Source organism: Camellia sinensis, chromosome 4, assembly GCF_055761805.1.
Source record: "Camellia sinensis isolate YWXY chromosome 4, ASM5576180v1, whole genome shotgun sequence".
In the NCBI taxonomy this organism is placed as follows: Eukaryota; Viridiplantae; Streptophyta; class Magnoliopsida; order Ericales; family Theaceae; genus Camellia; species Camellia sinensis.
In genome coordinates this window covers 43,313,566-43,385,654 of record NC_138964.1, presented here as the reverse complement: position 1 = coordinate 43,385,654, position 72,089 = coordinate 43,313,566, and the positions used below count along the sequence as shown (strand labels likewise).

Sequence of the window (72,089 nt, the reverse complement as noted above, 5' to 3'; positions counted from 1 at the left end):
TTTCGCAGCACATCTAGTTTGAAAGTCCCTTGTGCTAGAGGACTCTAAACTTTCGCAGCACATCTCGTTTGAAAGTCCCTTGTGCTGGAGGACTCTAAACTTTCGCAGCACATCTAGTTTGAAAGTCCCTTGTGCTAGAGGACTCTAAACTTTCGCAGCACATCTCGTTTGAAAGTCCCTTGTGCTGGAGAACTCTAAACTTTCGCAGCACATCTCATTTGAAAGTCCCTTGTGCTAGAGGACTCTAAACTTTCGCAGCACATCTCATTTGAAAGTCCCTTGTGCTGGAGGACTCTAAACTTTCGCAGCACATCTCGTTTTTGAAGTCCCTCGTGCTGGAGGACTCTAAACTTTCGCAGCACGTCTCGTCTTTGAAGTCCCTCGTGCTGGAGGACTCTAAACTTTCGCAGCACATCTTGCCTTGAATGTCCCTTGTGCTGGAGGACTCTACACTTTCGCAGCACTCTCGTGTTAAAAGGCTACGGGCCTTTGTAACATAGGTCCCTTGTGCTAGAGGACTCTAAACTTTTGTAACACCCTTGTTTGAGATGCCTCTCTTGCTTTGTCTTGTTTTGCCATGGACGGTTTACCGCGTGGATACGTTTGCCGGAATGTTATTATTTGTGATATGTGATGCTAGTAAGTATCCCTTGAAGCTTTGAAGATCTGTTAGATGGACGAGGTCCATTCCTTGATATATATAAAGTTTTGTCTTGTATTGTTTTGAAAGGACTTCAGCTATTATTCATGCAAACCCCTTTATTATTTATACCATTCACTGAGTATCCAAGCTCACCCTCTCTATATATATGTAGGTGATGAACAAGAAGGTGGTGACGCCTAGATGTGATTCTGGAGCTTGTTTTGGATTTTTGATTATGTCGGCTTAACCTGTATTAACATCGGCAATCTTGAAAATTATGCTTCTCGATTTGTACTGCTTGTATGTTGCATACGTCGGCTTGAGAAGCCTTTTGATCAAGACGTGTGTTTTGTATGATTGTTATGTCGGCAAGGAAGATGTCGACAATCTGGCAGACTGTGTCCTTGGACTTGTAATTCGTACAATTTGTTTATGTCGGCTTGTGGAGCCCTTTGCTAATATGTAAAATGTAATTTGTACTTTGCTTTGCTTGTAATTAAGTTATAACCCATATGTAAATGGTTGCTATCTCATTTGACTTATGCACAGCTCTTATGGACTAATCTGTTTGTATAAATCGCTTCCGTACTTGTGAGCCCCATATATTTATACTCTGTTGTGTGTGGATTCTGTAAGTTAGCCTTCGGTAATCCCGGATTACTGTCACGGCACCAAACTACTAGGGGCGGTTTGGGGTCGTGACATCGGGAGAGGCCGAGGCTCGAGGGGTTTAAGATGCCCCTTTTTAGCCAAAATTTGAAATGCCCTAGACAAAGGCATGTAGAGGGTGTGAAAGACTCTGCGCCCTCAAGGCAGGTACTTCGAAGTCTGAGGGTGCTTGTGTAACAAGCCCGCGGGGGGACCTCGCTACAGCTCGGACTCGACTTTTCGTTAGTCACGGTTCTAAATCTGAACCAAAGAGTCCAAATCCGGCAAATCATTTTAGGAAAACTGATTTTTTGAAAGAAGTGCCAAACATGGACTGCTTTGCCAGATATAGAGTCGCCACCTAAATATTTTATTTTGGGAAATTTAGGAAACCCTGACTCGGTGCCAAAAGGCCACGTGTCCGTCATCACCAAAGTTGCCTCGGCTCGGGAACTTGGGTACGATTGGGGAAGGTCACTTCGTGAGCACCCCCGCTCGCCCGGTCATAGACCGGCCTCTACTAACCATGATATCAATTTTTGAAAACATTGCGAATTCTTATTCCGGTTATTAGCCTAGGTTACTACGTGATGCTCACAGCATATAAGTATAGACCGGGTCGCCCAAATTGGAACAAAACATTTCATGCTTGCCTTTTTTGAAGGAAATTTTGCTACCCGCAGGTAGGCTTGAAACATTTGATGATTTACTCCAATTCAGATAACCCAATCTTCACCCACAGGCATTCAGGCAGTTATATCACATAAGCACATAGCCTCATGGTAAGCATGCTATTCATGGCAACACTCACACGCATGCAAGGATGCTAAAGCATAAAACTCACCGAGTACTCCAAGCCAAAATAGAAACTATATTAGAAATCATGCATGATCCTAAGTATACAGAAATGCCTAATGCAACACATGCAAAAATGTAACTATAGCAGGCTCGGCTATTCTAAGATGGTATATGAGATGCTACAACTACCATGTATTCAATTCGGAATTGAAAGTACGATGCAGTTAGTATGGTGCGCCGAGCCCGGTGCATGCAATACAGATGAATGAATGAAAAACATGTTGTCATACTGTATGCTGATTTAAATATGCCCTAATCTAACCATCAAAAGCGGATAAATAAAAGGGAGAAAGACGTGGGGTTGGAAGACATACATCACACTCACACACACTTATTACAGTTGTGCCCTCACTCAGAGGGTCCGAATAAATATACAGTCCGAATATTACAGTCCCGAATAAAAGAATATTACAGTCCGAAATATCACAAAATTCTAATTAATAAATTAACTATGAAAGCAAATAAAACTGGCGTGCAAGCCGGGGACCGTCTTGCTTCTGATGGATGATGCACGTCTGGGTTGTCTTGCGCGGAAATCCACCGGAATGCCCCAATTAGCCTCTGTTTACACCTGTTCTTGAAATGCGTGCCAAGTCCCAAAAGGTTGTTGATTCTTTGTTTTGCTGCAACAGAGAGCAGGAAAGGGGCATAGCAATGTATCTGCACAGATATATGCATGTCTCGATCTTCGTGCCACCAATCACGCATACCGAGGCATGATGGCCGAGGAATCGAAATGCACAACTCAATATAGGATGAATGCACATGGAACTACAGCTAAAACCTAACTCCATCATGGATAATCCGGAGTGTCGGTGACTGGGGAATTGAGACACATTCCGTCACTCGGAGTACGAAATGTACCTCGTTTCCCGTGCCCGGGCTAACTCCTATTCCGGACATGATGCAATATGCATGATATGCATGAAATGCAACTAATATATAATCCTAACATACTCAATGCTATGAAAATGAGGTGCCTCGAAATATGTGCACGCGGGCACGCAAACCGAGGCGATGATATGTGTCTCGAAATGCATGCACGCGGGCACGCAAACCGAGGCGATGATATGTGTCTCGAAATGCGTGCACGCGGGGCACGCAAACCGAGGCGATGATATGTGTCTCGAAATGCGTGCACGCGGGCACACAAACCGAGGCAATGATATGTGTCTCGAAATGATATGGAAATGACAATTGGACTTATACCAACATGAGTGAGCCTCAGCCACACTCACATGGGATGCCGGCGGATAAAAAAAGGAGTGCCTCGAAATGCGTGCACACGGGCACGCAAACCGAGGCAATGACAAAATGCAATGAAACATGGCATGGGAATGAAAAATGGGCTTATACCAACATGAGTGAGCCTCAGCCACACTCGCATAGGATGCCGATGGCAGAAAATGAGGTGCCTCGAAATGCGTGCACACGGGCACGCAAACCGAGGCAATGCAAAATGCGATGAAATGGCATGGAAACATGATATGGACTTATACCAACATGAGTGAGCCTCAGCCACACTCACATAGGATGCCGATGGAAGAAAATGAGGTGCCTCGAAATGCGTGCACACGGGTACGCAAACCGAGGCAATGCAAAATGCGATGAAATGGCATGGAAACATGATATGGACTTATACCAACATGAGTGAGCCTCAGCCACACTCACATAGGATGCCGATGGCAGAAAATGAGGTGCCTCGAAATGCGTGCACACGGGCACGCAAATCGAGGCAATGCAAAATGCGACGAAATGTGGCAAAAATGATATGCAAGCATACTAATGGAATTTCAGCACTAAAATATGGGGGAAAACAGCCTCGAAATGAAGCGAAATGACATGAAATGCAAGGAAATGTCCCGAAATGCAACATTAGGCACCCGAAATGGCCTATAGCTATATCAAACATGCACAATATGGACATGCAATGCAAAGACAGAAGCTAGACAGTCCCAAAAGATGCACTTTCACAGTTATAAACATGGCCAAACAGCAAGCATAGGTAAAGGAAACATAGCATGCAAGAATAGGGGCCAAAAGAGGGGTAATGAAGCAAGTGGTATAAGAAAAACTCAAACTGAAAAATTTCCTTCTACAACACTAAAGATGGACCAAAAATATGAACATTTACAGTATATATCAGCCTCAAAATCAGTATACAAACATGCTAAAAATATGATGCAAAATGAGGCTCAAAAGGTGCTAAAACATGAAGTATACAAAATAATCACCAAACAGAAAAAAAATGTGAATGAAACATGAAGTATAGGCCAAAACAAGGCCACTTTCAGTTCGGACCAAGGTCCAAAAACAGAAGAAAAGAGGGCTATTAATTTACACAAAAAAGGGGCCAAATAAGGGATTGAACTACAAGTGACACATGGAGACACCAAACAATGTTGAGCCCTTCTCCAATGTTGAAGAGGGGCTCAAAATAAGCCTTATATCAGTTTACAACATGCTCGAAAATGAATTTCCCATGGGTCAAAAATAGTATACAAAAACATGACATACAAGATGATCAATGAAGCAAGTATATTATGGAGGGCTCAAACAGGGTTGAGCCCTTAATGAGAAGTGAAGATGAGCTCAAAATATGGCCCTTTTCAGTTAGGGCCGGAGCTTGAAACCAAAAATAAATGGGGTTTAGAAATGGATCAAGAAAAAGGTTCAAAAGGGTAAAAGTGTAACTTACCCTTGAAGATTCAAGCTTTTGTTGCTTCTTGGATGGATTTGCAGCTTCTTTAGCCTTCAAGAATCCCTCCTTGCTGCTGGAAATGAGATGGTGGTGGTAGAGCTTGGTGGTGTAGAAGGAATGATGGTTAGGGAGTTAGGGTTTTTTGAAGAATTGAGAAGGAAGAAGATGGAGTTGGCTATGGAGCTTTGAAGAGTAATTTTTCTAACCCTTGTAGAGGAGGCCACCAGCTGGTTATAAGGATCAAAAGGGGGTGTAAAAGGTGGGGGAGAAGGAGGGCAAAACTCCCCTACAAAATATCCCCCGGATACAGAAAATATCTGGGGGATATTGCCCCACAGCTGTAAAGGGCACAGTGCGAGGAATACGGCCGGCCTCTCACTTTTGCTGGAGGTGGCCGGCCGGCCACACCCCCTAGCCGGCCGGCTAGGGGTCAAAAGGGTCAAGGAGCTTTTCTGGCCGGCCAGATATTGGAGAGGTACCCCTATGTGTGTACAACACAACCATGTGGTTAAAATTCCAAGAAAGTGGGTCCAAGGGGTTCAACATTGGCTCGGAAAGAGGGGTTCAAAAGGGTCAAGTTGAATTACTGGCCGGCCATGAACTTTTAGGGGCCTCTCAGGTGTGTACATCACAGATATGTGGTTCAAAGTTCGAGAAAAAAGGTCCAAGGGGTTCAACATTAGCCCGGAAGAAAGGGGTCAAAAGGGTCAGGTGACCTTAATGGCCGGCCACCAACTTTTAGTGGCCTCCCAGATGTGTAGATCACAGATATGTGGTTGAAAGTTGGCAACGCTACCCCTAGGGTGTTCAACATTAGCCCGGAAGAAAGGGGTCAAAAGGGTCAGGTGACCTTAATGGCCGGCCACCAACTTTTAGTGGCCTCCCAGATGTGTAGATCACAGATATGTGGTTGAAAGTTGGCAACGCTACCCCTAGGGTGTTCAACATTAGCCCGGAAGTCGGAAAAACAGGCGTCGGGAGGCCCCGGAGGAGAGATAACTGGTTGCAGCAACAATTGCTAGCCTCCCGCCCTTCAGTGACCTTCCCTGTGATAAAACAGAGGTACCTGCCAAAAATGAACGAAAACCGTTGCAAAACGAATGTTCCGGGGCCAAAACACGCAGTTCGGGGTCCCGAAAATGGGCTGTTAAGCACCGAAAATGGTATTCGACCTCGAAGTGGGTTTCTCAGCCCCCAGTGTCCCTTAAAAGGGATGAAATAAGATGTATGCCAAAAATCAGAGCAATAGGAGATGGTTAAGTGGTCCCGAACCGAGGCGCATGCCCAACGGTCCCGAAAACCGGGAACCGGACTCCGAAATGGGAAAAATGGCCTACGGCCACCAAATGTAGCCCACGGACATTGAGAGATGGTCTACGGGATCTCTCCCTCCCTTCAGGAATAGAAACAGAGAAAACCGAGTCTGGTTCGCAAACCGAGACAAGGCACAGAAAAGGGTTCGGAAGCCCGGAGGCAGGGCTCGCGGCCGCGACTCTGAAACTTCTGAACGAGCACAAAATGCAACATCACCAAGCGCTCAATCGGTGACGTCCGAGTCTTAAGGTCGGTCAAAAATGGGGTGTCTACAGCTTGCTAGAAAGGGTCGGCAGGCACTGCCTTGGCTTTCTGATCTTTTCCTGGTGTAGGGTTGGGAATGAAAGGAACTGTCTTGGCATGATGGGGCCTATCCCGATTTTCCGCCTGGCTTGAATTGCCTTCGGTTGGAGTGGGGAAAGCATCATCCACAGCTTTAGTCATGACTGCGAACACTTGCTGCTTATTCATTCCCCCGGCTTTCAAAGCCTCGACTGCCCACGGCAGTTGTTCAACGGGATTAGCATCTGTTCCCATTTTATTCTTACCTCTAGCCTCAGCCTGATCAAGGGTTTGGGTTGCTATATCAGAGCAGAACCCGGTTGTTGTTGACATGTCATTGCCATAGCTTGGGACAGCTTTAGGCTGACTGAGCTCGATCACAATTCGTCCCAGTAGCGGGGGCTCTTGTGGTATGAAATTCCCGGCATATGGTGCAGCTGGTAGCGAAGCCGACATTCCATAGGCCAGATCGGCCACAGATCTCTGGAGGTCACCGATCATTCCCATTAACTCAAACGTGGTGGATTCACGAACTTGAAACATCTGGGGTTCCCAGATCAGGCGCGCAACAGGCGACCTGGACGGATGTGGTATTTTAACATTGGTCTCACTTTGCAGGGTGATTCCTTGGTCTAATGTGGCTGTCATAACCATGATTTCCTCTAAACTTTGGGTCATCATAAGTTCGCTGAACCGAACGGAGATGATGTGTAGACACCCCATTTTTGACCGCCCTTAAGACTTGGGCACCACTGATGGTTTACTTGGTGGAGAAAGGTGTGCAGGGCAAATGTTCAGTTTCTTCGGCAAGGAGAGAGGAAAATATTTCAAAACACTTTGTTTAGGGGTTTGGAGTTGAAGAAGAGAGGAAAGGAAAGGAGGAAACTAGTTTGGGAGAAGTTCGGCATGGATCCGGGTAGAAGCGAGTTGAGCAGCCCTCGCTGAATCGGGCTCATCTGTCTGTACACTTGGAGTTAATCTATGAGGCCACCACCGTTGGAAAGAAGACTTCCGGGGCTTCATTTTTCATTCAAGAATCTCTTAAATCCGAGTCCGGCGGGCGGAGATATGATTGGTTGAAGTTGGGCATCATCCCAGTTGAGCCGAAACTGAGCAGCCTTCACCAAAACAAGCATAAATTTTTTCACAGTTGGAATTTTGATGCAAGGCTGGTGCCATTGGAAAGCTTACTTCCGGGGTTTCAATTTGGACACAAGATTGACCTAAAAAGGAGTTCATATGAAGAAGTTATACCCGTTTGAAGTTGGACCTGCAGAGCAGATTTTTCCTGCCGACCGACCAAATATATGGCCGACCGGCCAAATAAATGGCCGACCGGCCAGAACAGATGGCCGACCGGCCAAATAGATTGCCGACCGCCAGATTAAAGTAGCCGACCGACCTTTTTTGCTAGCCGATGACCTTCCGGAGTATTCTACAGATTGAATGGATGCCAGCTGTGGCAGCTGGAATGCACAGACCCTGCTCCCCATGCACGTGTGTGGCTGTTTTACACCCTTTGCACACCCTTTGAACCCCCTAACCTTCTAGAAGCTTGAACCCTTTGGCCAAGCTTATTGGAGAAGCTTGGCCAGCTGTTTTAGCTTCCTCTAGAAGCCTTGCACCCCCCCCCTTGAACCCCTTTGACCCCTTTCCCTTTACTTAGCTTGTAAGTTAAGTGCTTCCCTTGCCTTATATAAGCACCATTCCTCTCCCTTTGTCTAGGTTGGATGGTTTGAAGCAAAAAAATCAGAGATATACCATGTATATCTGATATACATACATACAACCCTCGATCTCTCTCCATATCTCTCTCATTCAATCATCAAATACCCTTGTTCTTGGGCCATTTCTTCACCAACCCATAGCACCACACCCCTACACTTCATTCCAGCACATTGGAGGTCATTTGCAGAGGCTAGGAGCACCCAAACTTCAACCAAAAGCTGTTGGTTCATTGGTCTACAAAGGTGAGTCCTCTTCTTCCCTTTTCTAGCCTATTCTTGCATCATATCTAAGCCATAGTTGCTTGTATATTTGAGCTCCGGCCGAAACTGAAAGTAGCCTTTTTTTGAGCTGTATTTCATCTTTCACTAAGGGTCTTACCCTGTTTGAGCCCCCCATCTTGCACTTGCTTCAATATCTACTTGTATGTCAATATTCTTGCATGCTTCACTAGCCTATCATTTTTCTATTTTTGGACCATGATCAGAACTGAAAGTGGCCTTATTTTGACCTTCTTAACATGTTTTATTAAGGGTCTTTGCTTGTTTGATGAATGCTTTGTATACCTCATGTTATAGCCACTTTTGAGCCTCATTTTGCATTGCATTTCTAGCATGTTTGTATACTGATTTCGGGGCTGCCATGGACTGTAAATGTGCATATTTTTGGTCCCTCTTCAATGTTGTAGGAGGGAATTTGTCAGTTTGGGCTTTGCATATACCACTTGCTTCTTTGGCCACCTTTTGGCCCATTTTCTTGCATCAGAGCTTAGCCATATCTATGTTTGTTTTTGGGGTTTTTACAGTTCTGTAAAGTGGCTTATTTTGGGCCCCTCTTCAATGTTGTTGAAGGACCCTAACATGTTTGGGGTCAGCAGCTGTGAGTTGCTTCATAATCTCATGTTTAGGGCCGTTTTTGTATGCCATTTTAGCCCTATCTTTGCTTGTTGTTTGGCCATGTCATAAACTGTAAAAATGCTTGTCTCAGAGCTGTCTTGCTTCTGTCTTCATGCTCCATGTCCATATTGTGCATGCTTTGTATAGCTGTAAGCCATTTCATGTGCCTAATCTTGCACTTCGGGATTTATTCCATGCGTTGAGTGTCGTTTCGTTATGTTTCGGGGCTGTTTTGCATCACCTATCGCCTCTGAAATTTGCATGCAAATTGTCCATGTTTGTGCCTTTCAAATGCGTCGAAAAGTTGCTTCATTACGCTTAAGTCTTGGACCATGTATCTATGCATGTTTGCATGTCATTTGCCTCCATGCACTTAGCATTTTGGCCACTGTTTTGGGCCTAACTAGAGCTGCCTAATTCATGTTTAAGACCATCCTTTGCTTATTTGCATGCTCACCTTGCATGTTTGCTTGTATCGGCATGTTGCATCCTTAGCTCGTATGCCTAAGTTGCATTGCATCTTGCATGCATCACCTTGCCTCTTGAGATGAGTATGATAGAGGTTAGGCCCCCTTGTGTGTTTATTTGGTTTGCATGCATTTTGAAATTGAAGTTGCACACTTGATTCTTTGGGCCATCATGCATGGAAATGCGTGATTGGTGGTCCGAGAATCGGGGCACATCCTCCTTTGAGTCATTAACATGATAAGGAATGTGATAGGTGCATAAATTGCTTGAATTGCATTGCCATGCAAGATTTTGCCCTCTGCTGCTGTGAGTTGCAGGTTCTACAGGAATTTATTGCCGGCCGGCAGTATTTAGTGCCGACCGGCAGTCAATCGATGGCTGGTGGATCTATTTTGTGCCGGTGACTAAATGCTACTGCCGGTGGAAATTCTGCTCAGCCGATGATATCCCCCAGTGTCCTGAGAGGCATCCCTGAGACTTTGGCAGTTTTCAGAGGAGCAGAGCAGGGAAAACAGAGGCAAACTATGCATGGCAGTGCGATTCCGAGCCAGTCCCGAGCATGTGTTGCATCTGGCCCTCGCCCCGAGGCGGTTTACTGTTTTTCTTTAGTTTAGTTAATTTGTTAATTAATTAAGCAATTTGTAATATTTAATTAGCTTGCGTAGTTAATTAATTTGTATTATTATTTTGGTCCCTTCGAGCGAGGGCAAATCTGTAATAAGTGTGTGTGGGTGGTGTGTATGTCTTCCAATCCCCACTTCTTTCTTCCCTTTTATTTACCTGCTTATGATGGTAGATTAGGGCATCTTTAAAATTAGCATACCTTATGCTATGCATGTGTGCATCCATGCATTTGTATTGCATGCATTAGGCTCGGTACATCACGCTAACTGCATCTGTACTTCAATTCACAAATTGAATATGTGGTAGTTGACCGCATTTCACATGCCATGCTTAGGTTAGCCGAGCCTATCTAATTGCATCCTGTATGTGTTGCATTAGGCAATTTAACATGAACTAGGACATGCATGTTTGCTGACTAGTTTACTGTTTTGGCACGGAGTACGATGTAAGTATTTATGCTTTAGCATCCCACATGTGTGTGACTGTTGCCATGACAGTATGCCTGCCATGCGGCTAAGTGCTTATATGAGATAAACTGTTTTGAATGCCTGTGGGTGAAGGTTGGATTGTTTGAGTTGGAAAAACTCGTTGAAATCCGTGTTTTAGCCTACTTGCGAGTAGCAAATTCCAAAGCATTTTCAAAACAAACGGATATGCAATGTTTCTTTCCGAATTAGGCAATCTAGTCTATACTTGTTTGCTGCGCGCATAACATAGTAATTCTAGGCTAATAAATGGAATAAGAACACATAACGTTTTCAAAATCGGATATCATGGTTAGTAGAGGCCGGTCTTCGGACCGGGCGAAAGGGGGTGCTCATAGCTGACCTTCCCCGATCGTACCCAAGCTCCCGAGCCGAGACAACTCCGGTGATGACGGACATGTGGCCTTCGGCACCGAGTCAGGGTTTCCTAAATTCCCCCATTTTAAAAAATATTTAGGTGGCGACTCTGTATCTGGCAAAGCAGTCCATGTTTGGCACTACTTTTTCAAAAATCTGTTTCTCAAAACGATTTGCCAGATTTGCACTCTTTGGTTCAGATTAAGAACCGCGACAACAAAAATCGCGAGTCCGAACTGTAGCAGCGAGGTCCCCCTCCGCGGGCGCACCTACATGATGCAACCGACAATTGACAGATCAGACGTCTGCCTTGCCTCAGCGAAGGAGAACACCAAATCTCTGAACTGAAAGGGAAAACAAGCAGCATTTCAACCCAGACGGAACAGACACAGACATGACTGAATAACTGTACTCTACTACTGATCACTGTTCCCCAAAATCACTGCCCCGAAACACTGAATCTGATACCCGCGGATATAACTGATTCTCAAATTCTGATACTGATGCCCTTAGGCCTGATGCCCCAAACTCGCAAACTGGTATGTACGTTCCTGTAGAGATACACTCTAAAAGCACATAGCAAGTAAGAGAGAGCCAAAACACCCTTATGTTGGGGTAGGGTTTCCCTGTCCTATTTTGTCAAGAGCTAAGGTTTCACTACGCACACAGCGGTTTCCAACAACCAAACATTGGGTAAGCAACCTGTCCTAGTTTGGAATGGTCATTATGGATTCCGAATATGCACTAAGTCGAATGGGCAAAAAGGGTGGCCCGGTAAAAACTGGGGTTTGTGTTCCCATACTGGCAGAGCCCGCGACCGGTCAGCCTTATGGCACGCTTCTTAAAGCGAGCCTCCGGCAAACTGCTCAGGAATAGCAGATGGCCAACACGGTGTACTAGGTGCACCTATGCGCATTCAATGCAAAGAAACACATAAGTGTAGTCAAAACAAGATATCATGAGTTCGAGTCAAGTTCTCTAAATCCCCAGCAGAGTTGTCAGAAACTGTAGACGTCCCCGACCGTCCCGGGAGGATGAGTCCCGTTCTGTTCATTTTGGGCTCACTACAGTTCGGACTCAAATTGTCACGATTCTTAATCTGAACCAAAGAGTCCAAATCCGGCAAACCGTTTTAAAAAACAGATTTTTGTAAAGAAGTGCCAAACATGGACTGCTTTGCCAGATACAGAGTCGCCACCTAAATATTTTTTAATGGGGGAATTTAGGAAACCCTGACTCGTTTGCCCAAGGCCACGTGTCCGTCATTACCAAAGTTGTCTCGGCTCGGGAACTTGGGTACGATTGGGGAAGGTTAGCTATGAGCACCCCCTCTCGCCCGATCCGAAGATCGACCTCTACTAATCATGATATCCAATTTTGAAAACGTTATGTGTTCTTATTCCGGTTAATTAGCTAGAATTACTATGTGATGCGCACAGCAAAACAAGTATAGACTAGATCGCCTAATTTGGAATAAAGCATCGCATATCTGTTTGTTTGGAAAATGTTTTGAAATTTGCTACTCGCGAGTAGGTTAAAACAAGAATTTTAATGAGTTGTTCCAACTCAAGCAATCCAACCTTCACCCACAGACATTCAGGCAGTTCATATCGCATAAGCATCTAGCCACATGGTAAGCATGCTGTCATGTTAACATTCACACTCGTGCGAGATGCTAAAGCACAAAATACTTACAGTGTACTCCAAGCCAAAACAAAGAACTTGTTAGCAATCAATGTATGATCCAAGTCCAAGTTAAGTGCCTAATGCAACGCATACAGAATGAAATTAGGATAGGCTCGGCTAATCCTAGGATGGCATGTGAAATGCAACCATTTGATGCACATATTCAAGTTAGATTTGAAATACTATGCAGTTAGTATGATGCGCCGAGCCCGATGCATGCAATACTGATGAATGATGCACGTATGCATAGCATAAGGATGCTAAATTAAATATGCCCTAGTACTAACCATCAAAGCAGGTAAGTAAAAGGGAGAAAGAAGTGGGGGTTGGAAGATATGCACACACGCACCCACACTTATTATAAATTTGCCCTTGCTCGGAGGGGCCGAATGAATAATACAGATTTAACTAACCTACAAGCTAATTAAACATTACAGACCAATTAAACTAGTTAAGCAAATTAACTAATCTTAATAAAACAGTAAATAGACTCGAGAAGAGGGCCCAATGCAATGCGTGCTCAACTCCGCTCAGAAGTCCACTGCCATGCACAAGTTGCCTCTGTCCACACTGTTTTCCTTCTCTGATCATTGCAAAATTCCCAAGGTGTACTCTATGAACCCTGTGGGATACCACTGGCCAAGGGAAATGGTCACCGGCCAAAGGAAATGATCACCGGCCACTGGTTAAGCTATCGGCCACCAATTGTTGGTCTGTTGGCACTAAAAATGGCCGTCCGGCCAAATCTTCCTACAAAATCCTGTTTTGACAGCAGCAGAGGGCAAAACAAGGCATGGCAATGCATTCCAAGCAAATGTGTGCACCAGCACATCCCTTATCATATTTATGACTCAAAGGGACATGGTTCTTGGTTCTCGGACCACCAATCGCGCATTTCGATGCGTGATGGCCCAAGAAACAAAGTTATGCACTTTGATTTCAAATGAAATGCACATAAACAAGCAAGGAGCTCAACCTCTATCATACTCAATTCAAGAGGCTAAGCATGCATGTCAATGCAATGCAACCTAGACGTATGAGCTAGTATGCAACATGAGCAATGCGAACAAGCATACAAGGCATATGACGATCATGCTAACCAATAAGTATGCCAAATACAATGGGGATGTTCAAGCATGCGAGCAAGCATGTGACTTCATTCAATCATGCCACAACACATGGAGCAAACATGTTAGACAACCTAAACATGTGACAACACACAAGTATGCAACAACACACAAGGTGAGCATGTAATAACATGCGAACTATGGACTTAAACTAATTTGGGCAACTCCGTACTAAGCCCAAAACAGTGGCCAATATGCTCAAGAATGAAGGCAAAATGACATGCAAACATGCATGCACACAAGGACTAACACTTAGGCATATAGAAACAACTCTCAAGCACACTTAAGGGGATGCAAACATGGACAAATGGCATGCATTATAAGCTCTGAAAGTCATGTTAGAGAAGGTGCCAAATCAATCTACAATGCAAGCTAGGCATGCCACCAAGGCCAAGGACTTAAACCATGGCCATATGACATATGAAGCAAATGACCAAAATGAACTAAAACAGTCCTAAATCATGCAAAAGTAAGCCCCAAAAACCACTTAGATGGCATCTAAATGATCTAATCCTAGAGGCATACACAATGGCACAAACATGGAGCAAGAAACACCAACCTTTTAAAGCATGAAAGGGGCATCAAATGCAAGCATACAAGCATATCATGAGGACTGAAATGACATGACAAGTTGTTGCAAACCACTGAAATGATGCAAGGATGGCATGCTAGAGGGGTCAATACCTAAGGCCTACAAGAGAGATTACATGGTAGCTATACAAAGCAAAGCATGGACAACCCAAATAACCAAAAATAGACCTTTAGCATGCTAAAACAAGCATAAAAGCTTCACAAAGCTAAGCCAAAAACATGCTAGAAACAAGGCTCAAAGCACAAGGCATGTTAAGGCAATTCATGGCATTACAAGACATGTATGCAAGGCAAGCATGGTATGTCTAAACCAAGTAAAAACAGAGGTAAAACATGGCAAAATACTACCAAATACCTACTGAAACATGGCCAACATGAGTTCAAAAATGGTGCTCACACATGAGGCTTAAATGGCACATTTTGAAGACAACAAGGAGAGGGGGTGGCCCTCTCCTTCTTGGGACCTTAAACCACCATCCTCACCACTGAACTCTCTCAAGATTTCAGAGATTTCAGTGGTGAGGAGGCCCAAACAAGGTGGTCCCGGAGCTCACCAAAATAGCACAAAAATGGGGCCAAACAAGCCTTAAGAGGGGTCGAACAACCCCAAACAACAAAACACCCTTAAACAACTATTTTAAGCAAGTAAAAACAAGACTTTTATTAGTTATATGCAAAGTCTAAAAAATAGTTGCAAGATAGGCAAAAAAGCTATGCAAAAATGGGGAATAAAAGGCAAGAACACTCACCCTTGAAGAACACTTCCAAGGTCACAAGGTCAGACCTCTTCTTGGATCAAAACTAGCTCAAAAAGTCCAAGATCAACCCTCTAAGGCCTCAGCAATTAAGGGAAGGTGTAATGGTAGGTGTTTATGTGCAAAACTATGAACAAACACACACTCATACACAATGAGAGGAAAGTATAGAAATAGAATAGACACACTTCTAACCCTAAAAAGAACCAGACCTCTGGAGCTTCTTTCTCTAACCCTAGAAGAGGGAGGAGAGGCCTCCTCTTTATAGGAGCTCACTCTTGCAAAGCTTCTCAAGTAAGCTAGTCAAGAGGGAGATCCCTCCATACACGTGTATGGAGGGGAGCAAAGTGGGTGCCAGCTATCACAGTTGGCACAAAATATCTGTCAAAAGCAGATGCACAGTGGTCGGTCTGCCAAAAATGCAATTTGACCAAAATTGATGGCCGGTCGACTACAAAGAGGGCCGGTCGGCCAAACATTTGGCCGGTGGCAACAAACCAGTGGCCGGTGGCCTCAAGCCATGGCCGGTGATGTGTGGGGATGGTCAACAAGCCATTTCCTGCCCCTCAAAGGCAAAGCACTACTGTTTGGTGCAAAACCAGACACAAAACAGTCAAGTCGAGAGATCTTGAGGCAAGGTGCGTAGCCAAGACCTTCAGGAACTCAAGACAAACACAAACAACGATGATCACCGAGTGTTCAACGGTGACGTCCAAGTCTTGAGGACGGTCAAAAATGGGGTGTCTACAGCCGAGGGGTTTGTTATCAGACTTCTGGGCTCGTTATAGGCGTGGTAAAATGGACCATATGGTAAGGAACTGTCCTTGAACTGGACAAAATGTGGATAAATCTTCTGCCTCAGCTAGATTCGTACCAATGGTAGGAATTGCTAATCAGGATAGAGTAATAACACTCATCCCAGAAAGTGCTCAAAATACCGCGACCATTATCCCAGGTATCTGTACTGTTCATAAACAAATGCTTATGTGTTGATTGATTCTGAATTAGTGCATGTGTACACCTTTGCTTGGGGTATTGTTTGATTCGGATCAGCATGTCCTTTCATATTTGCTGCCTGTGTGTTTGGATTGGTCAGACCCACAAGATCGAGACTGTATTTATTAAATATATATCTGCTTCATTTGGGAAATTTTGAAATATGTATTGGGATATCGATTAACTCCGCACATGCACATGTACATCTAAACCTATGCTCAGGGTGACTTGTTACACTACTACCTTCAATGACTAAACCACTGGAATTATGACTCTGTGATTGTGTAACCGAGTTAAGCATCCTAAATGACGAACTCTATAATTGTGAGACCATGTATTTTGATTGGTAGAGAATCGACTGGATTATGTCACTATACTAGGCTCGACTCATAAACCTACGTTTTGTGACTAGTTTGGAATTTGTGCGTAATGAACCCTATCTTATTTACAACCGAGAAACTTTGTGTAATGTGTTATCATGCACCATATATCTGCATATAAGACTTGTTTGGGAACTACTGTATTGATTATGGTACATACCTCCTGATCTGAATAACTGCATGCATATGCAACTATACCTGAACTTGTGTGGACAACGCCATATTGTACATGATTTGAAATACTTTGATATGAACAGTTGTGATGAACTTAGGACAGTTGTGAAACTATCAACCATGTACCTAAGCAAACGGAGTATGCCTTACAAAACCGAATGTACCCTATTTGAGAGAACTTTTATCTGATTCGATCCGAGTGAACCTTTGTCTGTTATTGCCTTGTTAGAACCCTCATTGGTTATGATTTGATGGGACCTTTGTTTGATTTAATTTGACAAGACCTTTGCCTGGATCGATTTGGTAAAACCCTCTATTTAATTTCATTTTGTAGAGGAGGATTAAGGATTGCTTGTAAATAATAGCTAGATTATTCTTGGCAGAAAAATTGATAGACCCGAAACTTGAGTCTATTTGGGATACTTGACTTATTTGAAAGACCTTTTGTGGGCTATCAACAGATTGGTCTAACCATGAACGCCATTGAGAACCGGCCTTCAACTATTGGGACATATGTGTTATAAATGAATAGAATTGTGCAAATCCAGTGATTGGGTGTCTTAAAGAACAATACCTGTGTATTGTCATATTCTTGTTTACTTGACGCTATTGGAACCGATGATGATAGATTGATTTGATTGTACACAGTACTGAATACTTATCCTCGATTAGTCAGAATATGTTTCATATGTTCGCTTCAGTGTTATTGGATTTTGGGAAATCAGGTTATGTGAGTGGTATTGTGTTTGTTTTGATGACATTCTTGAGACGTCCTTTCGTGCTAGGGGACGTTAAGCCTATATAGCACCTTTGTTGAGATATCTCTTTTGCCACCGACGGTTTTGTACGGGTGGGTTTGTCTAATCGATCTCGGGTCAGCCACCGACGGTCGTGAACAGGTGTGCTTTGATTCTGAGATGATTATTCCTTTGTTTTGTCCGGAATGTCGTCCTTTGGTATTATGTGGATATTATTAGCATCAAAGGAACTTTGGGAAAACCCTGATTATCCGAAAGTGTGTGAATTCAGTGCGCTCTGTGTAAATAACTGCTCAGTGCCATTATACTTTGTAATCGGGACTCTGGGGATGTGTTAATTGTGTTTAATATGTGATTGACTCCTTTGATAATGTCCTTGACATCATAGGGATTTGTATATGCATTGCCTTATGCTTTTGACGATTATCAGATAATAGGGACAGACTCGATAGAACAGGGGATTGAATGTGGACTGAATTGTAAACCGTAAACTGTTGACTAAATTGAGGGCACGTGTATTGTGTTAGAAATTGATTGCTTTGACGCTACCTTTGTTGACTCGGGAATCCGTATCTAGGTCCACTTCATATTCCTGGAGACTTTTAGTTAACCTTGGATAACTGTGATGAGTCACTGAACTAAATACCGAATTGGATTGTGAATTGGGGAATCGTTGAAGAATGAATTGAACTTTTGTGACAAGGGAATAGATCGAACTTTTGTGATAAAGTTAGCTGGCCTCCGAAATAAATATGTTGGTAACCTACCTTGAATAGGGCAATTGGTGAAATTATGTCTAAATATTTTCAGTGCTAACAAGTCAAAGTCGAAAATCAAATATTGACGGAACTACTTCGACCTCTCTCTATTTCAGAATGGGAATAGGGATATGTGACTACGAATTTTATTGTGGGGCTGCCTTGGACACCTAGGGTATAAGTCCCGTTTGGGTTATTGTATATAGGATTACTAAGTTTGTTCATATCCTCTCTGTAAAATCTTCGCGTGATACTTATAGACTAGCAACTGTTTACATCGACAAGATTGCTCGTTTGCATGGGATCCTAGTATCTATTGTTGTGGACAGGGATCCTAAAATGTGTTTGAATTCTGGCAAGCCTTCAAGAGGTGATGAGAACTGAATTGTGAGTCAGCGCTACCTCTCATCCGCTAACTGATGTACAATTAGAAAGAACTTTTGGGAGAAACGCTCCAAATATATTCAGCAGATCTTTCAGGGAATTTGGAAAGTCTATTCGTCGTTGGCAGACTCTGCTTACAACAACAGCTTGCACTCTAGTTTCGGTATGGCACCATACAAGCCTTGTATGGAAGAAAAAGGTAAGTTTCTAACTGATTGAGAACTGAGTGTTGCTTGATTTTGGGACTAAGTAAATGGCTATCAAAAAAGACTGGAACCGTTGAATGAAAAGTGTTACAAATTGTGTTCGACTAAAGGTAAAATAAGTTTAGAGGACCAAACTTCCTAAAGGGGGGAAGACTGTGATACCCCTGTTCCATATTATGTTAATTCATCCTCCTTATGCATATGATTATGTGTTTAATGTGATTTTGAGTGCCATTTACATGAATATATGTGGTTTTGAATTTCTCTCTGTTCACCAAAGGAATATCTGCTGGATTATCTGCTTCGGAATTTAAATTGAAGGCCTTATCGGCCACAGAACCTGGAATTGATTACGCCATTGTGATTGGCATAATTTTTAGAGCCTACGGTGAAGTTTAATTGAAAAATTGATCCGGACCAGATTAAATTGATTAAACTGATGAATTAGAGCCCAATTATTTATTATTATTAAATAAATGTTGGTGGGGCTTGTTGTATAAAGGCACTACACTCTCCTCCAACTCTTTTGAGCATTGTAATTGAGTTAAAGAGATAAGAACGAAGCCTAAAGAGAAATATGTGAATTAAAGAACGGATTGAATCGTTTGTGACCCATATGTGTTATATGATGTGTCGGGTCAAGCTCTAGGGCAAATCCACAAACCGATCACTGTGAGTAATATCGATATTTTGAAGTTTGTCAATTGTCCAATTGCTTATTTCTTTACAAGTTTGCTAGTTTGAATTATGGACAACCGATTGACATGAATGATTGGGCCGAAGGCCGATTGACATGAATGATTGGGCCGAAGGCCGATTGACATGAATGATTGGGCTAAAGGCCGATTGACATGAATGATTGGGCCAAAGGCCGTTTTGACACAAATGAAAGTTTGACATGCATGAATGGGCCAGAGGCTAGTTTGACATGCATGAATAGGCTAAAGGCCAGTTTGATATGAAAGTTTGAAAGGCCTAAAAGGACTATTTGATATGGAAGTTTGAAAAGGCCAAAGGCCAGTTTGACACGAATAACAGTTTGACACGAATGACAGTTCGACACGAATAACAGTTTGACACTAATGAATTGGCCCCGAGGTCGTTTGATTTGTTTGGAACCGCAGTTACTTAACTTACATATGTCTATGTATGTATGTATTAGTAGAAATGTAAATTGGGCCCAAGGCCGTTTGATGTATATTGTTCCAATGTATATTCTTTATTTGATATTATTCACTGGGCTTTCGCTCACGCTCATTCATGTGTTTGTAGGTGAGCCAAGAGAAGTTCAAACCCAGCCCCAGTGAAGTCTGTATGGGACAATTAAGGTTTTGAAGAGTCAGCCTTTGCGTCTCACGTACGAGACACGTCTTCGCCCTTCTGCCATTTTCTGTTATTTTGTCATCTTGGCGAGGACTTTGGTGTACGTTTGTATGTAGCTTTGTTTTAGCTGACTTAGATTTGAATGATCCTGTCTGTATAGAACTTCATGTTACTATACTTTCTGTTGTGAGTTATTAACATACGTATGTATGGAATGTTATGATGTGCATATAAGCACGCCTCTATGGACAAAGTTTTAAATTTGCTTCCGATTTGGCCCCTTTACTCTGATGAGTTTTGTCTTATTTGGTTTGAGGCCGTAGGTAATCCCGTGATTACTGGCCGGTTATGGCCTAAACCCATAGGGACGGGTTTGGGTCGTGACAGTGGTACCAAATGACTTGTCATTCTCGTCGGTGCAAACGAAGTTGTATTGATAGTATGGTGTTTTTCTTTCATACTTGTTGCACTTAAACTTGTTTATTGGTGTAATGTCATAGCCATTTTTTGTATTGATATTGCTTCATGCAGTTTTCGGTGTTACTAAGTAACCTCATGCACGAACCCAGATAGACTACGTCCAGGCATGGAGGCGCATCCGGCCTAGAGGGGTCACATGGCCCTCACTTTTTTGGAAAATTCTTTGTCGTCAAAAACTATTAAGAAGAATGTAAACCTTTTTGCATTTGTTTGGAAATTTGTATATCATAACGTTTGTTGGCCTTTTGTGCCAAAATGTGTATATTTTGGCAAATTATGCCTATTTTTTGTGTTTCTCATCAGTCAAAATTGTTAGAGTGACCCCCCACATGTTGAAGCTCATGTATGTCTCTTATCGTAACTCTGTTTCGCCTGATGTTCGCATCATTGGATTATGCTAATGGCATATTTTTCATTCTAGCCCCCACAGGCCTTCATTGAATCCAAAATTTGTAATACCGTCGGAGCACGGCAAGTTGGCAGCATACAAATATTTTTTCTTGTCTGTAAAGACTTTAAAATTTTAATATCTAAACTCACATGTTGAAACCCTCGTATCTCCCTGCAAGTGTAACCCCAATTCATCTTATGTTGGCGTCGTTGGATTAACCTCATATCATTTTGCATTACAGCCAGCATACGACTTATTCAACCTGTTGTTGCATGAAGTCGGAGCTCTGTGTACATAGCCACTATTAAGATTTTATACAATTGATTTATTACTTCATTTTTTTGTTGGCTGCTATAACGACAATATTCGTGGCAGTGGAGATGCATTGGATGATGCTCTAGTTTGCTAAAAAAAAGAATTATTTCCAACTTGCAAGTAGCCAACCGAAACACCGTAACGCTACTGCCTGGGCCCCCCGAATTAGGCTAACAAATTCGGTCCGGGGAAAAGCATTGTAACGCCAACGTACCTCTGGTAATGAGTTCGGTTTTTAATTTATGCCTTACTTACTGAAATAAAGCTTCAGCATTATATGTGCATGCATTGAAATGGTGATTAGTATTTATATGAGATTACCATAAAACGAGTACAAAATATGGCCAATTCATATTCGTAAAATAGTGGCACGCAATAGGCTCATAAATTAACGATAACAAATCATAATTGAACAATAAACAAAAAGTACCACTCGTAAAATGTAGGTACGACTGAATGCTCCATTCATTGTAACTTTTTTAAAGTGAAATTTGTTTTGTATAAATTGTGATTAACGGTTTTTGTGCATCCTTATAAATATTGCGTCAAATACTTTGCAGGAATTATCGTAATTGGATCTGGCTGATATGTCAGACAATGCAAAGAAAATGTGAGTTTATGTCTTTCAATAATTCCTATAATTTGGTTTCCAAGGATATATTACCTGTACCTACTGAATTCCACCATGACTTCATGTAGGACAAATTGTGACGGTATGTACTATAATTCGCAGGTTGTGTGATTTTATTTTCATACAATTTCAATTGCCTCAATTTTCATCTTGAAAGTTATGAATTTATTACAATTTGGTCAAATTAATTAAAACTCTGTCCATTTCTTATCAGAATATGTCACATACATGGCATGTCACATATTCAGCTGAGAGAACTTGTAAATTCGTAAAGTAGTGACTTATATTAAACCACTTTAGTTAATATTTTTGTGTGACAACCATAAGCGACATTATCAATTTTACCAAAATGACACAAATTTTGAAATTACAAGGCAAAATTGACTCACTTTAAAGTTAACCGACGAACATGAGAGAAGGGACAAAATGTATACACCATCAATGTAATTTGGCCTTCAATATAATTTCAATTATTTGCTCTTTGTTACAGGGAAAGGACAACATTGAAGACAAATGGTGAAGGTTCACAAATAAAAATGGCTAACAGTATCGATCTCTCTCCTCGAAAGTGGCCAATTGGACCATTCCTTTTTTTATAGGTTCAATTTGTCTCCTGAAAGTGGTTGACAATATCGATCCCTCTCATCGAAAATAGCTGACAGTAATTTGCACAATCGTTCATTACATATTTTGAAGTCAGCGAATGCACCTGTGTGAATTTCACTTTGTATTGTATGAATTTAATTGGCTGTAAATCTATATATATGTTCAAATAATGTTGATTTCATCCCGAATGTGGGAAAGGTGTGTTAGTATTATGGACTAGATTGACATAACACGTATATTCTCATTTGAGGACAAACAATGTAATTAACCCTTTGTTTTGGTCATTTGAAAATATATATGTATATATATATATATATGTATTCATATTTAACATATACTTATGACAAACTTGACAATGGTTGCAGCCAGCAATAATTCAAGGAAATACAAGAAGCAGACAACCCCAGACCCCAAATGGTTAGTGTGCAGAGATGTACTAAGTACAGTACACTGTGACGGAAACACGTGACTACTATGATAGTAAAGTATGGACTTGTATTCCATGGTCGCACTAGTCATGTGCTTCTATTATGTCACATTTAGCGATTTCCAACAGTCACAGATGTCATTTCACATGTTTTTATAAACTCCGATTATTTGTAAAACTCCATGTCCGTTTTTATTTGAACTATGTCTGAACTTGTTATTTGTATATGCAATCATATGTAAATACCACAAAATGCACACACATTGCGAGTGATACGACTTGTAGTGACAATTATTTTGGACTTATAGTTGTTATTTGTGTTGTATGTGTGTCAATTTGGTGTAACACTTACAGAGCAGAAAGGCTATTGGGGAAAGGTGGAAGAAACTTCCCTCTAATAAGAAGAAGAGGTTTGAGGACATGGCTAAGGCGAGTGCCGAGGAACAGGGCAAAGAAGTTGTTGCACGTGCACCAAAATCTACAAAGGTAATTATGTACTTAATGTTTTCAAAACTGCATTTGGGTAGGTCCTGCTATCGACACATTGTTGATTCTATTTTTGTATTAATGTTCACGTTAATAACATTGTAGAGTAAAATGCAAGTCCGCATATCATTGAAGTCAATTGTTGATATCGTTAACTGGTGTAACGAAACACAGAAGCAGGCAGTCATTGATATTGGGTTCGGTGGCCTCCTAGGGATAAAGTGTACCTTGTATAGATCACGACTTGTGCCAATGGTTGGTACAGAACTTCGATCCCCGACACTAGTTCATTGAATGTTCATGGGTGTCACTCGAGGCTCACCTATGAGGAAGTTCATGTTTTATTGGGTATATGGTCAGAAGGCGATAAGATACAATTGACTGGTTCATTAGATGCATATCCCAATATCTATGAAGAGGTTGGAGTTGTTAAGGGAGTCATTCCTTTGAATCAATTGAGACTTTATTTGACTGAGACTGATGATGTGGACGACAAGTTTCTGAGGAAATTTACTCTATACGTGTTGGGGGCCATGTTGTGTCCTACCACAATGACCGGCTTGAGTCTGTCGTTCATTCATGCCGTGAAGGACGTGACCAGTATGCAGGTATGAAATTAGGCAAAGTTGACACTACAATTCCTAGTGAAAGGTGTTAGGAAGTATAAGACGAAAGGTTTGTGCAAGGCAACTGGATGTGTTTTCCTTCTAATGGTAACGTAATCAATCGTTGTTTGTTTGTACCATGCTGATTATATATTTCATCCATTGGTGTCCATATGCTTCAATAAATTAGAAGCCATTCTGAAATAGAAAGTTACCTATTATTGAATAACAACAACATAAATACTTGTAAGGCCCATATTTTTTAACCACAAAGAGCTTATCTAGTCGTAAGCGTCATGCATTTTAGAAAAAATAGTCCAACAAAAAAGGCAAAAAAAATTTTATCTGAAATAAGCCACCAATTTTCATACTTAGTGACGAGGGAAAAAAAACTTGCATGTTCTTCAACAATGTTGAGTCAACAATGAGTCAAACAACTTGAACATGAAATTATAGATGACTTTTACAGGCAGAGTTGACAAATAATAGAAGAAACCTTCAAACCTAGCAATCATAAACCAAAATCATTCATCTTTGGAAATGTGCATGGGGATTTTGCCATTAAGATACACAAACATGTAGCTATCCTTGTGTTGAATGTTGTATGCATCAATAAAGTCCTTCGTTCGTAGGAAAAAAACACTAAAACATAACTATCGTACCATTGTGAAGTGCAAACTTGTATGGCATCAATAATTTGTTAACATCACAATTTCCTCAATTTGCATTCTTAAGGAATACAGTTTATTTTACTAGAAAATGTAAAGTAATTATTATGTCCCCCTTATAATGCAGCTATTTTACTTGGATTGTGTTTGGCCTCCCTATAAGAGTACATCGGCTAGTACGTGCTCCATCCCTTGGCTAAATGATTGGGATAATGCCGAAATACGAGAGATGTGGCAACGTATCGGAAGGAAGCAAATGTTCGAACAACCTAAGGTAATCAACCCATTCGTTATGCACATTTGACAGCATAGCCCCACCTGTCTAACATACAATGACAAACTTCATTTGTGTTTCTATGATTAGGTGGCTCTGTTATTAGAATCATACGATTTGCGATTCAGACCATACGATTCGATTCAATTCAGTAGGAAATCAATTTCAACAGGTTGTGTGACTTACAAATAGCTGTGAATCGTAGGTGAATCAATGAGCCGAATTGGTGAATCGTGAATTCATTCGACTTGCTAAAATTAATGTTTGGCTTTCCTTTTTGGGTTTTTTTTTTTTTTTTTTTTTAAACAAGGGCTCACACAACCTTTTTAAGGTCTTTCAGAATTCAGGATTATCGTATGCCATATTTTCACTTTTTATCTCCCTATTTACTCTCAAATACTCAAACTTTAGCAGGAAAAAATAAACTTTCCCTCTTTACAATATTCTAGCCTTACACATTCAATTTTATCTAGTACTTGCATTTATCAAATGAATTTTTTGAAGCCATCAAGTGAGATATTTGAAAAAGTCTAAAGATTTTGGTTTTTTAACCTTGTAAAATGGTCAAAACATTGTCGTTGAGTTATTGTTAGCTGAAAATTGAAAGTTTGTCTTTGTTTGCTTTTTGTATTAAGAATGGTTGATAAGAAATAGTATCTAAATGGGAAAAGGTGAAGTGGTAAACATGGGATCCAGTGTTAAGTTTTTATCCACACCACATGATCATCATTTACAACAAAGACAAAAAATTTAATTTTTATTAGATATATTTAATGTGTAAGTGTGTAGATATATGTGGTATGTAATTAAAAAAAGGTGATCAAATCTTTACAATTCACGATTCGGTACAATACTATTTTGATTCATGATTCGAATCCTGATTTGACAACTATGTTAGGTGGAGTTTCATACCACAAAGGAGGAAAGCAACGACAATAATGACACAATCGATGCACACCATGTCTGTAACAAACAGAAAGCATAGTTTGATGAAGTTCGTACGACCAACGTTGAGTCTGACATTATTGAACTAAAGGAAACAATGAAACAAGTGCTTCACAGCATTGCGAAAATAAAGAAGATGTTGCTTAATTCCCAAGGGAAACAAGTTGTTAACAATGCCAAGGTAAGCAAAAACAATTAGTACACATGCTTGACACAGTTCAAGGGGGTTACTTGAAGATGAAATATCATACTAAGTTAATGTATGTGTTTGTATGATTAGGTGGAGTCGACTTGAAAAAAAAAATGTATGATTAACATGTCCTCCAGCATTGGTGAACTAAAGGAAATGCTGAAATAACTGGTTGCAGCTATATTGTTTGGGAAACAACTGTTGAATGAACAGACACATATTGGTGAAACAAAGCAAATGATGTAGCAAGTGCTGGAAGGTTTATCGAAAACACCACAATTGGCTCGTACGGAGGAAGGGTGTAGACCCTTGCATGGGAGTTGACTTACATGACGGTGGCGTGGTCTTCCCAAATGATTACGTTAACCCAAGGAAGGGTAATTTTAAAGATTTATTGGGGGTGGATCACGAGGAAAAGAATATGAATGGAATGTTGTCAGATGATAAAATTGATATGCACGATGGACATTTGCGTATTGTCCAAAAAGTTGGGGACACGCACAAGAAGCATGGCCTTGCCTTGGAGGAAACATACGAAAGTAAAGAAATCAAATCTGTTTCGGTTAAGTTTCTGGCCATCAAGAACATGGCGAAAGAGAGTGTATCTTCCTTTGATTATATGCAAACCTTGCCTCCAATACGACGAGAAGCAGACAAAGTGCATACTTCTCCTAGTGAGATTGCCCAAGCATTGGAAGCAAGTGGAATGGTAAGAGGCAGAGGAAGAGGAAAAGGAAGAGGAAGAGGAAGAGGTGTTGAAGCCACAGACATAAGGGATACGCATTCGTGCAACAACAGCAAAATTAGTACTCAACTTATTGCAAAAAAATTCTCAAGTTGCCACATCATTTCACCTTTCATATGTTTCCTTACCAATTGATGCCGACAGCATTATTGTTCATAACTGAACCATTATTTGTGTTGTATTTTAATAGTTTTCATTTTAGTGCAAGTTTGCAATAAAAAATGTTGTACTTTTGTCTTACAAATTTCGGACAAAGTCTTGTCAAAGCTGCACAAGTTGGACAAGCGATTCTGTTCAGAGGTTAGACTTTGCTTCACTAATTTTATATGTGTAACGATATGTGTTATGTATTTTATAAATTTGTTTTGTGAACTGTGTTCAGTTAGTTGATTGTTTATATTAATAAGAGGAGTTGATGCTACTAGAAAGCACAGAGGTTTTATCGATGGACAGAGACAAACTTGTTGACAATGTACTTCACGACAGCAAAAATGAAAGATATAGTTTAGTTTAGTACTTGCAATTAACTTGTTTGGTAGTATTTGTCAAATAACTTCTATTTTGTATGGATACTTCTTCCTTGTAGGGACATTGTCATGACTATGAATCTTCATGGAATGCCATGCAAATGTGGTATCCAACATGACATGCGCACGCTTAAACCAAGGGCATGGTTATCTGACATTGTAAATGTTGGCATCTGACATATCATCTTCGTATTAGATTTAAAGAAATTGCAAACCTTACTTATGAAGTTGCCTCATCTCTTACAATGTTCCAGCCAATAAACTTGGTTACGGTTCAATTGACTAACAGACATCAAGATTTACACAAAGACGAGAGGCATACTGCCTGGCTCTTTCTAATATATATGTCGATAAGCAAGTGTTTTAGGTAGGTTGTGTATTGTAGATGACATATTTTGATAAATGTTTGGCTGAATGACCTTTACACACTAAACATGCAGACTTTGATACTAAATAAAAATACGCAACATCTGAACTATGAAAATATCGTCAAATCGTATTTTGGACATGACAGATATACTAGTGTACTTGATGCATTTGAGAAGGTAATACAAATGTCGATCCCATTACATTCAATGTAAATATAAAAGTGAGTACATGTTTGCATGCCTTCTAAATAATGTGCTCACTTGTGTTTATGTGTAAATTTACATGCTGTAGACGTCCCCGAACGCCCTAGGAGGATGAGTCCCGTTCTGTTCGTTTGTGGGTCACTACAGTTCGGACTCTCAAATTGTCACGGTTCTAAATCTGAACCAAAGAGTCCAAATCCGTCAAATCGTTTTGAGAAAATAGATTTTTAGAAAAGAAGTGCCAAACATGGACTACTTTGCCAGATACAGAGTCACCACCTAAATATTTATTTTGGGGGAATTTAGGAAACCCTGACTCGTTTGCCCAAGGCCACGTGTCCGTCATCACGAAAGTTGTCTCGGCTCGGGAACTTGGGTACGATTGGGGAAGGTCAGCTATGAGCACCCCCGCTCGCCCGATCCGAAGATCGGCCTCTACTAACCATGATATCTAGTTTTGAAAACGTTATGTGTTCTTAAACCAGTTATTAGCCTAATCTTACTATGTGATGCGCACAACACAAAAGTATAGACTAGATCGCCTAATTTGGAACAAAACATTGCATATCCGTTTGTTCGGAAAATGGTTCGACATTTGCTACTCGCAAGTAGACTAAAATACGGATTTCGACGAGTTGTTCCAACTCAAACAATCCAACCTTCACCCACAGGCATTCAGGCAGTTTATATCACATAAGCATATAGCCACATGGTAAGCATGCTGTCATGTTAACATTCACACTCATGCAAGATGCTAAAGCACAAATACTTACATCGTACTCCGTGCCAAAGCAATGAACTAGTTAGTAATCATGCATGATCCTAGTCTAAGTTTAACAAATGGCTAATGCATCGCATGCGAAATGTCATTAGAATAGGCTCGGCTAATCTAAGGATGACATGTGAAATGCGACAACTCAATACACGTGTTCAAGTTTAGAATTGAAATACTATGCGGTTAGCATAATGCGCCGAGCCCGGTGCATGCAAGACTGATGAATGATGCACGCATGCATAGCATAAGGTATGCTAAATTAAACATGCCCTAATACTAACCATCAAAGCAGGTAAGTAAAAGGGAGAAAGAAGTGGAGGTTGGGTGACATGCACACACGCACCCACACTTATTACAAATTCACCCTCGTTCGGAGGGACCAAAAGAATAATACAATTTAATTAACCTGCAAGCTAATTAAATAATTTACAGACCACTTAATTAATTAACAAATCAATTAAATTAAGGAAAGCATTAAAAGGCCTCGGGAAGAGGGATGCACACGTGCTCGGATTGGCTTTGCCTGGAAATCCAATGCCATGCACAAGCTGCCTCTGTTTTCCCTGCTCTGCTCCTTTGAAAATTTCAAAAGTCCCAGGGAGCACTTTATGAACGCTGGGGAATGCTACCGGCAATGAGGAATCATCACCGGCCATGGCAAGGTGGTCATCGACCATCCATGGAACTATCGACCATCCATCATTGGTCGATCGGCACTGTATGTGGTCGACCGGCCAAAGCTTCCTGCAGAAACCTGTTTTGACAGCAGCAGAGGGCAAAACATGGCATGCAATGCATTTCAAGCAATGTTTGCACCAACCACACTCCTTATTATGTTTATGACTCAGAGGAATTTGGTACTCGACCCTTGGACCACCAATCGCGCATTTCAATGCGTAATGGCCAAAGAGGCCGAGTTGTGCATTTTTATTTCAAATGGCCCAACCTCTATCACTTGATCAAGAGGCAAGGCATGCATGCTCATGCGATGCAACCTAGGCATGTGAGCTAGTATGCAACATGAGCATGTGGGCAAGTATACAAGCTAGCAAACATGCAAAGTATAATCTTAACCATGCAAGCATGCAAGATGCAACATGGACAACATGTTAAGTACAATGCATGCCAAATGCATTACAACCTAAGCATGCAAATGTGTAATGTAATAAGCATGGAACAAGGCCAAATATGCAACAACATATAAGGCAAGCATGCAACACATACGAAGGATGGTCTTAAACTAATTTAGGCAGCCCTCAAACAAGCCCAAAACAGTGGCCAATGCTAAAGAAATGGGGCCAAATGCACATAAGAGAATGCATGGATACATGGTTCAAGAGTTAAGCATAATGAAGCAACTTTTAAGCACACTTAAAAGGGACAAACATGGACTAATGGCATGCATATTAAGCTTTGAGAATCATGCTATAAGAGGTTCCAAACCAACCAAGCAAAACAAGCATATCGTGCAACCAAGCCTAAAGCCTAAGACTCACCAAAGAGGCATTGGATTACACTTAGCAAGACCAAACATGGCATGATTTAAACAAATAAAATCAGAGTTTTAGCATGTCAAAATGAACCTCAAAAACCACTTAGATGGCATCTAAATGACCTACACATGGAAGCATACACAAATGTCCAAACATGGAGCATAGGACAACACCCTTTCAAAGCATTAAAGGAGCATCAAATGCAAGCATACGAGCACACCAGTAGGACTGAAATGGCATGGCAAGTGGTTCCAAACCACTGAAACAAAGCAAGGATGGTATGCTAGCAGGGTCGATGCTCAAGGCATACGAGAGGGATTACATGGTAGCTATACAAAGCGAAGCATGGACGACCCGAATGACTAAAAACAGACCTCAAGCACACTAAAACAAGCATAAAAGCTTCACAAAGCTAAGCCAAAACACATGAGCATGGTAGTCTAAATGCTATGTACATGTTAAGGCAAATCACGGCATTACAAGACATGTATGCAAGGCAAGCATGGTGTGTCTAAACCAAGTAAAAATAGTGCTATATCATGGCAAAGTAAGCACAAATAACACTTAAGGCATGGTCAACATGAACTTAAAAATGATGTTCACACATAAGGCAAACATGGCACTTTTTGAAGGCAACAAGGAGAGGGGATGGCCCTCTCCTCCTTAGGACCTTAAGACACCATCCTCACCATTGAAATCCCTCAAGATTTCAGTGGTGAGAAGGCCCAAACAAGGTGGTCCCGGAGCTCTCCAAAATAGCACAAAAATAGGGCCTAACAAGGCCTAAGAGGGGTCAAACAACCCCAAAGCTCAAAGAAACCTTAAACAACTATTTTAAGCAAGTAAAAACAAGACTTTCATATGTTACACACTAAGCTTGAAACAGCAAGCAAGGTAGGCAAAAAAAACTATGCAAAAATGGGGTAAAAAGGACAAGAATCTTACCCTTGAAGACCTTCTTCACAAGGATCACTCTAGCAGCTTTCTTAGCTCCAAAACAGCTCAAGAACTTCAAGGATAGCCCCCTAATGCCTCATCAATCAAGGTAAGGTGTAATGGTAGGTGTTCTAGTGCAAAACTAAGGACAAACACACACCTGGAGCAAAAGAGAGGGAGAAATATAGATAGAATAGATACACTATGCTAACCCTAGAACCAGAGCTCCCCTCAGCCTTTTTTGTAACCCTAGAGGAGGGGGGAGAAGCCTCCCTTTATAGAGCTTCACTCTTGCAAAGCTTATAAAACAAGCTAAGCAAGAGTGAAATCCCTCCATACACGTGTATGGAGAGGGTGCAAAGTGTATGCCAGCTAGCACAGTTGGCGTGAAAATATCTGCAAAAGTAGATGCACAGTGGTCGGCCAGCCAAAAATGCCAAAATGGCCAAATACATGGTCGACCGACCACAAAGGGTGCCGACCGGCCAAATATATGGCCTATGGCAACAAAACACTGGCCGGTGGCATCAAGCCATGGCCGGTGAGGTGTGGGGATGGCCCATAAGTCACTCCCTGCCCCTCAAAGGCAAAAAAACAAGTGTTTGGTGCAAAACCAAACACAAAACAGTCGAGTCGAGAGATCCTGAGGTAAGGCGCGTAGCCGAGACCTCCGGGAACTCAAGACGAACACAAACATGGATGATCACCGAGTGTTCAAACGGTGACGTCCAAGTCTTGAGGACGATCAAAAATGGGGTGTGTACACATGCCTTTCAATTATAGAGGACTACATTGGTTGTGCGTACAAATACATATGGTAGACTATGTGGCGTACCTATTTGACTCATTGGCATCCGCCACATTGGACGACAAGAAGCTTAATGCGGAAAAAGTCGGTATGTCCTGCTGAATTTGACAAAACTACTTCCAAACTATAACATCCTTTACATAAACTAATTGTCTCCTTCTGCAACAGGTTCAAACGGTGCATGACTTACTGCAAGTACAATTTGGAAATGAATATGGTAAAGACGTGTGTAGCTTTGAAGTCCGTATTTTAGACGAAAGGCCATAACAACAACTGGACGAGTAATCCACAATCCTTGCGTCATATTTATGTGTCTCCTGAATGACTCATTTAACGAACCTACCTATATTTATGAGAAATTTAATGTTAAATTTTATTTGTAGCACTTTCAACTGTGGGATGTTCGTGATCAAGTACGTGCAGCGGCCTGATATACCTGCCGGTCCACACAAGGTACATTCTACCGCTTCATTTCCAATTGTGAAAAAAATCCTAACTTTTATTTGCTACAACTGTACCTCATTTATGTTATTCACTTTGTGTACAAAGTTTCATCCGTTTGTGTGTCGTAAGTTATTGCTTGACTTCCTTATGAATGTGAATAATTCAAAGATTGGGGAGTATCTTTCGTGCATGATCAGTAACAACAAATAGGCCAATGATGGGGAATAGGCTGCCAGTACAATAGTAATTTGGATGGCCAACCATAATTCACTTTTTTTGTAGTAATTGTTTTGCAGATGGGTGTAAATATGAGTCCGCCCTATGTTTATGAACAATGATGTAAAGATGGATCAATAATTTGTTTATAGTAATCTGTAAAGATGGGTGAATCAGCTTGTAGCAACAATTTGGAGGTGGCAACTGTGATAATACTAATTGTTGTATGCATATTGATTATACACATAATTTGGATGTTTGGGATTGGAACAAATGAAGGACAATACCAATCTTTGTACGCTTTTATCGTCGCCTGTATGTACTTACCAAATTTCTCATAATTTGGATGTGGCAATTATAACATCAGTGGAATTATGGGTACATGTTTGGGTGGGTTGATGTAACCCTATGCCATGAATAAATCGAATCAATTACACTTAAATTTGTACAAATTCGACGTGACTGAAGGATGTCTTTCTTTCTGGCATTGTTTTGAAATGCTATAATTTTTTCAAAAACCAAGCAAAAAATTAACCCACAAAACAAACACAAAGTAGTGAGAATAATGTAGCAATAGGGGTCCACCTGTCGACAGGAATTGATGTGGTCAACAAACTCCTGAACTTCTCCTGTCGAACCACCTTATAATTATCTTTCCACACATTGTAGGCTTTACATCGACAGGTCAAACTCTGTATTATGCCAATGATCCTTTCTGCAATCCACGCAGTTAGTCCATGGCATAGCCTAGTAACTGCTGCACCATGTGGGCCCTCACATGCAATGAAAGTAAACCTTCTTGATATGTGTAACTGGTGGACTCTAACATTGACTTTGGCACATGTCATGCTATGGTTGATCCTTGTGTCAATGAGAACAAACAAACACAAATTTTATACTGCAAACAATAACATAACACCAATTCTAATCAATCCCACATTAAAGGACGTAAAAGAGTTTGGTATTACAAGAAATAACATTGATGAAGTGTGACTATAAATCATGCTTATTATGAATGGACACAAAATGAACAACAATTTCAAGAAAACAATTAAACCAAAGTGACCGAGCAACTAATTCGAACTGATTGAAATGCTTGAGAAGTATGACTTGGGTGCTGATTCCAATGAAAAAGATGCAACTGTCGACAAGATCACTACTACAAAACCATAAATAGATCACACTTTTTTTGTGTGATTTATGTTATTTAATCACACCTTTTAAGTTTTATTAAAATGTGATCTTTGAGAGTGTGATTAAAAGAGGTCATTTTTAATCACACTCCCAAAGTGTCATTAAAAGCTAATTCCATCACATGTTTCGAGTGTGGTAATAAATATTTAGATCACATCTTTTAAGTGTGATTAAAAACTAATAAAAAATATTTAAATCACAGATTTTAAGTGTGATTAATATCTAGTAAAACCTGTGATTAATAACATTTAAATCACATCTTTTAAGTGTGAGTAATAACTAAAAAAACATGTGATAATAAACATTTAGATCATAGATTTTAAGTGTGATTAATATCTAAGAAAACCTGTGATTAATGATGAGATAAGATCACACGTTATATGCATTTCTCATCACAGTTAATGCGTATGATAAAAAAAACTTTCGACATATTTGAAGAATAATCAATATTATTTTTGTATGCACATTTGAAGAATGTAATACACAATATATACTATACTTTGAATCACAACCACATATTGAATGGAATAACGTCATATATAAAAGTTAAATGTTCAAAAGTATATACAAAGGAATTAATAAAAAATTTTAAACTGTGATCACATATATTAAAAAATGAAAAAGCTTGAAAAACTAGGTTCTTGAATTCTTTGACCATATTTTGCATCTCTCCAAGAAATTTCTAATCTGAAAAATGAAAAGATATATTAATTCAGAAATCGCTAGAAGCATATGAATAAACTTACTATTTGTAGAGACTGTTCTAGTCTTACAAAAGATAAAGTCAGGCCTTTTTTCATCACACTGACTCTTCATCTCCTACATCAAGAGAAAAAGAAGAACCACTTTGACTGTTACTAGTTTAAAATGTTTGGATTACCATATAGATATCACATATACATAGAATCAACAAATCCAAAATGAAAATCTTCAGTGCATAGCCAGATATTTTAAAGTCATGAAACCAAAATAAAAGCCAACAATTGTTTAAATATAGTAAGTGGGGAAAAAAAACACTTCTCAAGGTTTCTATCCTCAACTAGTAATAAGGGAAGCTCACTTGTCCGAGGGAGAGGAACATAAATGACTCCATGGTTCCGTACAATTTTTCATTTCACAGAGAAACACACTTCTTGTGAAAAAACTGTACATATCAATTATAGAAAGAAAACACGGGTGAAATTACAATTTAACCTATCTAGATTTTATAGTTTCCATTAGTATACCATATATGCCACTGATAAGATCAAAGAGAGTGTAAATGGTGGAGAGAAAGGCAAGAATAAATCATCCAAGGATCACAAGGATACAAACTGCATAGCCAACACCACCCTTAGTCCTCACATAACTGAATAAGAAAAGACTCTTCCCCCTCAGCTACGAGTAACTTGCATCATACATCCAAGCATGTTGTATGATAGGGGTAAAGTCAGAATTGATGCACAGTATTGCTACATGGGAGAACTTTGCACAATTGCCTTACCCTCTTACACTATAAATTCATATCAAGCGCCTTCTCTCTCTCTAACATGTTGCAGCCAGGAACACTGCTACTACAACTATGGAGGGCTAGTATCTCAGCCATCAGTAATCCAGACACTAGAAGCAAAAGTTGGGGACTATTTCAGTGATGAGAATACCACAAGATGTCATGTGATGTGAGTACTCCAGCACTTTGTTCAAGGAAAACAGAGAATTGGGAATGAATGGTTTCTTCTTCACATGTGAACTTCCTAGTGTGATTCCCAATGTTTGGTTTAAGGATGAATCAGCGAGTCTTTTGTAGTCTACTACCTGGTGAGGTTATTGTTTCTTCTTTCTTCTATGACAATGAGAGCCCCAATTATAAAGACTTGACCTATTTAAAAATTTTCATCATGAACAATGATCTTTGCAGATACATCCATCAAAAGAATGAAATGACAGGGTAGACAGGCTGCACTTATGAATTTTCTCTTAAATTTAATGTCAGGGGTTAGCTTAGTGGCTAGAACCTATGTACCTCACTAGGGGTCATAGGTTCGACTCCCTCCTTCGCCTCCAATGTACCTAAAACAAAGAAGAATGATTTTTCTCTTTAATTTCAAATGTTCAGTTAAGCATAAATCTCATGTTTCTTTACAGTGGGTATCTTCCATAATATAGACAAAAACAATTAACTTCAAAAGTTACTACTGCACAATGACATATGTAAATGTTTTTGTTTCAACTTGGAATGAGATCTATCTAATATGATTCCCGTAAGAATCACATAAACCTAAGACTATTGTCTCTCTTGTCTACAAAAATTGAAGTTTCAACATATATACTTTAACATGCTCCTTACTTTGTTCATTCTACAACTATATGTATTGTATTGTAAATTCCTCTTGATTTTACTATTTTCTTATTCTCTATTTGCAGCCTTTGTTGATTGCCAATCTATTTACTGATTTCCAACTTTGGAAGTTGATATATATACACCAATTGGTTTTCCATATTGTGAGTTTTGAACATAAAGCAAGTGACAGAAATCATAAGATCTAGAAAATTTCACCTTTTTTGTACACAAAATCCATGTAAAGTACCTATACTCCATTGTGCAATTTTAACATTCTAATTACAAAATTTGTTGTAGACACCCCATTTTTGACCGCCCTTAAGACTTGGGCGTTACTAATTGTTTACTTGGTGATGAAAGATGTGCAGTGCAAAGATTCGATTTCTTCAGCAAGAGAAGCGTCAAATCCCAATCCCAAACCCCTTTTTGGACCAAAGCCTTTTGACTAAATGATTTTAGACCTTAAAACTCTCTCTTTCAAAATATTTTTTTGAAAAAGAGTTCCTACGATGTTCCGAGGCTCGCATTTCGTTAAATGTTGCGCTTTTCGGTAAACCGAGCAAGGACAAAGTAGAAATGAATGAAGGAGAGACGAATTTTTTTTAAAAAATCTTTCAAAACACCTTATCTAGGGGTTTTAATTTGAAGAAAAGAGGAGAGGAGAGAAGAAACCAAGTTTGGGAGAAGTTTGGCATGAATCCGGGTAGGATCGAAACTGAGCAGTCTTCACTCAAACAACCATAACTTTTTTCATAGCTGTAATTTTGATGTGAGGCTGCCACCGCTGGAAAGGAGACTTCCAGGGCTTCAATTTAGGCTCAAGAATGACCTATAAAGGAGTCCAAATGAAAGAATTATGTCCATTTGAAGTTGGGCCCAAAAAGTAGATTTTTCTGGCCAACCAAAGGTGGAGGATGCTGGCCATAAATGGGATTTTCTGGCCATGTGCTGGCCATGAATGGCCTGTGCCGGCCGTGAATGGCCTATGCCGACCCCCTGCCGTCCAAGGGTGACCCATGCCGGCCAACAATGATCAAGTGCTGGCCATCAATGAAGAAGTGCCGGTAATTGATGCAGAAAGGCAGATTTTTGCAGATATTTGTTCTCCAGCTGTTACAGCTGTCCCTTTTGGAGATATTTCGACCAAAGCTTGTATTTTTCTATATATAGAGAGGCTTCTCTATGGTTTTGGAGGTTAGAAACATTTTAGGAAGAGTTTTGGGAGCCTCCCTCTCTACATTTCTCTCTCTCTTGAACCTTTGTGCATGAGTGCATAGAAGTGTAGATACACTATCCCTTTGCCTATGCATCCTTGATCAAAGTTATTGATCGTTGAGCTGAGGTTCTACAAGGTATTCTTGGAGCTCCTTAAGGTGGTTTTGACTTGGTTTTGTGCCTCAAAGTGTGCTTGGCTTCAAGAGGTATAAGACTCACCCTTTAAGCTTGTTTTCATACTTGTTTTTACCACCTTTGCAAACTGTTTTTGGCTTGGTTTTGAACTGAAGAAAACTCTATTTTTCAGTCCTAAAAATGGTGGTTTAAGCCCCTTTTGAGTTTGGGGGTGGTCCACCCTTCTTATCTCTTTGCTTGTTAACCTTTTGTGCCATCTTTCAAAGCTTTCTAAAACAAATTTTTTTGGCCTTTTAACCACTGAATTCCAAAGAATTTTTAGTGGTAAAAACCATGTTTTGAGGTCCAAAATAGGAGGGGGTGGCCTCCCCTCCTTGTGTTTTGTTTGCATGTGTTGATGGCCAAACATGTGAGCATGTATTTCTAACTTTTTGTAGCTTTGTTCAAGCATGTTTTAGGCTCTATTTTGACCTTCTTTAACTTTGTTTTTGGCTGGTAGAGTCATTTGATGCTTGCTTCTTACACTTGTAGTGTAATCATGCTCACTAGCCTTGCATGCCTAATGAGTTAGCTTATTATTCTAGCATGTGTTGGCTCCATTCCAGCATGTTTTTGGCCTTGTTTTGACATGCTTGAACTTTGTTTTGAGTGATCTTGGTCCCTTGAGGCTTACTTTGTATAGCCATAGTGTAGTTAGCTTCACTAGCTTTGTGATTTGAGGCCCTTAGCATGCTTTGCTTGTGATGTTTGCATGTTTTGGCGTCATTTAGCATGTGATTTCAGAGCATATTCCTCTGTCACACTTTCACATATATCACTCTTTAAATGCTTTTGAGAGTTGTGCCTTATGCCTTGTTTATGAGCCAATGCATGAGCATGTTTTTCTTGCTTTTCATGCTACCATCTCAGTTCATTTTAGCCACTGTTTTGGCATGTTTGAGGTCTGTCTAGGGCTTGTTTGGCCATTTGAGCTTGATATTGCATGCCGCTAGTGTAGTGCTATTCACTAGTTTTAATGCTCAAGTCCCTAACATGTTGTACATGAGTTGTTTGCATGTTAGAGTCTTTTGTTTCATGTCATTTTAGCACTAAAATTCTGCCACCTCCCTCATTTCTTCACTTTTGATTTGTTTTGAGGGATGGTTAGTCTTAAAGTTGTGTTTAAGCTTGAGATTGAGGCTTATGCTTAAATGGCTTTAACCCTCTTTTGAGGATTCCTCCTAGTCAAAAGCATGATTTCTCTCATGTCCTAAGCCATCTTTTGATTGACCTTCATCTCATTAGAGAACTTTCACATTGGACAAATCAATTAAAGAATGGTTTGGTAACTTCAAATGTGTAAACAAGAATTGAATCAAGTAAAACATGCCAAGATAAGCATGTTATGTATCCATTGCATTGTGTTCAATCGGACGTTATATTAAACACAAGGAAGATTGGTTCATTTCATACTTGAAGTGATGAAAATGAGTCAATCCCCTTTGTCTCCATTGCCTTTGATTATCCATGATAAGGTAATGGTCCTAGAGTCTTGTTTGTCTTGCATTTATTGAATGTGTACAAGTTGGATCTTTGGCCATCATGCATTCAAAATGCTTGATTAATGGTTTTGGATCCAATGGTGCAACTCCTTTAATGTTTTAAGATGATAAGGCGGGGCATGGTACAAACATACCCTTGGAAAACCCTTCATTTTCCTCTATTTTGTGCTCTGTTGCAGTTTGGTGTTACAGCACACCAGTGGCCGACAGTACCACACCAATGGCTGGCAATGCTTCATCCTTAGCTGACAGAGCCCACTCTTGGCCAGCAGATGGCCGGCAGCAACCAATCATAGCCGGCAGGCCACTGGTGCACTCCCCAGCATGGAATTGGTAAGGCAGAGCAGAAAGTTCTTGGAGACACCCTGCAAACAGAGCCTCTCAAGCGCAAGCCAGTGGGCTTTTCGAGGCGAGAAACCGAATGCATGCATGATTCAACTTTCTGAAGTAGAGCTGAAGTAATGTAATTTAATGCTTTACTTATTAGTTAGCAATTGTTTTGTAATTTAATTAATTAGTTTGCTAATTGATTAAGTGTTGTAATAATTAGTAAGTAGTTTACTAGTTATTCAATTTGGTTTGTAATAATTAGTCTAATTAGTTTAATTAGGTTAGTTAGCTTAGCTTAGATTAGCTTAGCTTATTCATTCGAACCCTCCTTCGTGAGGGCGTAATGTTGTAATAAGTGTGCGTGTGTGTATGCATGTCTTCCAACCCCACGTTATTTAACCGCTTTCGATGGTTAGATTAGGGCATGTTTTGATTAGCATACCTTATGCTCGCATGCGTGCATCATTCATTTGTCTTGCATGCACCGGGCTCGGCTCATCATTCAAACTGCATTGTATTTCAATACCTACTTGAATACGTGTTTCAAAGCAAGTTATCAAGTGTTACATTCATATGCCATCTTAGATAGCCGAGCCTATTCAGTTGCATTTTTGCATGTGTTGCATTAGGTATCTTAACATAGTTAGGATCATGCATGATTTTTAACTAGTTTTCTGTTTTGGCTTGGAGTACATTGTAAGTGTTTAACTTTAGCATCCTTGCATGAGTGTGAGTGTTGACATGATAGCATGCTTGCCATGAGGCTATTTGCTTAAGTGATTTAACTGCATGAATGCCTGTGGATAAAGGCTTAGTTGCTTGAATTGGGACAATTCAACAAATGTGAATTTTAAGCCCACTTTGCAGAGTGGCAAATCATCATGTTTTAAAGCACACTTGAGGGTGGCACTTTCAAACCATTTTCGAAAACAAACATGAATTGTTTTGTTCCAATTTTTGCGATTTAGTCTATACTTGTATGTTGTGCGCATCACATAGTAAGTTAGCTAATATTCAGAATAAGAACACGTGTTTATAAAACAAGGTATCATGTTTAGTAGAGGCCGATCTTTGATCGGGCGAGTGGGGGTGCTCATTTCAGGACCTTCCCCTCTCGTACCCAAGTTCCCGAGCCGAGGTAACTTTGATGATAACGGACACGTGGCCTTTGGCACGCGTCAGGGTTTCCTAAATTTTCCAAAAACAAAATATTTAGGTAGCGATTCTGTAATCTGGCAAAGTAGTCCATATTTGACGCTTTTTGATTCAAAATTAATTTTTCAAAACCAATTGCCAAATTTGGACTCTTTGGTGTTTATTAGTCTTGCATTGCACTTTGTGAGATTAGATTCAGAACCGTGACAAGAGTCCAAACTGTAGTAAGACCAATTCGCGCCCTCTCCAAAAGGGGGGCGCACAAAGAAAGTCGGGTCCACCAAAACAACTAAAAACAACAAACTTTCATTCATTCAAGTAACACACTACTGTGAAACAGCATTAAATGTTTGTATGAATCAATTTGATGTTTAGTGCGAGGTAAAACAAAGATTGAAAAACAAAAATCGGATCAAGAACCAAAAAGGAGAGAGAGAGAGAGAGGTCAAAGCTCTATAGATTGCCATGCACATAATTATAAATGCTTGGGCCTGGTTAGGTTAATTCAGACTGGAACACTTTGATTACTTGATTTAAATACTTTATCTGTTGCTTCAGACAGTTGGACCAAAGATTTCAAGTATTATTATCAGTTGAGCACTATCATTTCATACTGTCAATGCATGTGAAATTAAAAAAGACATAATGGAACACTTAGGGGCTCATCAAATTTCCTACGATAAATTTTAAAAATCCTAGATCTAATAAAAGCAAATGCATCCAATTAATGTTTTTATGCACCTAGATTTGGCTACCAAAAAGAGAACTTGATACACTGCAAGTATTCATGTTTAGGTTTAAAGTACGAAGGATATTTAGTGACGGACAAGTACCTTGACTTGGAGCTTCTATGTGCATTCCAAGCAAAAGACTGTAATCAATGATGCGTTGATTTGCCAAAAACTTGTAGTCATGAATCGAATCAATCTAGATTATTCCAAGAAATTGTTAAGGGCAAATATTGAAAAATGTAAAAGCAAGTCTAAATTAATAAAATAATTAGTGTTAAAGAAATTTTCGAATGATAACATATCCCAGTGATTGAATAATGTATTATTGCTATATAAATCATAAAAATTGAGCTCCCTGTCATGTCCACAAATCTATTTCTTGATATCAAAGAAAATTCCTTCTATTAAACTAAGAGCAAAAAAAGAGGGGGGGTTTACCCACATCCAAATTCTCAATTTCAATCTTTATTTATGGTTACTTTGCAATAAGGGTAATGATTACAGAGTGATAAACTTACGCTAAAAGTCGATGACAGGTCAAAGGGTTAAGGCAAAACAAAAAATCAAGATCCAGAATCCAAAATCCAGATCCTTAAATGTGGCTCTCTCATGGACATCTTGTATTATGATAAAATATAATTTCCTTTTATTTCTAGGATGACTATAAATAGGCCAGATAAACTAGATTTGTTAAGGTCTCAACAAGGAATTCCTAAACAATAAAGCTCATTGGTACTGCCATGATAGTGATATGCAACCAATCTAGACAATTTAAACATATTTCTATTGAGGGTCATGCTTCGAATCAAATTAAACATAGCTTCAATATCAAGATACCCAGCTGGGCAGCAGCATAAGGAAATTGGGAGTACATTCCAGCTGCTCTCTCTCTCTCTAGAATACAGTTCTCTCAATTGAAACTATTGGTTGTACTGAGGAAGCATTACTGACTCCAACAAACAAGCATGAAGCATAAAGAGCTCCCAGGACAACATATAAGTTATGAGTTGAGTCCCTGCACAAGATTCAAACTATATATAGTATAACACTTTGAACACCACAGTTCAACAGACGAGAAAATCAATAAAAATAATGTATGGCTTCTCCATCAATTCTAACAAATAATTACAAGGTAGCTACCATAGAAGGCCAGGGCAACATTATCCACATTTATAACAAAGATCCATATCCAAAGAAAAGACCATTGAGCCCAACAATTGTGAGACTAACGATACAACAAACTCATCATTTGCCAAAGCTAGTTTCTAGATTTTGAAACAGCTCATCCTCAAGAAAGCCTATCAAAGAAATTTCAAGTTCAGCATAAGCTATCATGTCTTTTCTCACAGCATTGGCCCATTTTATTCAAAGATGTACAATTCAGCTAGCACTGACTCAGTCATATCAAGTGATTGAAACAATCAGTTCTCTCAGAATTTCTCATTCTTAAGTCTTAAGAGACTGAATGGTTTAATCAGATATGAATTTGCATATAAGAAATGAACAGAGGATAAACCAAACCATACCAAACCTAATGTCTGTAGCTCAACTTTTCGTGCTCCTTTCGGATACGACTAGCCCTACAATTCAGACTCTCGTGGTTCTGAATCTGATTACACAAGTGCAATGTGAGATAGATAAACACAAATGAGTCCAAATCCGATAATTCTTTTGGAAAATCGATTTTGAATAAGAAAATGCCAAAAATGAACTACTTTGCTAGATACAGAGTCGCCACCTAAATATTTTTGGCAAATTTTGGAAACCCATGACTCGTACCAAAAGCCACGTGTCCGTCATCACCAAGATTGTCTCGGCTCGGAAACTTAGGTACGAGAGGGGAATGTCATGACTTGAGCACCCCACTCGCCCGATCAAAGATCGACCTCTACTAATCATGATGTAAATCTTATTTACATTATATGCTCTTGTTTTCATTATTAAGCTAACCTTACTATGTGTTGCACACAAGTATAGACTAATTTGTAAAAATTGGAACATTTGATTTCATGTTTGTTTTGAAAATTATTTCGAATATGTACCACTTAAAAAAGTGATATCACATGTACATTACTCAAATTATTCCAATTTAAGCAATTAGCCTTCATCCACGGGCATTTAAACAAGTATAGCATTTAAGCAATTAGCCTCATGGCAAGCATGCTAGACATGGCAACAATCACACTCATACAATATGCTAAAGCACAAAAATGCTCACTTAATACTCCAAGGCAAGCCAAACAAAGCAAACTAATTAGAAAAATGCATGTTCCTAACTAATGCGATATGACTAATGCAATACATACGATATGCAACTAAAAAGCTCGGCTACGAGTTATGTCATTTGAAACAACTTGATAGCATGCAGTTTAAACACGTATTCAACAAAGTATGTAAACTACATTGCTTTGTTAGAATGATGAACCGAGCCTCGATGCATGCAAGACAAGTGAATGCAAACATGGGAAATGCTAAACGAAACATGATGTTCTAAACTACCCACTATAAGCAAGTAAATAAAAGGGAGAAAGACGTTGGGTTGGAAGACATACACATTATTAGATTGTTGCCCTCGCACAAGAGGGTCTGAATGAATAACCCTAGCTAGTTACTACAAATTAACTGACTATTACAAACCGAATTGGAATAAGTTAACTACACTAGCTAATTAACTAATTATTACAATAGCAAATTTTATTAACCATTCTAGCTAATTAAATAATTACAATACAAAACTAACTAGCCATTCTAACTAATTAGTTACAAACTCGCTACTCTAAGTATACATTACTAAAATTACAACATCACTTCACGGATCTCGAGAATCGAGGGATGGCTCATGCATGGATGTGGATTTCCACCCGATAATGCTCTCCGTTTTGCTACCGGAATGCCTTTGTTGCACAGTTAGAAAATTGCACTATTTTTTCACCTTATCTTCTGCTCTGCTAAAAAAAGGACTCTGCTTGACTGAAAAAGTGGCCGACAGGCCACTAATAGTGGGTTGCTCTCCAGTAAAAGTGGTCTGCCAGCCACTGATGTTTTTTCTTGCAGCAATATAGGACAAACAAAGCACAAACCAGAGTATTCTCAGGAGATGTTTGTCCACCCTGCCTCTCCTTATCATCAAACAGGTCAAAGGAGGGGTGGACTTGATTCGCAAGTCATCAATCGATGCAATTTCATTTCGTGATGACTTATGAATCAAAGGACACAATTTCAATAAATGCAAAACAAATGACCAACAAAACCTCCTCCCTATCATGGATTGATCAAGGGAAGTGGTTGACCTTGGAAACTTGAACCATTTCATCACTAACAAGTATGAAATGACTCAAGTCTCCATGTGTTCAATTAACATCTGATTGAGCACCAAATTAGCTTATTATCTTGTTCCACTTCAGTCCAAGTTTTATGACTTCATTTTAATTACCATCCATTCCTTAATTCATTGAGTCCAAAAATGAGTTTTAAGTCCTCTAATGGAAAGGAGCATCAAACAAAGAGTTGTTTTGGGCATGAGAGAAACACCATGCCGTTGGTAATGAACCCCCAAAGGGATTAAACCATTAAGCACGATACCTCTATCTCAAGCTTTAAACAAGCAACTAGTTTGAAACAACTTTCAAAACAAAGAAAAAGCTAAGAAATGGGGGAGGTTGTAGAGGTGATTTAGAGATGAAAACAAGTATGGAAAGCAAGAAATAAACACTATCAACTCAAATAGGTTGGTGGCTAAGGCCTAATCCACCAAACCTATGAGGACCATTACACTACAAGCATACAATACAAAGCATGATCGAAACAAACACCTAAAAAATAGTCCTAAAATGGGCTAAAATAGTGCTGGAATTGAAGTGTCGAAAGAGCTAAAAGAATAAGCTACAACATGGAGCAAGTTAAGCTAGTAAGCAAGCACAAGGAGGGAAGGCTACCCCCTCCATTTTTGGAACTTCAAAACATGATTTTAGCCTCTGAAAAAACTCTAAGATTCAGTAATAAAAGCTCAAAATAAAGATAATAGAAAAGTGGGAAACACAAGGGCAAAGGCTTAAGAAGTTAAGTGCAAAGAAAGGTGATCCACCCCTCCACCCTTAATGACCTTAAACCACAAATTTCAACTTAGAAATTCAGTGTAAAAACAGTACAAAAACAATATAAAAGATGGCAAATAAAGAAGGGAAACAAGTTAAGAATTATACCTCTTAAAGAGGGATACCCTTTTTGAGTTACAAACCAACAATTACACACCCTCAAGAGCTAAATGCAAGCACAAAAACACCTCAGCACAAATACCACAAGGTTTGGTTTAGAGTGTATAGGCAAAGAGTGAAGAACTTGCAAGAGAGAGAGAGAAGTGTGGAGAGAGAAAAAATTTTGCTCTCAAATTTTTCTATCCTTGAAAACAAGAGGGGAGGTCATTTATATATAGAAAAACATTAGACCACCTTAGAAATATCTATACAGACACATTTGGACTGGTGCATGCATCTGTGGAAACAGCTAGCACAGCTGGCAAAAAGATCTGAAAAAACACACAAGCGGCCGGCAGGCCAAAAATAGTGACCGACAGTCCACACTAGTGGCTGGCAATCCACACTAGTGGGTCTGCAGGTCCCAAGATGTTTAGGCTTGAAAAACTGCTATTTTGGTCCAAAAACAAGGCAAGAGGTTCATAAGGTTTTGAGGCTCAAAGTTGAGGCATTTTGCTGAGGACTTCAAGCATTTGACAAGCATATACAAATTCATCATTGGGTGCGCAATCGGTGGCGCCCAAGTCGTAAGGGCAGTCAAAAATGGGGTGTCTACAGTGTCCCAATCAATTGGGAAAGAAACAAGTGAAGGGTCAATGTTCAAAATTAGATTTCAAAAGCAAGAAATCACATAATAGAGATAAACAGCTGAAACAAAGCAAAGTGTGTAAACAGTATAGTTAAATTTCATTTAACAACTAGAAGAAATAATAAATTACCTTTTAGAACCCATGCCCCAAAATACTAAGCCAAGTATCAGTCCACTCAATGTAATAAAGATTATTCTCACGAACATTATAAGATGGACTTCTCTAATATACAAGGTTTTACTTCCAGAGGCAATATCTAAATTGTGAAAATGTATCTTGAGAAAATGTGGAATCAAATTTTAACATTCTATGGGTTATGGGTCGGGTCAAATCTGACCTAATTTCCAACAATACTGAACTGAACACGGGAATTATAATGATGAAGAGAATCCAATACCTCATTTATTTCAAACAGGTGGATATCATCAAGCTCAAGACCAGCAGATTTCACTGCAGCTGGAATTGCAACAGCTAGGATAATGCCCATAACAGCGAGATCCACCCCAACTACAGCAAAACTCCTACATGCATAGCAGGCAATTGCATTTTAAATAACAGCATAGCGAACTTCAACATTAGGTAAGTCCTATTTTTGTCTTTATAATAATTTAGCCTCTAAATAATGTATAAACATTTAACCCACCCACCCCCTCCCTCTCCCCCAAAAAAAAGAAAAGAAAAAGAGAGATCAAAATGAAGTTCCAACACAAATTGTGCACCTTGATTTAAATTTGCCACACACAAAAACCCAAGATTGCATAAGCTGATGCCAGGACATCCATGAATTTACCTTCTTGAACCTTTCTAGTTTTTACTAAATTCTATTCAGGATGATCGTTACTTATATTATTTCATTAGACATTTGATTCACAAGACCACCTCCAACTTCAAGTCTTCTTGGATCATTATAAAGTCACTAACTGGGCCATATGTGAGAAATGTAGATGATATAAATAATAGAGCTTTTTTGGGGGTAGGTATAAATAATAGAGTTACCCTCTTTGTTACAATTTTTAGATAATATGACAGTTAACAATTTTACACTTGAATCAAGTGACAATTTGAACATGACCAATGTAAAACAAATAGTATTGCTACTAAATGGTTTCCTTTCTAATGTATGCTTTAACATTTTCCTTTCCTTTACTTAACCATTTCAAATATAACAAAACCCAAAATTTTCTAAAAGGACAAAGAATGATTGGGAATGAGTTTGGCTTAAGAATATGATAGGCACATAATCAATTGATGGTTGTACTACATTCAACAAAATTAAAAATAAATAAATAAATAATGTATATATATATATGAACAATAAGGAATGCAATCAAAATATGTAACATCCAACTCACGTGCTAACGGAAACCATATGGCTAGTGTATTTGTAGTTGCTAGGGGAAAATGCAATAGGCTCTATTTGGTGCAAGGAAACATTGGAATAAAATGAAGAGAATTAAAAACACCTAAAGGTTTTAAATGTAACACTCCAGAAATTTTTTTCCCCTCCGCTTGAGTGCAAGAGTTGACGCTCGAGCAACCTTGTGAGGCTTCCAGTACTTTTGCAGTCTGTCCGAAATTCTGGGAGTTGTGAATTTCCGCTCGAGCGCAAGAGTGTTCGCTTGAACGGTTGGCCTTGTTGGACTGCTTGCTCGAGTGCAAGATTGGAAGCTCGAGCGGTTTTCCTGGTTGAGTCTAAATTTCTGGGACTAGTGGGATTGCTCTTGATCTAGTTTTTGTGCTTACTCTTTGAGGAAGGGGTTCTAGTTCTTCTTCAATACTCTCATTTATAGATAGATTTGTGGTATTTTCTTTATATAAACACCAAAACTTATATTTTTGAGCATATTGTTATAAACCATGAGATTGGGGGTTTAGGGTTTAAAATGTTGGGGTTTAACTTTTGGGTTATGATTATGGGCTTATGAAATTGGGTGTATAAAAGTTTCAATTTCTCTTGAAACCCTAGTTTGGTTCATGAAAATAGAAGATGGTTTTGCTTAAATTGAAAGTAGTATTATGAAATTAAGGTATTAAATTGCACATATACAAGTTTAATTGTATTTTGGAAGTGGTTGGAAATTTATGTAAAAGTTGCGATTGAACTATTATTGTGAATCTTTTAAATTATGTTACAATATGAAACTAAATTTGGGTAAATAAATTTGTTAATGGTATGGATGATATGGAATTTGTGATAAGATGATGAAGTGAAGATTTAAGAATTTTATTGTGTAGTTGGACAGTGATTTTATACCTCAAAACGAAAAGCCCGAACTGATGTTCAACTCTAGTTATGAAGTTTGTTTTTAGAAAATGAAGAATACTTCAATTAACATTAAATTTATGAAATTAAGTTAATGTTGGGTTAAGAAGAGTGTGAACAATGATAAATGAGATATTGTGAAATATGACAGTGTAATATGAGTGAGTCATATCAAAGAAATTAAATGTTGGAGATTTAATTTATAACCTTGTGTAGTAATTGATAATCAATGTGTTGTAGAAATTGAATTTGAAGACTTGATAGTAATATGGAGAAGTAAAGAAATAGTTTGAACCCAATGATTGTGAACACTTTAAAAATGAATCTTTATGCCTCTATGGATGTGTTGTTATATTTTCGTAACAAACAATGAATGATTTGATGGATAATGAAGAAAGTCATGGAACATATTTGTATTTGTTATGTAAATGGAATTTTAATATATGGTGGATATGTATTGAACTAATGTGTTACGGAAATAATGGAAGACATGTTGGCATTGCCCACTAATTGTAATGTTGAATTATGTTGAATTATATTGAGTTGTATTTGATTATGTTGAATTGTGTTGAACTATGTTGAATTGTGTTGAATCATGTTGAGTTGAGTTAGGTTGTGTTGGGTTCTGTTGGGTGAGTTGAAATTGGTACCCACACGGCTAGTCAAGGTGCCCAATTGCCCTTTGTGCATACTGCCGGACTAATGTGGGAATATGTTTTTGGGTGTCCACAAGCCCGCCGTTTCTGGAGCCGGCAAATGTGAAAAACGGATAATTTTGAGAGTCCACGTCCCCGCCGTTTATGGAGCCGGCAAATGTGGGGATGTTTTCAAACTAAAAGGTGTTCTGAGTTTAGGTGCCCGTTGTCCTGCCGTATCAAGTCAGCTAAAGGTGGAACGTGTTGAGGAACATGTTGAGTCGGTATAATATGTGTGACATGTGATGAACTCGTGAAACTACAATTTGATGTGTAATTTGGCATGAAAGGAAAATGAAAATAGAAATTATTTGAAGGGAATGGAAAATGAAATTGTAATTGGATTAGGGATTGGTGATGATGAACTCTAATCCTTTGGATTTTGATGTTATGGAGTATATTAATTGGAAATAGTATAAGGGAAAAATGGAAATGAAATAAGGAATATTAAAATGGAAATGATATGAGGAATAATTTAGAATCGGGTGAATAAATTTAAGTTAATGTTCTTTCTTAAGTGTGCTTGTTTTCAAAGAGAATTTATGGCTTGTTAATGATGAGAGACTACATATATGGCAGTGAGTTTTATTAAAGGTTCAAATGAAATTTTAAGAAAAAGATACTCTTCATATAATATTTTGGAACTTAAAAAATATCACCTTACTATATGGTATCACTCTGCATGCATGATCATTTCTATCTATGTGTTAGCTATTGTTGTAGAATTATGAAATTCCTACTGGGCATTAGTGCTCACCCATCGTTGTTTTAAACTTTTTCAGGAAGAGAAATTTGGATTGATTAGTCAAAGAGTTATGGAGTCCTTGTATCTTTTATGTATAATTTTATCGTAGATGAAAAAAAAATGAGTGTTGCACATTGATGTTTGTAATTATTGATTTGTAGCTTCGCAGCAGAAGCTTAGCATGTATTATAATTATTATTGTATTCATCGAGAGAGAGAGAGAGAACATGTATTATGATGTTTCTATTACTCAAGTGTAATAGATAATTGTAAAAAAAAAAAAAAAAAAAAAAAAAAAAAAAGATCTAAATTTACAGGCTTTGGTAATGTTTTCGAGTAATTAAAATTCACGACGTGACATTAAAAATAAAAAATAAAAACTATTCTATCATTTCCATCATATATTTTCTTGTCCTCCATATTTTGCATTATAACCAAACAAGGAAAATAAGTTTTTTTACATTTTATTTTCTTCTTCGCTTGCTAAATCTAAATACGAAACAAAACATAGTGATGTCAAGAGCAATGCAAAATCCTGACCAAGGAAGCAAAACAAAGAAGGAAGTAAAAACAAACAGAAAAAAAAAAAAGAAAAACACCATAGGCAAACATAGAAAATCCTGGCTACTGGTAAAACCTATAATGATTTAATCAAATATCAGTGCAACTTGTGACATTGTTGTCCTCTTCTCCATCAATGTAATCAAACACAAACCCCTTCTTCAACTGGCATAGGTGATAACAATGCAATTAATATAACAAATATCAGTGCATTCCTTATGTCTTCAGGTGTAACCTAGATTCAAATTTTTAAACTATAGGAATATTTAGACTTCAGTTGATTCCATTTTCAAAATCCTAATCCAAAGAATCACTTTCATGACAACCTTACACCTCCCAACCTTTAGTATTTCTTAATTGTCGTCCATGAAAGTCTACACTGCAAAACCTTAAAAACTATAGTGCAATTATATTCAGAGATGGTCAAATCTTTCTAGAGTTTTGCAATTAATTTTTTTATCATTTCCCCTATAAAATTTTGAGCTCAAACTAAAATAAATATAATAAAGGGGATAGGAGGGGTGTGGGAGAGAAATGACATGTAAAGTAAGGAAATAGAGGAAGAGGAACCAGTTCTTGCACCTTGAAAACTTTCATGTCAACAAAGTATAGGGTGGAGGAATCAATGTGTGGGAGAGCAAGGCTGTTCACCACATTTTTTTCCCCACTTTTTTGAATCTTTTCTACTTCTCTATCTTCTTCTTATTCTCATTCTTTGAGTAGTTTCTTTTTTCTTCTTCTTGTTCAGTTTTTTAGGAGTTTGGCAGGTTCTTAACCTTTCTCCACTGGAATCAAATTCTACACAAGGCCTAATCTTAGTTGCACGAAGCGGGAGCGGGAGCAGGAGCGGGAGCGAGAGCGTGGAATCGTAGACATTCCAAGAATCAGTAGTTAGGAGGGTTTGTATATATTTTAAATAATATATAAAAATATATTGTAAGATTTTATTTTTTTATGGGACTATACATGTTATAAATAAATAAGAATTATAAAAAATTATATGTCAAAATATTCTAATTATATACTTTATTAGAATTTTTTTAATTTATTCTAAAATATTTTATTACTTTTTTATCTATTTATTCTAAAATATTTTTGTTAAAAATTATTTGTTTTATGTTATTTTCTTAAAAAAAAATAGCATAATAACATTAATTCAATAAACATAATATATAAATAAATACACATAAATTTATAAAGATAATATATAATATATAAATTAAAACAGATATATATATATATAATTTATAAAGGTTATATATAATATATAAATAAAAACATATATTTATAAAGACAAATATATATATATATATATATACATTATACGTATATGATATATATATATATATATATCTTTAATCTGAGAAGAGAAGATGAGAGAGAAAGAGAGACGTCGCGCGAAGACTAGCAAAGAGGAGAGAGAAGTCGCGATGGCCTGTGTGCGACCAGGGATGGCAATTTAAATCCAACCCGATGGGGACCCGATCCCCCGACCCCGATTGGAACGGTTTTTCCCCGAAAATTATCCCCATAGGGCCGCGGATGGTATTAAAAATTAAATCCCCGATGACTTTCGAGCCGGAGACGGGGATAGGTTCCCCAACCCCGGCCCTGGCCCGGCCCTGCCCCGCCCCGACTAAACCCCCGTATAGTTATTATAATATATATATATATATATTATATTATATGTTTAGCCCTCTCTCTCACTCACATCACACTCCTCTCAGCCTCTCTCCCTCTCTCTGTCTCTCTCTCCTGTGGAGATCTTGTGATGAAGATCAATGGCAGATAGGTGTCTACAGATTCAAAATCATTGCTGAATAAGGTGTCTACAGGCGACAACGACGTTCCCTCCGACGACGACGACGACGACATTTCATCGAATCAGACCCTCCTCCTCCGAAAGGAGTGCCAACTCCTCTTCCTCTTCCTCCGACGACGACGAGGGCCACCTCCTTCTCCTTCGATACCTCCGACGACGACGACATTCCCTCAGCCGCCTCCTCCTCCTCCTCTCGTCTCCACTACGACAGATCTCTTTCTCAAACCTCTCTCTCTCTCTCTACTCAGATCTCTCTGTTGATTTTTTTTGATGTTGATGATGTTGTATTTGAAGATCTGTTAATGTGTTGTGATCTGTTGATGTTTTTTTTTTTTTAATTTTTCTGGAGTTAATTTCTTTTGAAGATCTGTTGATGATGTTGTATTTGAGCTCAAGTGGGTTGTAGATGGCCGGGGATTTTCGGGGCCGGGGAAACCCGATCCCCGTTAGGGAGCGGGGGTGGGGGGGTAGTGGGATCCCCGTCCGGGATCGGGGCCGGGGACGGGGGAAGTTCTGTGATCGGGGATCGGGGACGGGGAGGGTGATCCCGGCCCCGCCCCTCCTCATTGCCATTCCTATGTGCGACTCGCGAAGACCAACGAAGAGGAGAGAGAAGTTGCGATGGCCAATGTGCGACTCGCGAAGACCAGCGAAGAGGGAGACGTCACGAAGACCAGCGAAGAGGAGAGAGAAGTCGCGATGGCCTGTGTACAACTCGCGAAGACCAGTGAGGAGGAAGGGAGAAGTCTACGATGGCCTATGTAGGTCTTGCGATGGCCAGCGATGGAGCTCCGACTGAGAAGAAGACAGATTTGTGATCAGATTCGCGTTTCTTTTGCATCAAAATCGCGATTCTTCAACGAATTTGAGTTAGAAGCGCAGAATCGCGCTTCTGACGAAGAATCGTGAGCAGCATGAACGATTCCTGCTACTAAGGGCCTAATATAGAAATGTCCATAGAACCTTAACCGAGTGATTCTCTGACCATAATGAAATGAAAGTTGATCCTCTATCAATCTTAATGCATAACTAAGGGAAAGTGGAATAGAAGTATGTCACACATGATAATAAGACCCTCTTGCTTGGGTGGACAGGATCTCAGTGCATGTTAATCACAAAAAATCATGCATCAAGACTTGAACTAGAAAAAATGTTACCCATATCATTTGCAATAAGCTTAAATGTTTCCTTCTGCTCATCAAGCTTCCAATCTAAGTTTTCTAGCCTCTTTGTTAAATGCCTCTTTGTTGACTGCATAAATCAATATTAAAGAAAAAAAATTAGGAGTACTGCAAACACCATGATTAAAGAACTCCTACAAGAGAAAGTAGTAATTGCACATTGTCTAACTAATTATCCTACTTATGGCCAATGCTTCATATACATGTCTTATATTTTTAATTTACATTAATATATCCATAAAGTAACTGAAAATTCAGCTCAATTATTATTATCCGAGGAAGATGTGAGAATCTCCATAAAAATCTTGCTAACTATTTACTCAATTCCCCCGTTAGGGAAATTTCTAAAATCAAATTCCCTTCACAAACACAGTCCACATAGACAGTTTATAGAAGGTGAAAAAAAAATGTCGTCAACTTATCACAAACAAATATAAATTCTACTTGCAATTGGAATATATATATTTAAGAACGAAGTTTTTTTTTTTTTTTTGCAACTTTTGAGAAACTCATTATATGTATTTTCCCCTTCCTGAAATCAGACTAAAATACGAAAACATATAAATCATAATGTAGATTTCAATCATATCTAGACGCAACAAACAAAATGATACACGTCTACAATAAATACCATCTTCTTGGTGGTCTTCATTATTGTTTGCTACTTATAAACATATGCAGTCACAAAAAACTCAAAAACAGAAGATGTTTAGGTTTGACTATCTGGCAATTTTACATTAACATAATTGATGCAATATAAAACAAACTTATCCAAACACATAAGAAAAATGGAATTAACTGGCAACAACTTACCTTTATACAAATCTATCACCAGACTTATCCAACCTCGCCATGCACTACAAAAAGCAAATAGAAAGACAATTTCAAATTGTAAAATGGATATTTTAAATTATAAAAATCCATTCAAAGTTTTAATTGATCACCTTCAAATCAATAAAGGCCTTAAGTAACCTCCAAAAAAGGCCTTAAGCAATTTGCAAATCAATTGACTTCAATTAATTATCCTCTCTCTCTCTCTCTCTCTCTCTCTCTCTCTCTCTCTCTCTTTTGGGGGGGGTGTCTGTGCAGGGAGGAATTGTGTTTTTTGAATTAAGGCATATCCAATTTGAATTATACCACCTATAAATTGTTGAATTGATCAGGCCCTCAACATATCAAATATGAAACTATATGATATTTGTTGATTCACTTAGCAATGGAGCGGCTTGTATAGTGAGATCAAAAGCCAAAGAATTAAAAATAAATAAATAAATAAAACTCTAATAACAAAGGGTTTTTGCAAACACAAGACCCATCAGTAAAAGCTCATAGTAATATTGCCAATTTTATTCTAATCAATATATACATGTTCAAATTGGCAGATTTCACATGGATCAAAATGACAATCAACACCAATTAAAACTACTCAGCTAGCACAAACTTACCTGATCACAGTAACGGATGTTCAAGCATTAAAATTATAGACAAACTTAGAGAGGTAGAGAAAGAGGGAAACTTTACGCATAGGAGATAGACGACTTTGACCAACCCCAACCTTAAAAAATCACTTGTTAGGGTTTCGAAAATTAGAATGAGAGGGAAAGGGGCAGAGTTAGAGCAACAAACGAGTGAGAGAGAGAGAGAACTTAATAGATAGTCGTAGTCGTCGATGCGATTGTAGGTGCGGTTGTGAAGGATGCTGCTGGTGGTGAAGGTGCTCATGTGCGTGCGAAAAGGTAAGTGAGAGAGCATTTTTTAGGGGGAGAGAGAGAAAGAGAGAAAGAGAGGGAGAGAGGGAGCCAATTCCATAGACCAGAGAGATGGTGGTTTCATAGATGACAGACTAAGAAAACTGAATTAGGGCTAATGAATCAGAAAGAGAGGCAAAGAGAATTGGAAAGGAAGAGTCATGTCGTGTTAGAAATTCTATCTTAGGAAGAGTCATGTCGTGTTAGAAATTCTATCTTGTTTGGAAAAAGGAAGAATTGTGCCTCTCTATTCGTGGGTGAGACCAGAATTGGCGCCAATATTGAAAATTTTATTTTATATATAATCACACTTAATTGAAAGTGACATAAAGAATAAATATGACCATATGTTAATTAGAAGGTGTGATTAAAAAATATATATATAATCACACTTAATTGAAAAGTGACATAAAAAATAAATATTATCACACTTAATTAAATTAAATGTGATTAAAATATCAATCTAATTTTTTTTTATCACACTTTCAATAAAAGTGAGATTTTCATTTGTCAAAGTGTGATCTTTAACTATTTTTGTAGTAGTGCGACCTGAAAGTCCTGCCACTGGTGAATTGCGTGTACAACCCACTGCATCGACAATATCCAAGTACAAAGGACACACTAACAGTAATTCCTGCAACATTAACAGATCACTTCAACAAGTTCCCTCAATGGTCGTACAGTCATTATCTGTTTAGATGGTGACGATAAGGCAACACCTCACTTAACTAATGAATGTTGTTTTGTATATGTATGTTGACTTAAACCCCCCTGCCATGGCATCTCAACCCTTCATATTGGATATTGTTTTGGATGCTTGTACTTTACATAGATATATGTGAAACATTTGTGGAACATGTAAATCATGTGAAGCAAACATTTCAAATAAGGAGAAGTCATAAGTTAAAAAAGAACGAACTGGAAATATGCATTTGGCAAAACCCAGGGACGTTCATACGATTTTTGGTGCATGACAAAGGTATACATGTCAATGGTAATCAACTAATCTTCATTCAAGTAATGAAGATGTATAGCACCATTCTTGGCTCACGTGAACCGTGTGATAGAAGAAAGTCGAGTGTATATGTACCTACAACTCACACGATATTTGCCTCCCTTTTAAGAAACAACGATACATGTAAGACTAGGAACAGATTGTAAAACAAAATAAGAAACTCAAATTTGTTTCTTTGCATTTGATTTAGTGCAATATTTATATCATGACCTGATGACGAGTGCGAAGGTGAGCGTATGCTTAAAGCAGGTTGAACGTAATGCTGCCTATATAATCCTGTGCCACGCCTGTAACGCCCTCAAAATAATAACATTAAACCCGTCAAATAAGCCATGCAGTGATATGTAAAAGTTCCACATTCTTCCATGTATCAGAGTTTCATTACAAAAGTATTACATGTTAACAACAAAAGCAAATGCCCTATGGGCTTACAGCTTTCCAAGTTAACACTTAGTTACAACAAAAGAGTGCTAACTCATTTACACATTAAGCCCTTGGCTTGAATTTACATGTAATACATCAAAATAAACAAAACAACAAAAGGATGTCCGCCTCTAGCCTCCCAAGCTATGTCCTTGGAGGTGGCATGCTACCTGTACCTGAAAATGATATTCCCATATAGGGTGAGCCACAGCCCAGTAGAAATATACTAAACCAACCATGAACAATGACTAAAAGATTGGCAATTGATAGATGGCCAACACTGATACATTCACATAAATCACATATTTATGTCATACGACTTATGAGTCCAAGTTACCTTTTATTTTCTCTTTTTCAACAAATAAGCATGTTAGCTCTATCATCATTTCAACAGATATGTATAACAACAATATCCCATATTCACAGATAAGCATATAAGCTATATCCACATTCTCAACAGATATGTATAACAACAATATCCCATATTCATAGATAAGCATATAAGCTGTATTCACACTTCACAAAGATAAGCATATGAGCTCTATCTTCACTTCTCTAGACAAGCATATGAGCTGTATCTACGGAGTTCATCCCCTATCTTCTCCCAATACTATCCGATTTAGAGGTACATCCCCCATCTTCCCCTAAACCGCGGAGTACATCCCCCATCTCCTCCTCTACACATAACGTATACAAACACATTGGTTCTATATACTATCACTCAATACATATAGTTAATGTATTCTATCAACCGTCAAATTCCATGACACATTCCATTGATTAGTTTCCGTTTGCCTAATCACCATGCATTGTCTACAACAATCACGACTATCCTCCACCGATAGCCCAAAGCAATTATTTCTAAACAGAAAATAAATGCACAAATAGATATTCAATCAACATTTCAATTCGGTGTGTGATAACAATTCATCTACACCCTTTAACCCCATACATTTCCAATCTCAACAATTCCATTTCATTTCCTCATTTCTCACAATTAATTATCCCAATTAATCAACAATGTAATTAGGTCATTTTCCATAATTACCATTTCCCTTAGGTCCCATTTTCATCAATGATTCAACATTTATTCCATTTCTCTATACCACAAATACATTTAGGTTTGTTATAAATTAAACCCCAACCTTTGTAAATAACACAAAAGCCCCAAATCTTCACAAGATTACCAAACCAACCCCAACATCTCAAAATACCGAAATTTAAAGACAAAATCCATAGAGAGGAGTAGGGTATCCCTACCTCAAATTCGGAGCTCCAAGGGGGAAGAAGACAAAACCCAACGTGCTCCAAATCTCGAAATTTTCAGATTAAAAAGTAACCCTCGACGATCAACAACTTTTTTGTAAAGGCCAAAGGTGAGCAAATCACTCCTACTAGATCAAAACCTAGAGAGAAGGTAGAGTTCTAGAGTGAGAGGCTCAACAATGGTGTTTTTTGGAAAAGTAGGAGAGAGAAGAGAAAGTGAAAAAGTGATTTGAAAAGTCAAAACACGGAACTTAAACCCAGTCGACCCGCTCGAGCGTCAAACACCCTGCTCGAGCGTCACTCACAGACTCCTGCTCGAGCGCCAACAATCCCGCTGGAGCGGCGGATACACACTCCCAGAACTTTTACAGAACCAGGTCTCCGCTCGAGCTCCCAACTCCCCGCTCGAGCGGCACTCACACAACCCCGCTCGAGCGGCCAATACCACGCTCGAGCGTCCAACACTACACAGAAAATACTGGATGGGTGCAATTCCCGCTTGAGCGCCAACACCCCCTCTCAAGCAGACAGGTCAAAATCTGGGCAACTAGTTTTGGTTTCTAAACTCAACCAACCTGTAACAAACCTGCCCAACACATCCTATAACTCAAATACGAAGTAAAAAGGATGCAAACAAGATAATAAACAACTACCAACATCCACGGACACATGTCCGGATCACTGTACAACAAGGGTAAACCCGGGATCGCTATAACCTCCCCTCCTTAAAGAATTTCGTCCCCGAAATTAAGCACAAGTTTTCAAAAACCAGTTTTTCTCCATTTTAAACAATGTTACATTTTAACATTCAACAATCCGACCCATTACCGGTCACCCCCTCCCTTTAACAAGAGGCATTTCACAATATGTAAACAACATATGTACTTTCAACATGCATTAACATTACGCATTTCCTTTCCAATTTCAACAACATATTCAACATATATAATGTTACAATCAACTTCCATATGAGGCAAGTTCCAAAACATACTTCCAATAAACCAAAACATTTTCAATGTTTCACACTTGAGACATATTTAAAAGCTTTTAAGTTCAACAATAGTTCAAAATTTAAACACAAGATTACATAACAACAAACAAGTCCGGATATTTCTCACGGACTTCCAACTCACGTTCCCAAGTGGCTTCCTCCACTCCGTGATGTTTCCACAAGACTTTCACCAAAGGAATGGTCTTGCCACGCAGGACCTGATCCCGCCTATCCAAGACCCGAACCGGCCTCTCCTCATACGAGGCATCCTCATCTACCTCTAAATCGGTCCAATCCAACACATGTGATGGATCTGGCTCATACTTCCGAAGCATACTCACATGAAACACGTCATGAATTCCGGACAACTGCGGCGGTAAAGCTAACCGATAAGCAACCTCGCCAATCCTCTCAAGGATTTCAAAAGGACCAATAAACCGAGGGGATAACTTCCCACTCTTCCCAAACCTCATCAAGCCTCGCCTAGGTGATATCTTCAGAAAGACATGATCACCTACCTCAAACGCCAAAGGCCTCCTCCTACGGTCGGCATAACTCTTTTGTCGACTCTGGGCTGTAACAAGCCTCCTACGGATAAGCTCAACTTTCTCCGTCGTCTCCCTAACCAACTCCGGACCCAACAAAGGTGCATCACCCACCTCGGCCCAACAAACTGGAGACCTACACGGTCGGCCATATAAGGCCTCAAACGGTGCCATACCGATGCTAGACTGAAAACTGTTGTTGTAGGCAAACTCCACTAATGGTAAGTGCCTCTCCCACGTCCCACCGAAGTCCAGGACACAACCCCGAAGCATATCCTCGAGGATCTGAATAGTACGCTCGGACTGCCCGTCAGTCTGAGGATGATAGGCCGTACTAAAGGTCAACGTAGTGCCCAAGGCACTCTGCAAGCTCTGCCACAACCTAGAAGTAAAACGAGGATCTCTATCTGAGACGATCATCACTGGGACCCCATGCAATCTCACTACATCCCGAACATACAAGTCGGCTAGATGATCTACTGAATCTCTCACGCGCATAGGAATAAAGTGCGCCGACTTAGTCAACCGGTCTACAACCACCCAAATAGCATCACTACCCCGCTGAGTCCTCGGAAGACCTACAACGAAGTCCATAGTGACATGCTCCCACTTCCACTCGGCAATAGGCAAGGGTTGCAACAAACCCGCTGGCCTCTGATGCTCGGCCTTCACTTGCTGGCAAGTAAGGCACTTCGATACGAAAACAGCCACATCTCTCTTCATACCCCGCCACCAAAACTGGCGACCTAAATCCTGATACATCTTAGTACCTCCCGGATGCACCGCAAGGCGCGAATGGTGAAACTCTCGGAGTACTTCCTCATGGCAAGACTCCGATACAAACAAACGGTCTCGGTATCTCACACTCAGGTCGGGATACACCGTCAAACCCTTCTCAACTGTCCCACTGGAGATCTTCTCTCGGAGGGATTCTACCTCAAGGTCACCTCTCTGTGCCTCTAACACTCTAGTCACAAGTGTAGGCTGCGCAACAACAGAAAACAAGGCCGCAGCCTCAATAGATTCACCCAGTAGCAAATCAAACTCGCCAAGTGCTCCCAACATCTCCCATTCTCGGATGGCTATACTAGCTACATCACTAATGGATTTCCTACTAAGGGCATCGGCCACAACATTGGCCTTTCCCGGGTGATAGTGTAACTCAAAATCATAGTCCTCGATGAACTCCATCCACCTCCTCTGCCTCAAATTCAAGTCTCTCTGTGTAAACAAATACTTCAAACTCTTGTGGTCCGAGAACACCTCGAACTTCTCACCATAAAGGTAGTGCCTCCAGATTTTCAAGGCAAAGATCACTGCTGCTAACTCTAGGTCGTGTGTGGGGTAATTCTTCTCGTGTATTTTCAACTGACGTGAGCCATAAGCTACCACTTTCCCCTCTTGCATCAACACACAACCCAAACCCTCTCGTGAGGCATCACAATAAACCGCGTAACCCAACCCTCTCTCCGGAATAATCAACACCGGAGCGGTGGTCAATCTAACTTTCAGCTCTTGGAATGACTTTTCACAAGTCTCACTCCACACAAACTTGACTCCCTTCCGAGTCAGTCTAGTCAACGGTGACGCTAACCTGGAGAAATCTTTCACAAACCGACGGTAATACCCAGCTAATCCCAGAAAGCTGCGGATCTCAAACGCACTCTTAGGCTGTGCCCAATCTTGCACTGCCTCAACCTTGGATGTATCAACAGACACCCCTTCCCCGGATACTACGTGGCCTAAGAATTTGACTTCCCTCAGTCAGAACTCACACTTCCCAAACTTGGCATACAGCCTATGGGCTCTAAGTAACTCAAGCACCACTCTCAAGTGTGCCTCGTGCTCCTCCTCAGTAGGCGAATAGATAAGGATGTCGTCCACAAAAACGACTACAAAGCGATCCAAGAATTCCCGGAAGATTCGGTTCATCAGATCCATAAAGACTGCCGGTGCATTGGTAAGCCCGAATGGCATCACCAGAAACTCATAATGGGCATACCGCGTACGGAATGCCGTCTTAGGAACATCCTCCTCCCTGACCCTCAACTGGTGGTAACCCGATCTCAAGTCTATCTTAGAGAAACAACGGGAACCCTTCAACTGGTCAAATAGATCATCTATACGAGGCATAGGGTACTTATTTTTAACCGTAGCCCGATTCAACTTCCGGTAGTCAATACACAATCTCAAGGCACCATCTTTCTTTTTAGTAAAGAGGGCCGGTGCTCCCCACGGCGAAACACTAGGGCGAACAAAGCCCTTATCTAACAGCTCCTGAAGCTGAACTTTCAACTCAACCAACTCCGCTGGAGCAAAACGGTAAGGTGCCATAGAAATCGGCGCCGTGCCGGGCACTAAATCAATAGAGAACTCTATCTCTCGATGAGGTGGCAAACTAACAAGATCTTCGGAAAGACATCCGAATACTCACAAACCACCCTTGGCAACACAATCTGGGTCTCATCACACTCACTACTCTCAAAGCTAGCAAATAGACCACTAAGCTCACTTCGCCCTCGCGAATCATACCCCGGTGGCAAAACACTACCAACCCGGTCTCCCAAGAAATGGAACCACTCCCCGCTTAAGGTGCATAACGTGACCCTCTGGCGGTAGCAATCGATAACAGCCCGGTATGACGATAGCCAGTCCATACCCAAAATAACATCAAAACCCTTCATGGGCATGACAACAAACGGAAAAGGAAGCCTATAATCGGCGACCTCTATATCACAACCTCGAACACCCTGTTTCAAGATCAACTCACCACCCAAAGGCGATACCACACAAATAGGAGAAGCTAACTGTGCTAACTCCAATTCCAAAACAGATGCAAATGCAACAGATACAAAAGAATGAGATGCACCCGTGTCTATCAACACATTAGCAACCGAGTTGCAAAACAGAAAAGTACCTCTCACTACCGATGAAGCTGGTACTAAATCCTGCGCGGTAACAGCATACACGCGCCCCGTAGGCCCCTGGTCTACCTGCTCACCTCTCGGAGCAAAAGACTGCTGCACAGACTGGGATGACGAAGCTCCTGGATTGGCCCTCGAGGCCTGCACAGACTGAGCTGGCTGAAGACCCTGCGTCTGCCTAGAACCAGACGCTCCCGAAGTGGCACTCAACTGCGGGCAAAACCTCTTCAGGTGCCCAGGCTGTCCACACTGATAACAAGACAAGGGCTGCCCCCTGCCCAAACTCTGACTCTGCGGTCTAGCTGAAGAAGAAGCAGCTCTCTGACCCCCACCCTTCTGCGGGCAAACTGAAACCTTGTGACCTAGCTGGCCACACTTGTAACAAGCAAACTCCCCCTGATTGCCTCTCCCCGAGCCTGCACTCGGCACTAGAAAGGTCGATCTAGAAACTGCTCCCTGAGACTGCTGAGGGTTATAACCCCTCTGTCTCCTGCCATCACCCTGACCATCTTGGCCCCTCTTGGAGCCCCTCTGTTCTTCCTCCTCTTCCTGCATCATAATTTCCATATGAGCAGCAGCATCTACCAGGTGTCTATACTCTCGGATATAAGACCCACCAACTCTCAACTTGAGGCCCCGCCTCAACTTTCGCTCAAACTCATAGCAACGGCATTCCTCAGACGCCACCAGTTCAGGCGCAAACCTGAACAGACTGGTAAAAGTAGCCTCAAACTCGGCCACTGACAAGCCCTGCTGTTTAAGCCGGCTAAACTGCTCCCTCAGCTTCTCCCTAGCTGCTGCAGACAAAAACCTCTCCTGAAAAGCATTCACAAACGCCTCCCAAGTACCACCAACACGAGCCTTCTCATACTTCCACCACTGACCCGCATCTCCCTTCAGTTGGAAGGATGCCAAGGTCACTTCAGTGCTCCGTCCTCGATGCCAAGCATCTCGAACGTCTTACTCATTTGCTCTAACCACTCATCAGCCTTCAGTGGCTCCTTCGGATCCCCGATAAACTCATCCAGATTAGATCGGAAAAACTCCCTCTTCAAGAAAGAAGGCCCGGCCTCAGCTGCCTAATTCCCAGCTCTAAGAATACCCAGAGCTCCTGCTATCTCTCTGGCCAAGGCACCCATGGCCTGCTGACCCACTGGCTCGGCCACATTGGCCTGACCAACTCCCTCTTGCACTGCCGGAACCTCCTCTGGTAACGGTACCTCCTGCCTCGCAGGTCTACCACGCCTAGCACCTCTTCCTCGTCCTGACATCCTAATAAAGGTAACACAGAACATTAGCACATTCATAAATGTGCCGAAACTAAACACTCACGTCCTAATGCATGGACAACTGTAATTCACTCCACGTAAGCACATAAACACATAAGCACTGGCGAATTTCATTTCCGGATAATGATAGTCCCGAGGCGTTACTAGAGTTCCGGTTAGAAACAGCATTGATCAAGTGCTTTTCCAACAAGACTCCCAGAAACCCAAGGATCCAATCAACATCCTAGAAATTAATGTTATCAATTAAGCACATAGTATATGACACTACATCTAAGTCTCTATCAAGCGAGACAAACCCATTGTGATCCTAATCACTTCCTACGTACCCAAAGTATTCGAACCCGGTACGCTCTGATACCAAGTTGTAACGCCCTCAAAATAATAACATTAAACCCGTCAAATAAGCCATGCAGTGATATGTAAAAGTTCCACATTCTTCCATGTATCAGAGTTTCATTACAAAAGTATTACATGTTAACAACAAAAGCAAATGCCCTATGGGCTTACAGCTTTCCAAGTTAACACTTAGCTTTCCAAGTTAACCCTTGGAGGTGGCATGCTACCTGTACCTGAAAATGATATTCCCATATATGGTGAACCACAGCCCAGTAGAAATATACTAAACCAACCATGAACAATGACTAAAAGATTGGCAATTGATAGATGGCCAACACTGATACATTCACATAAATCACATATTTATGTCATACGACTTATGAGTCCAAGTTACCTTTTATTTTCTCTTTTTCAACAAATAAGCATGTTAGCTCTATCATCATTTCAACAGATATGTATAACAACAATATCCCATATTCACAGATAAGCATATAAGCTATATCCACATTCTCAACAGATATGTATAACAACAATATCCCATATTCACAGATAAGCATATAAGCTGTATCCATACTTCACAAAGATAAGCATATGAGCTCTATCTTCACTTCTCTAGACAAGCATATGAGCTGTAGCTACGGAGTTCATCCCCTATCTTCTCCCAATACTATCCGGTTTAGAGGTACATCCCCCATCTTCCCCTAAACCGCGGAGTACATCCCCCATCTCCTCCTCTACACATAACGTATACAAACACATTGGTTCTATATACTATCACTCAATACATACAGTTAATGTATTCTATCAACCGTCAAATTCCATGACACATTCCATTGATTAGTTTCCGTTTGCCTAATCACCATGCATTGTCTACAACAATCACGACTATCCTCCACCGATAGCCCAAAGCAATTATTTCTAAACAGAAAATAAATGCACAAATAGATATTCAATCAACATTTCAATTCGGTGTGTGATAACAATTCATCTACACCCTTTAACCCCATACATTTCCAATCTCAACAATTCCATTTCATTTCCTCATTTCTCACAATTAATTATCCCAATTAATCAACAATGTAATTAGGTCATTTTCCATAATTACCATTTCAACCCTTAGGTCCCATTTTCATCAATGATTCAACATTTATTCCATTTCTCTATACCACAAATACATTTAGGTTTATTATAAATTAAACCCCAACCTTTGTAAAATAACACAAAAGCCCCAAATCTTCACAAGATTACCAAACCAACCCCAACATCTCAAAATACCGAAATTTAAAGACAAAATCCACAGAGAGGAGTAGGGTATCCCTACCTCAAATTCGGAGCTCCAAGGGGGAAGAAGACAAAACCCAACGTGCTCCAAATCTCGAAATTTTCAGATTAAAAAGTAACCCTCGACGATCAACAACTTTTTTGTAAAGGCCAAAGGTGAGCAAATCACTCCTACTAGATCAAAACCTAGAGAGAAGGTAGAGTTCTAGAGTGAGAGGCTCAACAATGGTGTTTTTTGGAAAAGTAGAAGAGAGAAGAGAAAGTGAAAAAGTGATTTGAAAAGTCAAAACACGGAACATAAACCCAGTCGACCCGCTCGAGTGTCAAACACCCCGCTCGAGCGTCACTCACAGACTCCCGCTCGAGCGCCAACAATCCCGCTCGAGCGGCGGATACACACTCCCATAACTTTTACAGAACCAGGTCTCCGCTCGAGCTCCCAACTCCCCGCTCGAGCGGCACTCACACAACCCCACTCGAGCGGCCAATACCACGCTCGAGCGTCCAACACTGCACAGAAAATACTGGATGGGTGCAATTCCCGCTCGAGCGCCAACACCCCCGCTCGAGCGGACAGGTCAAAATCTGGGCAACTAGTTTTGGTTTCTAAACTCAATCAACCTGTAACAAACCTGCCCAACACATCCTATAACTCAAATACGAAGTAAAAAGGATGCAAACAAGATAATAAACAACTACCAACATCTACGGACACATATCCGGATCACTGTACAACAAGGGTAAACCCGGGATCGCTATAACGCCAATGATGGTACTTGGAAGACTCTACTTACGATGATGGTAAGCTAAATGGTCAGACAGATAAGAAGAGAACTAAGCACCTTTTGCTTGCTTCACAAAGTTGGGCTTCGAAGAACAGCAAAAGAATCTTGCTTGGACATGGTTTGATGCCATGAAACATTGAAGGAATGTATAAGTTGAAGATCTACCATAGAAAACAGGAGACCATCGTGGGTTTGAATATGATTTTCAGAAGAACCTATTCGTTTCATGATAAAGCTACTCCTAAATTATGCAAGAATTATAAACTTCTTAACTTGTGTTGTTGATGATGTTGTCCTATTCTTCGGCCAACATCGTGGGTTTTGATATCCTTATACTCTTTTTGTGGCCCATTATTGCATGATCTCACACTTCTCCACCATAACTACCACAATAACTACCTCCTGACTTTCAATCTTCAAACTCTACCAAATATTGAACCTTCCCTGTCGACCTTCCTTTCACCATGGTGGCGCGTGTCCCTCATCATTATGAGATAAAAATTAATGAAAATTGTCCACTTCACGCAAGCACAATCCTTTGCAAGTGGGCCACTAAACCATAACACTTAGCCAGTAAGTGGTTCAGAGTTGTTTCCACCATTGTTCGCACAAAACCACGTAGTTCATGCCATTTGTCCCTTAGATTGATGTGGTAATATATCACTTTCACTCCATTATATGTCATTCTTTCACCGGTCCACCTATCGACAGGTTCATCAACACAAGTATGCCGAAACAAATTACACACCAAATTCCATAACTGAACAAATGCCTGACCATGTTGAGCTGAAGGACAGACACTGCTCAACAAAAGATAGATGTTGAAAAAGAAATATTTTTTCCCCCAACATTAAGGTTATATTTAAGGAAAACCCATACCCATAACTGGAGGGGCAACTCACAGCTAAAGCGATAATAAAAGCGTACAATTTCAGTCTGCTACAAACATTACTGCTGAGTACTTACCATGTCGTAATTTAAATCTTAATATTCGGATTTCCTTTCAATCCAAATCATATTAAATGTTTTGTTAACCTGAACCATTTTGGCAAATAGTAATTTAATCAATAAATTGAATGTGGATAAACTTGTTAATATTTGAAATACCTTTTTTTTGGATTTTAATAACTTAAAAACAATTATTGTCTTAGATTTTATGTAACCACAATACACAACTTATTTATATTGAAAACAAATTATACATTTCAAGTTTAAAATCATAAAATTGAAAATTGCTTTCTTTATTTAAGTTGACTCATATTTGAAGCTAAATTCTGATTGGTTTTTTTAAAAAAAAATTTATGTTCGCACCTATTTTTGCCAGATCCTGTCAAATGGTGGTCCACTCATTTGAGGACACATGGCAAGTCCATAGTGGAAATTTAGTATTAGAAGACAAGGGTCATCAATTAACATTAAATCTTGCATGCGAGCGGACTTAGATGGTGGAGCAGTTACTGGCACTGCTCATGGACTTAGTGGACAGTCTCCAAGAGGAAACATGAATGAAGTGGGAATCTGTATCTGTCGAGGGAAGGCTAAAAGGACTTGGGGACACGTGGCAACTTGAAGGATATGCAATTCGACAGGTACAAGTGAAGGTTTTATGTAGTTTGAAGACTTGGAAGTGAAGGTGCAGTTACAAAAGTTGCACGGCAGCAATTATAGATTCAATAGATCATGGAGTCGTGGGAAAAAAGAGCTATAAAGGTCAGAAGGTTTGCAGAGAGAGAGGACATCAACAACAACACAACAACTTAGTTTCTAGATTTAAGAGTAGTTCAAATTTTAACTTAGGAGTAGTTTTTTCCCTTGTAATTTGTACTTTGTAACTGAGTGAACTTTGGTGATTTCAACCTGAAATCACCAAAGGTTTATCTTGTCTACTTTGTTACCATCATTTGAAATCAAAAAGTTCATTTTACTTGTTTACTTTGTTATCATCAATTCATCCAAACAAGTCTTCATCCTTTTGAGGCATTCAAACCAATACCACAATTGCTTGATTGTTTTTGTTTAAATTATCAACTTTGAATTACTGCTTGGTTGATGTCAATCTAGGCCCATCATAATTTTATTAACAATTTCCCCATCACTTTCATAGTTAACATCAAATTATTTCACAACTCCTGTTCGTAATTTGTAATTCGTATAGAAATCGGCATAGAGATAAAGTAAACAAGTTGGTTAGGTTTATCCAAGTAATACCCAATAATTAATTGACACTTGGCTTATATAGAAAATGCATGTGGTGGGATGTAATTTTGCAAAAGCACGTGGACAAAATTCATATTTTAATCAGAAGACGAAATGTAATACTAATTTATCCAAACAAGTCATAACAAATCAATACGAAGCCAAACACATCATTAATTGTCAACCACACCACAGCAACCCTTCAGTTAGATACAACCAAATATAAAATAGAAACATGCAACCCGCAATAGGAATATTGGAATACAGACATAAGCCAATTCCCAACCCAAAACAATACACAGACAACAAAAACCCATATATATCTTACCTTCATTTAGTTCTGAAAATGACAAGTCACTGTAAATAAAAATGACAAATCACTCGACATAATATGGGAAATTACTGTATGCAATTGTACCCGTAGTAAGTGAATAGAAATAGAGCAAAACTAATTTATGACCATCATAATCAAAATCACTCACTAATTGATGTTCAACAGTATGTTGGAATACAAATATTGGAAATTACAGGTTCAACAAATACCACACCAATTATTGTAATGAGGAACACAATAAACAACTTGTAACTTGTAGATCATTCACATCAACCATATCTATTTTGATGTGTTTCGTTCGATTCATTGACCACCACTTTTCATCAACATTGTGGCATTTCCTAGCCTTGTACATAATCAATTATTTACACGTTACATACAACAATCTGTGCAAAATCAAAACTACATACATATCTACCATGTTCTTGGCAATGATGTTTTTTCAGTAGCTAGTACTGTGTACCTAATAAATTAAGTGAATAAGTAAATCATACAATTAATTACTTGATTCACCTCATCAATTGTGGTCGAATCATTAATGTACACTTGTGCTTCGACACTATCGTATTGGCCCACTCCCTGCATTAAATGAGGAGAAACATCCAAAATAAACATCGTTGCTTAATGTGCGGTGTACTGGGATCTACCAACCCAGTTTTATGGTGAATAGGCGATGAGTTCGCGTTGTACTCATGATCCGTGATATGGGTTGTATCTGCATCTGAGTTACTACCCACTGTTCAACTAAACCGAACCTTCGAGCACATTTGCTTCGTGTAGCCAATGCATTTGCAATTTCCACATTTTCTTGGTCTTTGACACTTAGACGACACCCGTCCCGAGTTCCCTTTTGTCTTCACAAGATCAGGATCTTTTATTCCAAATTGTTATGGGATTGAATGTTTCCCTTTGTCTCCATCACCATGGTTGCGATTCCTCTCATATAGCTTCATCTGGCTCGTCATCGAAAGACACGTATCTGTAGCCTCTTTGAAACCTTCCATTGACTATAAGGCATAGAAACACATTTCATTGTAAAAAGAACTCAATATCCCATAGCGGGCCATCTGTGTTGTAGTGCTATTAATTGAGGGTTGACACCGTTGTTAGTCATCTTTACTTGCAGCCCTTGTCCATCTGTGCAGCACACAAGTTGGAGGAATTTGCGTTAAATTTTTAGCTTTCATAACACATATCATGTGATAGCAAGGTAGCCCGAACGACTCAAACTTCATGTAAGAACATATCATTGCGGCATCCACTAGATTGCGTGGTACTATCCATGATCTATCCTTGTCATTGTACTTATGAATATAGTAGCCTTTCTGACCATCCGGCAAAGGGAATACGTCCTTGACATTCAACTTTCCATCTTCTAAGATTTCATCATGGAACATTCTAAATATATTCTAGGTGAATAGGTCAGTTCCATGTCTCTCTATATCTCACAACGGAGTAATCAATACCGAAAAAGTGTTATTTGTTTCGGCATCATCTCCAACCTCGTTATACCTTATCCTTGCAAGAGCTCGATCATTGTGCCTAACAAATTCATATAGCTTCAATTTGTGTTGGAGGAAGGGATTGAAATAAGCATTCATACTCTCCAAGCGTTGAGTGCTCTTCATCCCAGCAAAGAAATGACCACGCATATATGCCTCAGCCCACATATGACGTTTCTCATATGTCTCCAACACCCAGTTGTTGTTTTGAAGTCCAAATTTTTCGACCATTCTCATCCAACCAACCTCAAACTTTGCCTTATCCGTTTCCATCTTGATGCACTGCTTGAAAGCATGTGCAAAGCCACTTTTGTGAACATTTGACACAGCATTTTCCCACGATGCCAATTACATAATCGATGTCTTGCTTCTGGAAATACTCTTATGATTGCCTCTCGCATCACCTTATCCTCATCTATCAATACAGACACAGGTGCTTTATTATCCATCGCCTCCATAAATGTTTCCAAAACCCATGTGTATGCATCAATTGTCTCATTAGCTAGCAAAACACATGCAAAAATTATCGTCATGAAATGGTTAGTCACACCAGCCAACATGACAAAAGGTTTCTTATACGCATTGGTTCAGTAAGTTGAGTCAAATATCAACACATCACCAAACTTTGCGTCGTCAACCCGCAATTTTGAATCTGCCAAAAAAAGATTTTGTAACTTGTTATCCTTACACACATCATACTTGTAAAAAAAACTTGGGTCAATATCAAGTTTTATACATAGGTAAACCAACGCAACCTGCGCATTACCATCCTCAACTTCTGCTCTACATTCGGCTTGGATATGGTTGTGCAGATTCGTACAGATGAAACCAACATTCTCATAAGACCTGGATTGATTTACCATATAGTCCATGATTTGGCTAGCCTTCACACCGACGTTGCGCATAGCCATTGCTTGAGCTTTGTCAGCACTGTTTAAACCCCAACGTGGCCTCAGATACATCACACAGTGTTGTTCTTCCAATTCATGTTTGTGGTCTACGATGAAATGAACCACAACATACTTTCCCCATTCACCAGCCTCTGGATCGTATCGTATAAAAAATTGTGCTTTGCAACTTACTCTTGTTAGGGCCTTGGGAGCTCTTCTCTGCTCAGCAACACAGTCCAAGTATTTTGGTAATCTCCGACCTTCCCTTGAACACAACCACAGCCTACTAACAACCTTTCCATGTTCATTTGTGTTAAATCTGGATTTTCATATACTAAATCCCTTGGCTTTAGCATACGCATTGTAGAAAGCTTCTCCATCTTTGACCGAATCAAATTTTTGTTTCATAACAACACGTTCAACCTCACCAACCATGTCATTGTGATGAGCATCGTCAACCATTTCTTTTTTCACATCTGCTTGGCCATCTTCAACGTTGATGTTGGTTGCTTCTTCATTGCTCGGACTAGCTTTGCTACCATGACAAAGTTCCGCCGAACTTTTATTGTTCAAACGAATGTCATCTGCTTCAATTGGAATGTCATGATCAACACCTTCACTTTTAACTTCGGTTGGGGCCATACTGTACATGACATTAGTACAAAGAATTACTTGATGATTGAAAAAAGTAAACACAAACACAAACATGACATTTTAACACAGCTAGATTGTTTGTGCAAACACAAACACTTAATTGAGAAAGGGAGAGGTTAGTTTTCGATGGAGGGGTTTCGATTTGAGCGAAGCGTGGAGGGGCTGAAGTTAGGATGAGGGTTTAGTTGAGGGAAAATCGCTGAAGTGAAGAGGCCAAAGAGAAAGAGAGACAGAGAGAGGGAGAGAGACAGAGAGAGTAAGACGACTCCATACCTGATATATAGTTGCAGAGAACACCTTCACTTCCGCAATGGAACCCAACAAAGCCTTGTAGTTCCGTTGTTGCTAGAAATCAAGGGTTATACTGTTCCCTACAGAGATTCATCAATGGAACCCAGCAAGGGCTTGTCGCTATTAATGGAAATAAAGGGTTACACAATCAATCTTACACAGATAAAGACGAGAGAGAGAGAGAGAGACGAAATAGAGAGAGTGAGGAAAGTAGG

At 39.7% G+C, this 72,089-nt stretch overlaps 1 long non-coding RNA gene across 1 annotated transcript; it reads right to left on the bottom strand.

The window, feature by feature from the left end:
- Window positions 1-42,059: 42,059 nt before the first annotated feature.
- LOC145823315 (uncharacterized) lies at window positions 42,060-53,476 on the bottom strand. The gene is made up of 3 exons (XR_014365604.1): window positions 53,381-53,476; window positions 46,535-46,658; window positions 42,060-42,309 (listed from the first exon to the last, which is right to left on the bottom strand). It is a non-coding gene; the product is annotated as an uncharacterized LOC145823315 (long non-coding RNA).
- Window positions 53,477-72,089: the final 18,613 nt, after the last annotated feature.